We start from the raw sequence: 71,619 nt of genomic DNA, 5'->3' as shown, positions 1-71,619 counted from the left end.
TCCTGCCTCATGGTGGAGCAGGCGGGGTTGGCCCAGTAACGTGGGAGCCTAGGAAGAGAGGTCGGGGTGGAAATGTCCACCACCCCTTTGGGTCCCTGGTTTGGCCCCAGGAGGCCCATGTCTGAGTCCTGTTGGTTGTTCTTCTTCTACACCTCTTAGATGCCTCCCTATCTGTGGCTTGCAGCCAAGGCTCAGCTCCAGACCCAGGGCTGAGAACTCTCCAGGGGCTTCTCAAATCCTCCCTCGAACTCACTCCAGCAGCTGTTAGAGTTAGACTCACCTTCGCCCTTCTGGAGTTCATGAAAGACCTTCAGGCCTTGACCTAACTGTCACTCATCTACCAGCCTCATCAGCTTCTCCTTCTCTACGTGACTGGGTGAGTGAGTCACTTCTCAGTCTTCTGTCTATAAAAGGAGGAGGTCAGGCCAGCGGCTCGGCAGAGTGTGCGCTGGCTTGCTGGGATTCCATCTCTCACCCACTTCTCTGGCTTCTGTGGGCCCCGGGCCGTTTCTGGAACGTGCATTCCAGCCATCCTGATGGCTGTCTGCCTTCCCCTCCTTCCCTCTGCTCAGGCCTGGCCTGGGCAGCGGTAGAGGCTGTCACGAGCTTAGTTCCTCATCTTAGTTCTGCAAATCTTTTTTTGAAATTTGGTCTTTTTGCCAACTGGGCACTCAGGTACTAAGGTCTGGGTGTCCTGGCCTGGGATCTACCCAACACACCATGAACTATCGGTGGGACAGTCTTCCAGAAGTCATATAGTCCACCCCTCTGTTCTGGGCATGCCTCCTTTATTCATCACAGATAATCTTTAATTAGGTACAGAAGAAACCTCTGTATAACACATATTGCCGATCTCAATGGTGAAGTTCTTTCTTCGATGTAGCCTAAATCCTTCAGGAAGCCTTAGACCAGAACAGAGCTCCATACATTCTCAGGGCTCCTGGATAGAAAACTCACACTGGGTCCTGTCCCACTCAGCTTTCCTGCTCCAGAAGTGGGGGCGCAGGTCTCCAGGTGGGAAGGGGACCCCTTCCTTTCACCTCCTGCCCTCTCTGACTAGGCCTAGCCGACACCTGCGTGGGGCCAGAGCTGCAGTTGCCCCTGGCACCCAAGAGGGCTGCGGGTGTTATGTAACTGGTCTTGACCAGACATTCTGGTTCCACAGGTACAGCCTGCAAGTTAAAAATTGTTCTAAAAATGCAGTGCAGCTGCCTAAACACACAGACCTAGAGGAGGAGGCTGGGGGCAGAGGCCAGAGTCAGCAGAAGGATGTGTTTTCCGTGGTGACGTTCGGCCCAAGCGCTCTGACCCCAGGGAAAACATCACACTCGGGGACATGCCTGCTCCCCAGAAATAGGTCTGTGGCCTTACACCGTCCGAGCTCTTTTCTCTAGAGCTACTCCGTCCCCCCCACCCCGTGAGAAAGTGGTTCTGGCCCCGCCTCCTCATAATCCTGCTGGGCTCCTCCGGCACGGGAATTCCTTTCTCCCCTCCTTAAACTCTGCCCCTCACCCTAAGCCTCTGGTCCCTCCACGTGTGACCTTGGGGTTGTTCCTTCGTATCTCAGCCTCTGTGAAGCAGGAACAATCCCCTGCGTTCTCTGCCTCACAAAATGGTAGTGAAAATCCAAAGAGGTGACGCCGACTTCCATAAAAATGGACAAGGACCTTAAAACATTTGTTTTTCGGTTCATTTGTCACATATTTATCAAGCACCTATAATTTGCCAGACACCGTGGTACGTCCTGGGGCACGTAATGAGGAATGAAAGACACCGATGGGGTGGTGTCATCAGACTTACATGGAGGGCTTCAGAAAGACAGCCCCCCAACTTGCACACAGACCTACAGGGTCAGAATCTGCAAAGACGGGGCCCCAGGAGGCAGGGGTGTGTCCATTTTTACAGCTTCTCTGGTGAGCCTGACCCCCAGTGTGGTGGTGAGGGAAGGAGCTGAGGGAGCGGAGGAGGGAGGGCAAAGCCAGAACGCACTTTGGGAAGACTCAGATCGCTAAGGGGGGGCAGGGAAGAAGGTGGAGGAAGCTGGTTCAAGGTGGGAACAAGAGGGCATTTTTCTCCTGCTTCTTGACTAGGTCTGCCCATGTTCATCCATTTCCAGGCTGGCTAGCAACTGATAACCTATGATCGATTCTTTTAAAAAGTAATAAATAGAACCACAAAGGAAATACAGTAGCTCTAATCATTTCTTCATAACAGATGGCTTTCTCCCCTCAACTAGGATATTTTATAGGATATTTTGCTCACAGATCAGCCTTTCCCTATTTGTTTTGTCTAGAGAGTCTATTCCTTTTTTTAAAGATCTTATTATTTTTATTTATTTTTTAAAAGATTTTATTTATTTGACAGAGAGAGAGCACACAAGCAGGGGGAGCAATAGAGGGAGAGGGAGAAACAGGCTCTCCGATGAGCAGGGAGCCCGATGCGAGGCTCGATCCTAGGACCCTGGGATCATGACCTGAGCCAAAACCAAGAATTGGAGGCTTAACCAACTTAGCCACCCAGGCATCCCAAGATCTTATTTTTAAGTGATCTCTACACCCAAGGTGGGGCTCAGACTTACAACCCCAAGATCAAGAGTCACATGCTTCACTGACTCAGCGAGCCAGGCATCCTGAGAGTTCATTCTAAAAGTAGGCATATGTAGGGGCGCCTGGGTGGCTCAGTTGGTTAAGCGACTGCCGTCAGCTCAGGTCTTGATCCTGGAGTCCCGGGATCGAGTCCTGCATCGGGCTCCCTGCTCAGCGGGGCGTCTGCTTCTCCCTCTGACCCTCTTCCCTCTCGTGCTCCCTGTCTCTCATTCTTTCTCTCTCAAATAAATAAACAAAATCTTTAAAAAATTAAAAAAAAATAAAAGTAGGCATATGTTTTCCACTTTGTTCTTGGTGTATGTGTAAGTAAAAAAAAAAAGGTTTCTTGGGCGCCTGGGTGGCTCAGTTGGTTAAGCGACTGCCTTCGGCTCAGGTCATGATCCTGGAGTGCCGGGATCGAGTCCCGCATCGGGTTCCCTGCTCAGCAGGGAGTCTGCTTCTCCCTCTGACCCTCCCCCCTCTCATGTGCTCTCTCTCTGTCTCACTTTCTCAAATAAATAAATAAAATCTTTAAAAAAAAGGTTTCTTTGTTTCTTTAAATATTAGTGATATCTATTCTGATGTTGATGAAGCAGTTATTAAGTCTTACTGCCTGGAAATTTAAATTTATGCCCATTAAGAAATGAGCAGAGGGGCACCTGGGTGGCTCAATTTGGTTAAGAGTCTGCCTTCGGTATCAGGTCATGATCTTAGGGTCCTGGGATCGAGCTCTGTGTGGGGCTCTCTGCTCAGTGATGAGTCTGCTTCTCCCTCTCCCTCTCCCTCTGTGCTCTCTCTCTCTCTCTCTCTCTTTCTCAAATAAATAAATAAATCTTAAGAAAGAAAGAAAGAGAGAGAGAGAGAAAAAGAAAGAAGCAGAGGGGTGTCTGGATGGCTGGGTCGAGCATCTGACTCTTGATCTCGGGGTCATGAGTTCAAGCCCCACGCTAAGCATAGAGATTACTTGGAAAAAATAAAAAAGCAAAAAAGTAAAAATAAATGAGCCGGGGAAAAAAGGACAAAGATCTAACATCTCCAACCTCGATGATTTGTACACATATTTTTTTTTTAATTCTTGAAGGGTCCTTGAGGAACCATGACCTAATGTTCAGCAACTCCCTCATTCTACTACAGTATCTTTTTTCCTTCTGTAAAATTTAAGTTAAAATGAATGTCTGTAATTTTGTAATGTTATCAGTGGTTTTGTTTTTTGTTCCACAGTTATTTGAGGAGCCAGTCACTGTGGACGGGAAGAGCAGTGAACAAAACAGACAGAAGACCTTACAGAGTTTGGGTGCCTGGGTGGCTCAGATGGTTAAGCGTCTGCCTTCGGATCAGGTCATGATCCCAGGGTCCTGGGATCGAGTCCCACATCGGGCTCCCTGCTCAGCAGGGAGCCTGCTTCTCCCTCTGCCTGCCGCTCCCCCTGCTTATGCTCTCTCTGTCAAATAAATAGATAAAATCTATAAAAATAATTCTGTATATGAAGATTTTGGGATAATGAAGGAGCATGTATTTTTAACATGTCAAGTGACATGCATCACATGACCTAGATCACCAGAGGCACAGCGCTATATCAGGTGTGCGTGCATTTAGCCAAACAGGAAGGACTAGGCAGAAAGAAAACAACAATTTGGAGTTAGAATGCTGAGATCACAGGTGTTTATTTTTCCTTTAAAATTTCCTTTAATGTCTCTATATTGTTTTTACAACAGTTCTTTTTAAAGAGAAGTCAGGATGTGGGTAAAAATGTGAAATAATGTGGAAAACACACCCACATGCGTCTCCTCCCTCTCCTGCAGTCCTGCCCGGCCTCCACCTTCCGGGAGCCCCGCACCCTGGAGGAACCCTGCCAGGTGGCCAGGTAGACCCCCCCCCCCCCCCCCCCCCCCCCCCGCCGCTCACCCAGCCCGTGCCGGCCCGGCGCCTGGGGCTCTGCAGGATCAGCCGGCCAGCTGCCTCCCTTGGCTGAGCCTGCCTTCCCGCCAAGCTCTTACACACTTTATCTCAATGTAATGCTCGCGAGTCAGCGAGGCAGTGCTGTTATCTCCATTTCTTAGATTTGAAACCTGACTCATAGAGCTTTGGAGAACTTGCCCAAGGTTGCAGAGTGGGTCAAGAGCAGAGCCAAATGCAAGCGTCTGCTCTTAACCGGTGTGCTGTGCTGCTGGGCTGGGACTCTGGGCGGCTCTGCCAGGCTGCTTGCTGTGTGGCAGAGCGAGCTCCCTAACCTCCCGGGTCTCCTAGTCCCTCCTAGGTAACAAGGTGAAGCACCTGGGGAGAAAACCACCTTCCTGGATCAAGGCTCAGAGCTCCGCATGGATCTGAACAGTGCAGAGGATGGTGGAACCCTCACCTCCTTCGATTCGCTCATACATTCTTTCATTCCATGCACATCTACTGAGCTCTCTCTATGCACCAGGCACTGTTCTATCTTCTGATACGCATAACAACCCAGGGTCTCCATTTAACAAAGGGAGGAAGACATATCAACAGAGAAGTATAATGAGGTATTCTCTTCATTCAAATGTCACCACCTCCGCGAGGATGCTCTGGGCCATGTTACCAAAATTACCTCTCCACAGCCTCTCACTCTCCCACTACCTTGTTGTTTCTTCATAAAATTTATTGCTGTCCGACATTCTCTTAGTACTTAGGAGTTCCATGAGGACGGGGACTTTCCTCATTCTCCTCTGTATTTCCCAGGACGTAGCACAGAGTCAATGTTTCATGACTCTTTACTGTTCACCGCATCATCTGAATGAATGAAAGTACTGTAGGCACCATGGTGACACTTGCAGGGCTGAGCAGAGCTGGGAGCCAAGGGCATGATTTCAGGAGGAGAAGAAGGGGGCGGAGAGATCGCCTGTGGGACAGTTTGAGAAAGGGAGGGGAATCTACTTCTTTGGCCAAAGATCACACTATCGACACACTTTCAACCCGGAGGAGATGTGACCAGGACGATGGAACAACAATCACAGGGTTTAGAGGCAGAGATCCTGGCCCCAGCCCTGACTCTGAAGAGAAACCAGACCCAGACAGTCTGAGCTGGAGGGAGCCTCTGAGCTCATCGGGGCCAAATGGTTTGAAACGGCATACCGAAGAGACTGCGTTGCCTCCAGACTAGCAGTTTATCTCCTGTAATTTGGCCTAAGCAAATAATGACAAGTGAGAGCAAAGATGAGTCTGAGGATATTAATCACGGCGGTGTTGATAAGGACACCAGCTGTGAAAGCCTGCCCAACCCCAGGGGAATGGTTCCTAATGACTGGGCCACATGATGGAATAGTATGTACTCATCAACATGCATGTGGAGACCTGCATATTTATAGATTTGAAAAGGTACTTGAGATATATATTTCATGAAAAACCACATTTCCGAACAGTGTGTTTGATATTATTACACTTTGACTGTTTTATATCGAAGTATGAGACAAAAATAGATTGGTTATCTCTGGTTGGTGGGCCTACAGATAATTTGTGTCTTTTTTTTTTTTTTTGCTTTTTTTGAAAAATTTCCTGCAATAAATACAACTGGTGTGGATAATAAAAATAAAAAGGAAATAAGAATAAATAAGATCTAGACTATCCTCTAGAGTTGGGGTTTAGTAGTATGATCTGACAGGTGTGAGTTGACTAAAGGGAAAAGCACATGGGATTCCCAAGGAGCAATATTCCCAAGGGAGAAACCTCAGTCCCCATGTATCCTCAGAGGAAATAAAATCCTCCCCAACCAGAGCAGGTATTGAAACCCAGTCACCTAACTCTAATCAGCTCAGTGTTCGTTCCTTACACCCAACTCAAGGCATAGCCTGCCAGGTGTAGGGATAATGGGTTTAGAAATGCAAAATTGATTTCAGGACCACAGGGGACATGAGAGGGTGGCAGCTTGGGGTAGAGGTCAACAGCTGTGTTCCAAGTCTCCAAGCAAGTGCCAGAGCTTCTAGGCACTCGGGTGTCTGGCCCTCACAGGGATGGAGGGGTGGCAGAGCCTCCTCCCTGGGGACCACTTTCCTGTCAGTCCCTATCCAGGGAGTTCTTCCTCACACCAAGTTAAGTGTTCTGCTGCTATAATTATAAATATTATATTTTCATTGTTTTCCTCTGATTATAAAATCCTCAAAAGATATAAAAATGTATCTGCCACCTGGCTGGTTCATGGACTCTTGATCTCAGGGTCGTGAGTTGGAGTCCCACATTGGGTATAGAGATTACTAAGGAATAAATAGATGTAAAAATTGTGATTTTGCTTGGCTTTGTTGCTGGTAACCCACACAGGAAAAGCTAGAGTGATCCCCCTCACACAGGTTGGCCTGTTGCTGATTCTCTGGCTTGGGAATACGTGGTTCCCACCTTTTGGCTTGGATGCTGCGCCACTGTGAGACCCTCAAGAGTCTCCATCTCTGTCCGCCCCATCCAGTCTGCTCAAGGTAACCCACTACTGCCAGAACATGCAGGCTGACACGGGGCCTTAGATGGGCCCCACCAGTGAAGTCTACATAGGCCCAAACCTACCTGCCTTATCCCACTGAGCTGGCCTGAGGCCAACGCCCACCTTCCTCAGCTTCCCTTACTTCCCACCCGCCCCCGCAGGCTACACTATGCAAAGCATAAAACCTCTACTCCAAAGCAGCCTCTGGTTTATCATCACAATCCCCAAACCTTTACTTTCTAAGAGACTCCCTGCATCAGCACTCCATGGAAATGCAAACTCTTTCTACAAGATGTTCCTCCGATCAAAAACCTCACGGTGGTTTCCTACTTCACTTAAAGTTAAACCCATTCCTGGGGCACCTGGGTGGCTTGGTTCAGCATCTGACTTCAGCTCAGGTCATGATCCCGGTGTCCCTTCTTAGCTGGGAGTCTGCTTCTCCTTCTCCCTCTGCGCACCCCCCCACCCCCCCACCAGCTTGTGCTCTCTCTCTCTCTCTCTCTCTCTCAAATAAATACAATCTTAAAAAAAAAAAGTTAAATCCATTCCTTACAAGGCCATCTTCTACGACTCCACTGGGCTCCTTACTGTTCTTCCAATACATCAAGCATGCTGCGTCCTCTACCTGGAATGCTCTCAACTCAGGGACCCATTTGGCCACCTCTCTTACCTCAAGTCTTTGCTCAAACCTCTCCTTCTCAGTGAGGCGCACTTTGTGCCCATACTTAATCCTGTACTCTGCATTCCTACCAGCACCACTCATTCTGCTTTATGCTCCTTTTTCAATAGCTCTATGGCCTTCTAAAGATCTACACAATGAACTAATTTATTATGTTTTGTTTTTTACTGTCCAGACCCTACCACCCGGACTGTAGGCTCCAGGAGGGCAGGGATCTCTGTCCCTTTTGTTCACTGATAGATCTCTAGAATGGTGCCCTGCACAAAGCAGGTGTGCAAAAATAGGCGTGGAATGAATAAACAAAATGTATTTAGACTTCTGTTTCTAGGAGGAAATTACCGCTGGAGAAGAATGAATGTACTTTTACTTGGAGCCAGAGGCAGAAATAGGGTGGAAAATGTCCACCACTGCCTGAACTCCCAGTTTGTTTTGGAATCTCCAGCTCATTCTCTCGCTCTGCCCGGTCTGCTGTGGGGAGAAAGTGTGCTGCGAGCACACACTCTACATCTGTATGCAAGGCCCTTCTGGAGACTTCTAAGATAAACAGGCAGAGATGCCCTAGGCCTGCCTTAGTCCCCATTTTAGACCAGCTAGGTGTGATCTCTGAGAACTTCCTGGACAATGCCGGACAATCCCAGGGAGTGAGGTGCCGCTGACAGGAGTCCGGTGGGCGGAGGGCCTACAGAATCCTTCTCTCTGGTGATACTTTTCTTCCTGGGCCCAGTTGGGTGTGTCTTACCTGGAAGAAAGGGGATGAATTCAATGATGCTCTAAAAGTTCCAGAGACAGCTGGGATGTGGTAGAAAAGTAAATGTTTTGTAGACAGAGGATGTGGGTTCTGGTTCCACCGCTGCCAATGCCTAGCTGAGTGATAGCTTTAGAAACTTTTCTCTGGTAGGAAGAATAATAATCCCCAAGGAGGCCCATGCCCTAATTCCCAGAACTGTGAATGCCTTACATGATTTGGCAAGGGGACTTCGCTGATGTGATTAAGGCTACAGACCCTTGGGGCGCCTGGGTGCCTCAGTGGTTAAGCGTCTGCCTTCAGCTCAGGTCATGATCCCAGGGTCCTGGGATCGAGTCCCACATCAGGCTCCCTGCTCCCCTGGAACACTGCTTCTCCCTCTGCCTGCTGCTTCCCCAGCTTGTGCTCATGTGCTCTCTCTCTGTCTGCCGAATAAATGAATAAAATCTTTAAAGAAAAAAGACTACAGGCCCTGAGATGGGGAAATTGTCCCGCATCATCCTGGTGGGCCTAACTTAATCACATGAGCCCTCAGAAGCAGAGCACTTTCTCTGACTGAAGGAAGAAGGCAGATGAGGCCCCAGGGGAGGTCAGAGAGATGTGAAACACGAAAGGAGCTCAGCCACCACTTCTGGCTTTGGAGATGGAGGAAGGAGGCTTCGAACCAAAGAATGCAGGCCACTACGGAGGCTGAGAATGACCCCCAGCTGACGGCCCACAGGGCCACTAGTACGTCATCCCACACCGCATGGAACTCAATTCTGCCAACCACTGGCTTGAGCTTGGACGCAGATTCATCTTCAAAACCTCCAGAAAGGAATACAGCCATGCTGACAGCTGACTTCAGTATTGCGAAGCCCGGAGCAGAGAACCAGCTGAGCCAGACCCTGCCCCGACATCTGACCTACAGAACGCTGAGATAATGCATTTGTGTGGTTTTGAGTTCTTAACTTTGTGTTGATGTGTTACAGCAAGAACAGAAAATGAATATTCTCTTTGAGCTATAAAATGGGGGACAGTGATTATAGTATGCCTCTTTCTGACTTGCTCAAGCGACTAAATGAAATGGTTGCGTATGGAGGTGCTGGGGAGACTGGAGAGTACTCTACAATCGAAGGCTTTAAGTTGTTCCATGATTGAGTAATCTCCCCCCTAAGAATCCAGAGCTTTCCTCTCAGCCCGGAGAGAGACAAAGGGGGAAGCTCACCCACGACTTGGTAGGGGCCAGAACTCCAGCTATGTTCAAGAACACTGGTGACTGGCCCCGATTCCTGGATATGCTAGTCCTGGCTGAGGCCCCTTCCTCTCTGACTGTGGCTAAAGCTGCAGGGAAGGGAAGGGCCTGGGTCAGAGGGGGTGAGAAGCCCATCCCTGGCTGCCCTGAAAAGCCGGGCTGCTGCTAGCCACACCCCAGGGGAGGTGAGGCCAGGCAGGCAAGGTGGGGAGACAAAACTTTCATGATGGACACTGCTCAGAGCCCTTCCCCCTTGCCATCCTGCTTCAATACGATTCAGCAAGTCTGGCCCTGCCGTGCATGATGAGGAGGCGAAGACAGAGACTCCAGGGAAATGTGAGGCCCTCCCTGCGTCTACCAGGGCACATGATTTTGGCCTCCACTGCTGTTCTCTCTGTGTCAGGAGTCCCCTCGGGTCCCCCAGGCACCTGGGAGACGTCCATTGCCCCTGGCATTCCCACTTAGTGCCCCTTCCCGCCCTCTCTGCCTGCCCTGTCTTGATTGAGGCTGGAAGGGGCGGTCCCTAAGTTGGGAGCACAGAGCAGGAGTAGCAGGGACTCCGGCGTTGGGTCCTTCAAGAGGAGGAAGCCCATCCTTCTAACACAGGCAAGAGGGCAATGAACCCTCTTCCCAGCTCCAAACCAAGGCCACAGCGGTTGAGAGGAAAAGTGGTCAGGGACCCCACCGCCTGTTCCTACAACCCCCTAATATACAGTTCTGCCTCTCTGAGAAGTACTTCACAGACCCCCTCCCCTGACACGTATGTATCAGCCAAGTTAGAAGGGCTCTTTGAAGCCATCTGGCCCAAAACCACTGTCGTATACTTGGGAAACTGAGGCCCACAGAGAGGGATCCTTGCATCACAGAGGCAGTTACTCTGAAGTCAGTAATGAGGCCTCAGACTTTATCTCTCTCCAAAATTCACACTATGTGCTCAACGAGCTGCACGAAAAAGTAAGCTCAAGTCCCAGATGGCCCCCCACCTCCACCCACCACTCGCCCTATCCCCTGCATCAGCTGGCAGCTTCTAGACAGGGGCCAAGCCATCCTGTTTACGCTTAGCCAGAGGGACTTTCGCAGAGGTAACCACATTCTCCCAAGACAAAATAAAAACAGCCACACTTCCAGATATTCATTCACTTATTTATTATTTGTACCACACCCACTTCCATAACCTATTTGAGGTGGCTCACAGTAAAAGCCACACGTACAACAGAGCTATTCAAAAGGGAGTAAATGACCAGTCAAAAACCTTTCAAGATTTTCAGACTGTGGAAGTGATTTTTTGTTTTTTTTAGGACAAAAGAGGTCTTTGAGCTAAGGTACTTGAAGGGTCAGGTCTTGAGGGTGGATATTTAAGTGTGCCTGGTCAGGTTGAGGAGTTAAAGGGGGAGCATCTGACAAAGGGCAGGAATCAGGGGTAGGAAAGAATAGCCATCAGCAGATGAAGAGCAAGTGGAGAAGTCAAAGGTCGGGCGCCTGGGTGGTTCAGATGGTTAAGCTTCTGCCTTCGGCTCAGGTCATGATCCCAGGGTCCTGGGATCGAGTCCCACATCAGGCTCCCTGCAGGGAGCCTGCTTCTCCCTCTGCCTCTCTGTCTCTGTCTATCTCTCTGTCTCTCATGAATAAATAAATAAAATCTTAAAAAAAAAAAAAGAAGTCAAAGGCCCATTTTATCCTACCCCCCATTCTTCCTTCTTGGATGCCGAGGTGTGCTGACGTGAGGCTTAGAGCTAGAGCCACTATCTTTCAGCCATGAGGTGAGACACACCCAACATGCTGAGGATGACAGAAGGGAAGGAGCCTCCTAGGTCCTTGAGGACAGAGTTGAGCTGCTGAGCCCACCCAGAAGAGTCCACCATCTGTTGTTTGAGAGCTGATGAAATGTTTCTATTGTGTAAGCCACTATTAGTCAGATGTTCTGTTACTTGCAGCTGAGTGTCTACAAATGGATTAAATGAAAGCTCCCTGTGGTCACTAGGAGTTACAGTGGAAGCACAAAGGGTGGATGACTTGTTTTACCCAAACGGATCCCCACAAGCTTCTTAGAGAACACCATTGAGGAGAGTCTTGAAGGATGAGTAGGAGTTTGGTAGGCAGGCAGGGGAAGGTAGGGTGTGCCAGGCAGGAAGATACCATATGTAAAAGACATGGAGGCTAAGAAGGAAGATGCAGGTCAGAGGGATTGCTCACAGAGAGGCTGAGAAGTGAGAAGGCATCTGGAGGAACGTAAGCAGAACACAAGGGGCCCTGGAGCCAGGGTACGTGTGGATTTGGTCGAGCGGGCAATGGGGAGCCAGTGTGGGAATTTAAGTCCGAGCTAGCCAAATATCCACGAGGAAGGGTGAGCAGTAGGAACAAGTCAAAGGCACTCAGACTACAGAGAAGGAGCCAGAATCAGTATCAAGAATTTTTTTACCAAAGAATTTCTCACTTTTGTTTTGGGCCTTCTCTAGGGACTGTTTGTTTGGTAGGAACCAATGGTGAGAATGGTCAGTCACACAACAAACCAGCAACTGCCGGGAAAAACCTTACGAAGACCAGGAACTCTCACAATGAACACGACAGTCTTGCGCATCAGCAGTAGCGTAGCGAATGAGGTTTATCTGAGGCACGATTATTGCTACTTGAGAAAGAACATGCTGTGTGCTAGCACATCAGAGCATCTGGCCAGACGCTTTGTGGCACAAATGAGCAAACTGAGCCCTGAGAAGGGGTGTGAGCCACCTGGAACCCAGTTAGCCTGGTCCTAGGACTAGCGCTCAGCCCCACCATCCTCAACTCCAATCACAACCATAAATGGTGGCGGATCCAACAGAGAACAAATGAGAAAACCGGGCCCAACAGGATGACACAGCCCTGCCTCCCCCTCAAACAAAGAGAAGACATCAACGGATCAACATTTGAAGCATATGAATAGCCCATACCTCACCCTCACCCCAGAGTGAGGAAGTTAAAGATAAAATTCCTTAAGCTCATACTGATTACTTTTAATACCCTTTCAAAATTCCTAAGAAAGTAAACTTCTATTAAAAACAAAACAAAACAAAAACCAACAAACAAGCTTTGAAGTTGTTTGAAGATAAAAAGTATTTTGTGGGCCAAGCCTGGTGAGGGGATGGCTTCCATGCGTTTTGAAACAAACTTTGGAAAGCCCATCCCAGTCGGACAGGATTCTGCTGCGAGATCACAGACATATTTGTCAGCACCTAGCTGAGAGAACATTCAGCGGCCTCAGAGTCTGTCAAGACTTGCTGGCGTTACATGGCCCTCATGGGCAGGGCGGCCCTGGCCTGCTGGGTTCAAGCCCCAATGTCATCGCCTGCCAGCTGTAGGCTAGTCCCCTACCCTCTCTGTGCTTTGTGCTTTGATTTCCTCCTCCATACACAAGGACAATGATAATAATAGTCACCAGCTCATCATGCTGTTGTGAAGATCGAATAAGTTAGCGTTAAGTCTGAGGTTGTGCTTTGTTGATGTTCATTAGCACTAGTTCCAGAAATCTCAGTGGGGAGAAATAACCAAGCTGTATGCAGCCTGATTGGGCCTCCTCAGTCAACGGCCACTCCCGGGCTATTACGTGTGGTGCTTGGACCAACAGTTAAGTGTCACCTGGGGGATGGTTAGGAAGACTGAATCCAAGGCCCGACCCTTAGCCTACTGAGGCAGAATCCTCATTTTAGCAAGATCCTCAGGGGATTCAGGTGAGCATTAAAGTTTGAGAAGCACTGAAACAGTCCCCTGAAATGAGTAACCGAAGGCATTCCTAATTGGAGGGGTTTGGCCCCTTTGCAGCCAGAATCTGCCAGCCCTCTTGGTCTTGAGACCAGGGCTCCTGGAGCTGCTGTGTTCTGTCTCCCTCTTGCCTGATAGGGATGTTTGGCCCCCAGGACCTCTCCAGCCTGACTCCTGCTTCCCACAAGTCTGTGTGGATGTGCCTTTTATTTCCCGTTCTCTGGTTTGTGTCCGACAGGTTAGGGCACATGGGAGACCCTGGCCATGCGTTGAATTTGCCTGGAACAGGGAATGGGTGGTGCATCTTCTGTAGAACCTTTAGCTTAGCCTGAGGGTGACTTTCCATAAATTCCTCTTTCACACAGAGCTCAAGGCACCTTCCCCTAAATGCCAGCTAAAGGGAAGCCCACCCTGCCACTGAGACGGTCATGGGACTGTCTGCGGGGGTGACTAATTCTGAGAAGTTGAAGTCAACTAAAACCCTCAGCCAAGCAGAGCGGGAATATTCATTCATTAATTCTCTCCAGGAACATTTTTAAAATAGATGACTGTACTTTACTTAATTGGTTCAAATAGTTCCACTTGCTCTAGGAGTCAGGAAATCCTTGGTGTTGCCACTAAATATTTGTGTACCTCAAGCAGCTCATTTTCCATGTCTGGGCTCACAAGGGATTAGTTGTAAAATGAGGGAAGTTCTCTATGCCTTCTCTCTGTTCAGAAGTAAAATAAATATGCCTGATTCACCAAGTGGGGATCCAGTTAAAAAGGACCTGGAAGGCCAAGCTATAAAATTCAGACTTGATGCTCTAAACCTGCACTGTCCAATATGTTTATTACTAGCAGCCTGTGGCTATGAACATTTGGGACATGGCTACTCTGAAATGAGATATGCTGCAAGTATAAAACACATACCAGATTTTGAGACTTTGGAGCACCCAGGTGGCTCAGTGGGTTAAGTGTCTGCCATCGGCTCACTCACGTCATGATCCCAGGGTCCTACGATTGAGCCCCACATCGGGCTCCCTGCTCGGCGAGGAGTCTGCTTCTCCCTCTGCTGCTGCTCATGCACTTTCTCTCTCTCAAAATAAATAAATAAAATCTTAAAAAAATAATTTAAAAAAAGATTTTGAGACTTGTATGACAAATAGAATGTAAGATATCTCATTATTATTATGTGGATACATGTTGAACTTATAATATTTTACGTACGTTGGGTGAAATAGCATACTTTATTACAATTAATTTCACCTGTTCTGGGTTTTTTTATTTCATTGTAAATGTGGCTACTAGAAGATTTAAAATTACGTATTGAATTATATGAAACATCTATTGAACAACACTGCTCCAGAGCTACCTAACTTCTCCAAACAAAGAGGAGTGAAACCAAAGATGAGTTTATCTTTGGATAGTGCCCTGTGGGAATCACTTCCAAATTTAACCATCATGGAAATTATTCATTGCGAGCAAAATGAGGGATAATTCTACAGATGTTCTAAGGAAAGTTCCAGATTTTGCTTGTACCTCCCCAAAAGGTCCATTTGAATGTATAACCTATTGTTTTGTCTTTGGGGCATGACCTAGTGCTCAGCTGGTTGTGAGCCGGGGACAGGTCTCTGGAGCGGGAGGATAGCTCTTCAGGTCCTATTTCAATGACCTGGTGGAGAGATAAAGATCTAAAGTGAAAAGATGTGTTAATGCTGGGAATGGTATTGCCACATATTTTCCTGATACAGCAAATTCTTCCCAGGCACATGAGGCAGTGCTTTGTGGTTTGGAAAAAGGCAGGAAGATGGGGCTCCTGGGTGACTCAGTCAGTTAAGTGTCTGCCCTCTGCTCAGGTCATGATCCCGGGGGATCCTGGGATCCAGCCCCACATCGGGATCCTCGCTGAGCAGGGAGTCTGCTTGTCCCTCTCCCTCTTCCCCTCCCCTCATTTGTGTTTGCGCGCTCTCTCTCTCAAATAAATAAAATCTTAAAAAAAAAAAAAAAAAGACTGAAAGAACAGCAAAACGTTAGCAGCAGCTTATAGGAAGGAAATTACCAGACCATGCCCCTATGGGTCAACTTCCTTTCATGAGATTCCCCAAAGCAGCCCTGTACTCATTTGCCATGTGGACTTTGAGAAACTGGCACTTTCCTTTCTTCACCTTCTGGCCTCCTGACTTTCTTGACCAGCTGCCATTTTGGGAGGCCTGGTCTGGATGCCTCTTCTCCCTTGTACGTGTCTGACCTTGCTCTGTTCAGGGGCTGCCTAGGCTGGGGGCCAAGGTGGCAGTTAGAGCAAGAGTTGCAAGGGCACAAGGGAGGAAGAGCATTTGCTTGGATGTCAGCTCTGGGCCTCCCATGGTCCCATCCGAAGTCTCCTGCCAAGCTACAGCCCAGCAGATCCAGAGTGCCTCCCACTCCTGGCTTCTGCTGACTTTACCCAATTCTCTGAGCCCTTGACGGTTAAGCATGAGACAGTGTGAATGGGGCCGCTGTACATCCTCCCCTCCAAGGACCGTGTCCTATGGGGCACTAGGATTGTATGGCCTGTGCCCTTTGGGCCAGTTCCATGGGCCATGTACAATAAGCCGATTTTTCTCTCTGTTTTGGAGAGGAACCAAACTCCCTTGACCTAAGCTCTCATTGTACAAACAAATGATTCCTCAAAAAGCCCTAGAATGAAAGGGTCATAGTGACTATACTTTTGGAATAAAAAGTACAGATAGAGGATTAGATAAGAACGGGCTTATTTGTGGTGTGAATGGAGCTATCTGCTCATTTCGTGGAAGCCTCTTTCTCCAGCCTCCACAGCACACCCTCCCCATCCACCCCAGCCACCGAACACTGAGCTTTCTATTACAAGGATCCAGAGGAGGGGACCCCTGGCTCCACAGTCCCAGCAGGGAGGGGGCATTTCTGATTCTGGTCCTTCCAGAACCAAGTGCCCCTGGAGCCCTGGGATTTCTCAACTGGCCTGGCCCTGATTGTCTTGGGCATCAGGATTGAAACAAGCGTCATTCATGCCCACCTTTCTTCCTTCCTTTCTTTCTCTCCCTCTCTCCTTTCCTTCCTTCCTTCTTTCCCTCCTTTTTTCTTCCTTCCTTCCTTTCTTTCTTTTTCTTTCTTCTCTTTCTTCCTTCCTTTCTTTCTTTCTTCTTTCTTTTTTCTTTCTTCTTTCTTTCTTCTTTCTTCTGTCAGTCCCTTGTTTTTCATTTTTGCATTATCTTGACAGTTTGATGTGTATAAGCAAAATAAACAATTTAAGAATGGGCCGAGAGTTTGGGAGAATTTCTCTCAGAAACTAAACTTGTTTAGAGTAAGAGTTCCTGGTCTCAGTGCAGCTGAGTCAGGGCCTCGTGAGTTTTACATTTAGTTTCTCCATGTAAAAATGTAAGGTGACTCCTCACCCTGAGGATTTTTGCTCGTGTCCACCCTCAGGATCCAGCCCCCCCTGCAGCCACCGCCCCCCTCCCCGGGCCTGGTCCAGCTGGGGGCTTTCTGTGGAAACTTATTGTGGGAGGTGTCACCTGGAGCACTTGGCTCCAGCTTCAGAGTCAGCGAGCGAGCGGGAAGAACAGGAGCTGTAACTCGGGAGCAGATGCCATTGGCTACGTAAAGAGGCAGCCTAGTGGGCAAGTGCCATCCAGCAGTCCCTGCTTACCCCTTCCCTCCACAGCCAAGGCCACTTAACTCTGGCCATGTGTTCTGGGAACGATCCTGTTTTAGATGGGGAGCTGAATTTGATTCCAGTCCTGCTCTGACACTATTATTTATTTATAGTTGTAATCGTTAACCATTTGTTGCACTCTTGCCATGTGTCAGCTGTTCTACAGATACTGACATTTAAAACTCCGGGAAAAGAAAGCAAGGAAGCTCTGGTAGCCCTACAAGGGCAGAACTACTAAGGTCACGTAGAACATGACAAAACTGAGGTTGAGGAGATTCAGGGACTCAGTCCCAGAGCCAGGTTCCCTCCAGCTCCAAGTCTGCATTTTGTCTTTCTTGATTTTTTTTAAGTGTAAAATATGTCTCAAAATAGTATATATACACATATAAATGATTTAATGCATTACAATATATTTTTATATACAAATAATATGTTTATATTACATAGTTTATTTATTTTTTTAAAGATTTTATTTGTTTGAGAGAGAGCACACAAGCAGGGGGAGCAACAGACTCCCCGCTGAGTGGGGAGCCTGACACGGCGCTCAATCCCAGGACCCCAGGTTCACGACTTGAACCAAAGGCTGACCCCTAACCCACTGAGCAACCCAGGCACTTCTGTTGGCTACAGAGTTTAGTGATATATTTGCAGCTTGTTTTTTGCTTTCTTTATGGAATCTTTTAATAAAAACAAATTCTTAGTTTTAATGGAATAGAATTTAGCAATATTTTCTTTTATGATTTGCCCTTTTCCATAGCATGTTTAAAAACTCATTTCCTATTCCAAAGTCATAAAGATGGTTTCCTATATTGTTTTCTAGTTGGGCCTTTCATGTTTATATCTTTAAACAAGCTAGAGGTCTTTTGTATGGGTTTTTCTGGGTGTTTTTGTTTTTGTTTTTGTTTTGAGCGTGATGTAAGGTATACAAATTTACAGACTTTGTGTGTGTGTGTGTGTGTGTGTGTGTGGTCTCTAAACTCACACAGGAACTACACAAACCAGGCTTACTTCTTTCATTTAAATTTTACAAGATTTTATTCAGTATTTACTGTGGGTCTATCTAGAAGTAGGTCCCATATAGGAAAAAAAAAAGGAAATTACGGGTTATGAAAGTTTTGAATCATTAATTAGGAATTTACTGTTAAGGAGAACACCACATATTTTTTAGCTTCCTGATTGTTTTCACACAGGTATATATATATATATATATATGGTTTATATAGGTTCTGTGGGCCACTGGGGATTCCCAAACTCACCTCCTTTGAAATGAGTCATAATCACTTCTTGGCCTTTTGGCTAAGATCAAGTGTGAAATGAGTCTGGTAAGTACTGATGTGGTGTGGTGAACCTTGGGTTCTTGTTCACATTCTATTTTGTTACTTATCTTTCTCCACAGAGATATGCTATGGTCCAGAAGTTTTTCTTAATATCCTACAATGATCCTGTATTTTTCCATAAGTAGAAAGAGGTGTTTCTGAACAACTAAATGCTTCATGTGGCTAGATGCTTCCAAACCTAGGGATAAGCATGGTTAAGATCAATTGGGCCATGTTTTGGTGATTACGTCCAAACAATTGGCTTACCATAAACCTACCATTGCCACTCTAGATAAACCACTCAAAGCTGATAGTCCATTATGTTTGAATTTGTAGAAGGGAGGTAGTTAGGGGAGATCTTTATCATCCAATATGAAAAATTCCTTTTATTATAAAGTCACTATAGTAAGGGTTTCAGCTCAGGCTTCTGGAAGGCCTTTGCAGCCAGACTCCTCATGCAAAAGAAATGACACTTACAAAGGGGAAGAAAACATCTCCAATAGTACAGAAAGCTATAAAATGAAAAACAAATTTTTCTTTCCCTCTTTCCTACCTTGACCTACTCCCTAGAGCTAATCATTATCCATAATATCTTATGTGTCCTTTCAGAAATTATTTTTAAGCATATGTAAGGAAAAAATATTTCTATTTCCTCTTTTATAACACAAATGGACACATCCATGTAACCACCACTCAAAATGAGATATTAACATTTCCATCCCCTAGAAGGTTTCCTCATGCCCCTTTCCAGTCAGTTCCCATTGTCCCTACTTCCTGCCCTCCCAAAGACAACCATGTTGAAACTTGCTTTTTTGACAATCTGTTTTGGATGTGATTTGGTATCAGTGCTTAGAGCTTTACCTCGTTCTTTTAAATAATTGTATAGTATGCATAATATGGATGCATCAGAGTTCCTTATAGATAGACATTAGGAATGTTACCATTAAAAAAAGTACAAACAATATCAACGCAATGCATTAAATTCCAAGTGACAGCAAGACAGTCTCTCAGCATGAAGTCCCAGCATCCTCTGTCTCAATAGGGACCTCTGGTCTTACCCTTCCTTGGGTTTTGTTTGCAACCTTTGCTCCATCCAGTTAAATACCAAGTCCACTTTACCTATGTAAAATGATGCTATTATTTAAAATCATCATCCGGAGAAAAAGTCATACTATTAATCCTACCAACAAATACAATATTTCTAAAATCTTGTACCAGGAACTATCCCTCTTCAAAGGAACTCCCTGGACCTCAGTTCTGTACATTATGGGGAGGGATAAGGATCTTTCTTCCTAAGTGGGCAAATAAATATAATTATGGGCATAAATCTGAAGGTTTTTTTTTTCAAATAACCAACACAAAGAAACTGAGGTAGAGGCACTGCTGACCAATAAATTCTTGAAAAATAAAGCCTATTTTGATATTTAATAAAGTATACAGAGCTGAGGAATGGTCGATATTCTCTCCTACTTAAAGAGTAAACACATTCAGGAACATATACAAGAAGAGTGGATGGATATTTGCTTCTGGTAAGAGCCAAAGCAAATAATAAAATTAAGTTATATCAAAATAAAGCCAACGTGATCTTGATAACTAGAGTAGTTTTATGCATGACACTTGGTGTCTATCATGCATAATGTCAGTTGGGAATCCAGAACATTTCTTATCTGGCAATAGATTATTGTGACAAGCTTGGTCAACAGACCCAAGGCCAGGACACCTGGGTGGCTCAGTAGGTTGGGCGTCTGCCTTCGGCTCAGGTCATGATCCCAGGGTCCTGGGACTGAGCCCCACATTGGGCTCCCTGCTCCGTGGAGAGTCTGTTTCTCCCTCTCCCTCTGCCCCTCTTCCCTGCTCGTGCTCTGTCTGTCTCTCAAATACATAAATAAAATCTTTAAAAAACAAACACACACAACAGACCCAAGACCATGTCTCTCTAAAAGTAAAGAAAGCTAAAACAGGCCGCATAGACCACAGGATCAGAGGAAACATAGCCATTCCCAGTGAGAAGAGACCTTCTCTCGGCTGCCTCTCCACTTACCAGCGTCTGCTCTGCACCCCAATATTATACACTGAAGAAAATGTGCCCAGTTAAATTACTATTATGTGACTATGGCCTCCCAAAAGTGGTAAAATACACATTTAAAGACATGTTGATGCTTTTTATGTGTACAGAGTTATAAACTGTGTCAAGGGCTTCTGATGACCCTCCTTGGAAGTGTAGAATAGTCACCCCTGAGTCCCATAGATTTATATGCATTCTTTCTAATCTCTGCAGCTGAATCAGCGACCTGCCAGTTAGCCAGGGGTACGGGCATTAGTTCTCCTAGTGTTTTCAGGGGGTGAGCTTCTTTTTTGCAAGCTGGAATTGGACACCTGTGTGTGTGTTTCCCTCTTTCCTTAAATCCCTGCAGTTAGGGCTCCATTAAGGAACTCATTACTATTAAAATTTAAAGTGTGGGGGCACCTGGCTGGCTCAGTAGGTGGAGCACATGACTCTTGGTCTCAGGGTTGTGAGTTCAAGCCCCATGTTGGGTGTACAGATTACTTAAAAATAAAAAAATCTTTAAAATATTTTTTTAAATTTTGATTAGTCTTGAAGATTTTTGCCTTTTTTCTCACTCAGCACAACCAGTGGGTTTTTCCTTTTTACTTAACTTGAGATGCCAGGGCAAAAACAAAAAGTCAGTTTTTACTAAGGAGCCTTACAGAGTGAAGCAACTTTAATGGCAAATACTTCTGAGAAGTATGATTTGGATTGTTCCTCTTCAGGGGTTTGTGGGATTGTTAAAAATTTTTCACTTGGGTAGAAGTGGAGGAAACATTAGGACTTTCATATTTTCTCCCCATCTCTAGCTTTGATCATTCTCTACAGATTACCAAGTCCGGAGGACATGGTGTCCTATCAGGGGACCAGCAGGGTACATGCCCACTGTGGAGACAAACACATTAGACTGTCAGAGATGGGGCCATTTAATAATCAAACCATACAACTCTCTCAGGAAGGGTGTCTGGGAAGAAGACTAAGAGGAAGATTTACACACAGGAGGTCATTAAAGATGTCTTCACAACTACCACCTGCAGAGGAGGGAGGGCAGCAGGGTTGGGAGAGGTTGGCCTGGGCTGCAGGTGGACCAAAGGCCTCTCAGCCAGTCCTACAACAAGAAGCTTCTGGAGCTTCATGGCCTCAGGAGTCAGTCGACCTGGATTCAAATTCTAGCCACACACCTTACTAGTTGGACAAATTCCTAACCACCCTAAGTTTTCTCAGCTGTTCAATGGGCGTGGTGATTACATGAGTGCCCACCTCACTGGGTTGTTATGAGAATTGATTGACACAATGTATGAACAGTGTATGACACATTCTATGTGCTCAGCAGGAGTTAGCTATTTGCAGTAATCTATTATCGGCATCGTGATCAGCATAAGAGAAAGTTATGCCTCATTATGTAATAGAAGTAGACATAATATGGAAGTGAGAAAGCCAGGGTTTGTTTTTAAATAAATAATCATTTTCTTTTTTCGTGGTTAAAAAATTGCGGTAGGAGAGGGAAACAGGAAGATGCTGGTCAAGGGGTACCGAATTTCAGTTCTGGAAGATGAATAAACTCTGGAGATCTAATGTACAGCAATATGACTATGGTTAATAAGACTGTTTTATATACTTGAGATTTGCTAAGAAGGTAGATCATAAGTATTCTCACCACAAGAAGAAAATGGTAACTATGGGAGGAGAGAGACATGTTAAGTAGCTTAATTGTGGTAAATATTTCACAGTGTATGTGTATGTCAAATTGTACTCCCTAAATATGTACAATTTTGAATTGTCAGCTATACCTCAATAAAGCTGGAAAAAAATGACAGTTTTTTAATGGTCAAAATAATACACATTCATTAAGAAACATTTAATGAAAAAGAAAAGAAGTTTAAAAAATAACTTGCCATTAACTTTTTGGTATTTTTTTCTTCTATTCCTTATCAACAACTATGTGCATATGTGCGTATATGTGTATTTTTGAGCAACTTTCAAATTACTATGATTAGCTATAGTCATCATGCTGCACATTACATCCCCAGGACTAATTTATTTTATAACTAGAAGTTTATACCTTTTGCCCACCTTTGCCCATACATGATTATTTATTTTCTTTTTTTAAAGATTTTAATCATTTATTTGAGAGAGAGAGAGAGAGCATGAGTGAGGGTGTGTGGAGGAGGAGCAGAGGGAGAGGGAGAAGCAGGCTTCCCACTGAGCAGGGAGCCCAACACAGGGCTCCATCCCAGGACTCTGAAATCATGACCTGAGCCGAAGGCAGACTCCCAGCCGACTGAGCCACCCAGGTGCCCCCCATATGCGTTTTCTTAAGTAAACTTTTTACTTTAAAATATTTTTTTGATTTACAGAAATGTTACAAGGGTAATACAGAGAGTTCCCATATAGCTCACACCCAGTTTTTACTGTTACCTTACATTGCTGTGGTACATTGTGGTACATAAATGTATCATTTATCACAACTAATGAGCCAACATTGATACATTATTTTTTATAAGTAAGCTCTATACCCTATGTGGATCTTGAATTCACAACACCAAGATCAAGAGTCTTGTGTTCTACCAACTGAGCCAGCCAGGCGCCCCGATACCTGACTCTTAAACTGAAGTCCATAGTGAATTTACATTTCTCTGTTTTTATGTATGTCCCACTTCTCTTCTAGGATTTCTTCCAGGACACCACATGACATGTAGTGATCATATCTTGTTAGGCTACTCTAGAACATAAGAGTTTCTCAGACTTTTCTTGCTTTTGGTGAACTTGACAGTGTTGAGGAGTCCTGGCTAAGTATTTTGTAGAATATCTTTCATTTGGCACATATCTTATGTTTTCCTCATGATTAGACTGGGGTTACGGGTTTGGGGGAGGAAAACCACAGAAGTAAAGTACCATTTTATCACATTATATCAATGGTACTATCAACATGACTTATCACTGTGGATGTTGACCTTCAGCACCTAGTTGTGGTATTATTTGTAAAGTTTTCTTTTTTTTTTTTCTGCCCTTTCATTCTGTATCCTTTGGAAGAAAGCCACTATGCACAGCCTATACTTTAGGGGTAGGAAGTTATGGTCCAACTCCTTTATGAAATAACATCTACGTATATTGTTTGGAATTCTTCTGTATAGATTTGTCTTTTTTCTACTTATTTATTTAGTCAATAATTTATTGATATCAGGGGCGCCTGGGTGGCTCAGTCATTAAGCCTCTGCCTTCCACTCGGGTCAGGATCCCAGGGTCCTGGGATTGAGCCCTACATCGGGCTCCCTGCTCAGCGGGAAGCCTGCTTCTCCATCTCCCACACCCCGGCTTGTGTTCCCTCTTTCGCTGTGCCTCTCTCTGTCAAATAAATAAATAAAATCTTTTAAAAAAATAATTTATTGATATCAGTAGTAAGATCTCATGGGTATTTATTTTATACCTTGAGTTATAATCCAGGATTATGCTATTTTGTTGTTGACATCATTCCAGTTTTGGCTATTGGGAGTTCCTTCAGTTGGCTCCTGTGCCATGGACATATCCTTGTAGGTTTTTCTTTGACCACTTCCTTACTCTCTGGCACTAGAAGATGCTCCATATTTATGTTGTATTCCCTGCCCCAGCCATTTCTCCAAGAAGCCTAGTTTCTTTTTATTGAGGAATGGTATTAGAAACCAAGACCTGGGCACTGGGTGTGCTTCATATACCTGGGTATTGTTGCTTCTGGGCCCTTTCAGTGGACAGAACTAAGAAATATACATGTATATACTAATAGTTTTTTAGTGGATTCATTAGGATTTTCTACATATAAAATCATATTATCTGCAAATATAGTTTCGCTTCTTCCTTTTCAATCTAGATACTTTTTATTTATTTGTTTTTTCTTGACTAATTGCATTAGCTAGAACCTCCAGCATAATGTTGAATAGAAGTAGTGAGAGTGGACATCTTTGTCTTGTTCCTGATCTTAGGGGAAATTATTTAGTGTTTCACCACTAAATAAATGTTCTTTATTAGACTGAGGTAGTTTCCTTTAGTTTGTTGAGTGTTTTTTATAATGAAAGCGTCCTGGATTTTGTCAAATGCTTTTTCTACATCTATTGAGATGATCATGTGGGTCTGGTCCTTTATTCTATTGTTATGGTATATTACATTAATTGATTTTCAGATGTTAAGCCAACCTTGCACTCCTGGGATAAATCCTGTTTGTTCATGGTGTAGAATCCTTTTTACATGTTGCTGAGTTCAGTTTTCAAGTATTTTGTTGAGAATTTTTACATCTACATTCATATGAGATATTGCTCTGTTTTTTTCTTGTAAAGTCTTTGGTTCTGGTGTCAGGGTTAATACAAACCTCGTAGAGTGAGTTGGAAAGTGTTCCTTCCACTTTTATTTTTTGGAAGAGTTTGTGAAGAATTGTTATTCATTCTTCTTTAAAATTTGTTAGCATTCACCTGTGAAGCTATCTGGGCCTGAGTTTTTATTTGTGAGAAGTTTTAAAATTACTAACTCAGTCTCTTGTTATAAATTTATTTAGATTTTCTACTTCTTCTTCAGTTTCAGTAGTTTGTGTCTTTCTAGGAATTTGTCCATTTCATCTAAATTATCTAATTTGTTGGCATATAGTTTCTTCCAGTATTGCTTGATAATCTTTTTTTCCCTATAATGTTGGTAGTGATGTTCTCTTACTCCTGGTTTTCATATTTTGAGTGAGTTTTTCTCTTTTTTAATTTGGTCAGTTAAGCTAAAATTTTTTCAATCTTGCTGATCGTCAGAGGATAATTTTGCTTTGGTCAACTTTATTGTTTTTATGTGTATACTAATCTGTGCATATACATACAATCATAGTTGTTACTATATTATATCCATCTGTATCTATATTAAGCTAAACACAGGTTCACAATGATATCTCCAACTTCAATCTAGTAGCACATGATTCATTCTAGCCTTTCCCCTTGTTTATCTGTAACTTCACACTCCAAGAGTGATAAATTTGGCTCCCATTATCTGCCACCCATTGACTTATTTGTTTAATCCTAGTATATGTATATGGTGGTTTCAGAATTGTCAACCCATATCGCCATGGGAAATAACTTTACCATTTAGAGTACAGTGCTTATGTACAGGTCTTTTGCTTTAGTCTTCCAATCTCCACTCATTTCCAAAGTCACTTAGGTAAGCATCCACTCTCTTCAGTTAACTTGTATCATACCTTTTAATAACAGTTAGATTATTTTATCATAGTCTACATTCTGCTCTGGGATTTCCCTGACCTTTTTTTTTATTTGCATACATTAAGGTTGACTCCTTGTGCTATAAAGTTCTATGGGTTTGAAAAATGCAAGTCTCATGTAATGTACAGAATAGTTTTACTGCCCTAAAACATAGTTCACCTATTCAACACTCTCCACCCGCCAAACCCCTGGCAACCACTGATATAGTTTCTCTTTCTATAATTTTACCTTTTTTCAGAATGTTATATAAATGGAATAGCCTTTTAAGATAGGCTCTTTTCACTTAGTAATACGCATTTCATTTAACAATATTTTCTATGTTGTTGAATGAATTAACAGCTCATTCCATTTTATTGCCAAGTAGTATTCCATTGTATACAGTTTTTTTTTCATACCTTCCATACAGTTCTTTTTCATACTTTCACCTTTTGAGGACTATCTTGGTTACTTCCAGTTTTTGTAGATTATGAATAAATCCACTCTAAACATTAATGTGTGGATTTTTGTGTACCTTTTTTTTTAAAAGATTTTATTTATTTATTTGACAGAGAGATTGACAGTGAGAGAGGGAACACAAGCAGGGGGAGTGGGAGAGGGAGAAGCAGGCTTCCCACTGAGCAGGGAGCCCGATGCGGGGCTTGATCCCAGGACGTTGGGATCATGACCTGAGCTGAAGGCAGACGCTTAATGACTGAGCCACCCAGGTGACCCGATTTTTGTGTACTTTGAAGTTTTCAAATCTGTTTAGTAAATGCCTAGGACTATGATTGCTGGATTGAATAATATGACTATATTTAACGTTTTTTAAAGATTTTAATTATTTATTTGAGAGGGAGAGAGAGAGCTAGAGCGCAAGAACAGGGGGAGGGAGAAGCAGACTCCCCACTGAGCAGGGAGCCAGACACAGGCTCCATCCCAGGACGCTGGGATTATGACCTGAGCCGAAGGCAGACGCTTAACCGACTGAGCCACCCAGGCGCCCCAGACTATATTTAACTTTATAAGAAACTGCCAATCTGTCTTCCAGGGTGGCTCTACCATTTCACATTCCTGCCAGCACTGAATGAGAATTGTTCTACACCATGACAGAGGACTTTTCAGCTAAAATGACTTCAAATCCAAATTTATGGCCCTCTGTTAATCTTGCTCTTTATGCTTTGATGGATTGAAAGCCGTGGGAAACTGCAGGAAAGTAAGGGTGTGCCTGGGAGGGAGATATGGATCCTTTGATTAATGTTATCAATCTCTTGGCCAATGGCTAACCTTATAAACACCAGATGTCCAAGGATACCTCATTCTGCTAAGAGAAAACGGCTATGGTCATGAAGAGGAAAAGTTTTCTCCTCACTAAACTGATAATCTCAACCTCTCGTGTGAGGTTTCCCCCAGGCCATGTATATTTTGCACCCCTTCCCGATAATCCTGATGGTACCATGCTACAGGGGACTACAGATGATATATTTCTCAAAAAAAAAATTCTTTAGCTATCCTTTTATTTTGTTGTTTATAATAGGAGAAGTATACATTTGGGTTGAAGGTCTTGGGATAAGATGGTTCCTTTCTTATTACCTTGGGATTCCAGCTAGAGATGAATCTTAAGATACAGGAGCAAATAAACATGGTGTCAGGAGTACCTGACAGGTACTAGGACAAATTTGGGGAAAGGGGGTCAGGATGATCAGTGATGGGGAGAGACGAAAAGAACAACAACTTACCTGGGGAACAGGGAAGGAGCCCATGGCAAGCATGGGCGATCCCCATGGTGGAGCGCCCCCTTGGCTTGAAATGGGGCGGTGTAGGAAAGGAGAAAGATGCAGGAAGTCAGTCTAGAAAGTCAGGAGAGGACAAAAAAGCTGGGGTCTGACCTGAATGGAAGCTGAGAGTGAGAAGCTTGGGGAGAAGAATCCGGGACTTCAGTTAGTTTAGGAGTGATTCTGACCTTAAGTTTTGACAACAGCTAACATGCTAAAGGCCCTTCTAAGTGGCCCACACCTGTCCTAAACACTTTACTTCATTATCTCATTTAAACCTGTGCAGTGAGGGGCGCCTGGGTGGCCCGGTTGGTAAAGCGTTTGCCTTCGGTTCGGGTCATGATCTCAGGGTCCTGGGATTGAGCCCCATGTCGGGCTCCCTGCTCAGCAGGGGAGTCTGCTTCTCCCTCTCTGTCTGCAGCTTCCCCTGCTTGTGCTCTCTCTCACTATCTCTCTGACAAATGAATAAATAAAATCTTTTAAAAATAATAAATAAATAAACAACCAAACCTGTGAGGTAAGCACTATTATTCATATTTTACAGATAAGAGATGATTGAAGTTTAGAGAATTTAAGATACTTAGAAATAAGTATCTTTAAGACACTTGGCTTAAGTTGAGATTCCAATCTGGGATTTTTTGGTTCCAAGGTACCTTCTTTTTGTCTGTGGGCTCTTAAACACCTTCTATGCTTCAGCAGTGGGGTATCAAAATGCTCACAGCCTGCCCAGATCGAACCTTCAGGATTCCCCAGGCCTCATTTCTTCCAAGAGCCCTGCTAGATGCCCCTGGCCAGTCCCCCCTCCTCTGAACCCCTAGAAGCCCTTGTCTCAGAGCTCCCTGGCAAGCACATCTTCCGTTGAGTTTCAGCTTTTGCATTTATTATGCAACTCCTGAACTTTTAAAGATTTTTTATTTATTTATTCATGAAAGACAGAGAGAGAGAGAGAGAAAGAGAGGCAGAGGGAGAAGCAGGCTCCCAAGGAGCAGGGAGCCCGATGCAGGACTCGATCCCAGGACCCCGGGATCATGACCTGAGCCGAAGGCAGACGCTTAACTATCTGAGCCACCCAGGTGCCCCAACAACTCCTGAACTTTTAAACAATCTGCTTTTTCATTTTTTTTCTAATTTTTTTTATTTTCAAATAGACTTTATTTATTTAAAGTATGCTCAATGTCCAGCATTGAGCCCAACTCCGGGCTTGAAGTCACGACCCAAGCTGGGTCCTGGGGCGCCTGGGTGGCTCAGTGGGTTAAGCATCTGCCTTGGGCTCAGGTCATGATCTCGGGTTCCAGGGATTGAGCCCCGCATCGGGATCCCTGCTTAGTGGGGAGTCGGCTTCTCCCTCTGCCCTTCCCCACCCCCTCGTTCTTTCTCTCTCTCTCTGATAAATAAATTAAAGCTTAAAAAAAAAAAAAGACCTAAGCTGAGACCAAAAGTCAGATGCTTCACCGACTGAGCCACCCAGGTGCTTCTAGACTTTATTTTTTAGAACAGTTTTGGATTCACAGAAACATGGTAAAGACAGTACAGAGTTCCTGCCTAGTCCCCACACTTCATTTCCCCTTTTATTACCTGTTAGTGTGGTGCATCTCCCTCTTGACTATTTTCTATGCACTTACATACACATCAACATACTTCCAGAAACATGTTTGGTGTGTCTCAGCCTCCTCCTCACAGCTTAGCCTGGTACTCTGCTGAGAGAAACCATCACAACACAGGCCAAGTATCATGGAGCCTGGCCAAGGTGAAATCCTTGCTCTTCCTCCAGAACAGGGATTTGGGGTGACATGCTGAGGTTTTGAAGCAGGCTGTGTCAGTATCTTCCTTCCTTCCTTGTGGAAACCTGAAACTCTCCCAAGAGTGAGCTCTGATGAAAAACAAAGACAGAGATGCTGGAATCTGTTCTCTGTGAATCACCAGCAGTGCCCATTTTTGTGATCATCTCTAATTCAGGGCAACTGGTTTGGAGAAGTTATCTGATGAACAAGCTGGTTTTGTCTGAGCCCAGGAACAAACTGATGCCAAAGCTCCATTCAATAAACATTTATCGAGCACCCATCAGGTGGCTCTGGGGAGAATCCCCACAACTATCAGAACTCTCCCCTAAATCTGTAAAGCACAGTGTCCCTGAGCAGGGAAGATAGGAGGCAGGGGCACCAGCTTCGGGAGAAGAATGTTAGGTTCTCTTTGGGACAAGTTGAATCTGAGTGGGTTATCTAGGTGCAGGTGTCCACAGGTCCCTGGGAATAAAGATCTGGCACTTAGAGAGAGAGGACACAATTTGGTATTTGTACAGTGAGCAGAAAGAATCTCATTGTAGAGATCCAGATGGGAGCATGTGGGTGCCTGACCTTCAACTCATCACGTACTTTTTCTCAGGTAATTCATGGCATTTGCTATCTGTTGCCTAGGTCGTTTTTATAAAACGTCTTAGAATTTAGATAATGATGAAGCACTTCCATAGATCCGCTGTACTAGCCATTTGTCTGTTTTAAGTGGTACCCAAATATGAAACAAGGATGCTTTTCATAACATTTCAAAGGTTTTTGGTGCTGTAGAAGTGGAATAATAGGCTTCTGGAAGATGGATAAATGATCAGACAGAACTCAAGGGAAGCATTCTGAAGCAGCTCTTTGTCACTGGTGCTTGGCACGGTGCCTGACCCACAGTAGATCCCCCATAAACATTCACTAAATACGCCATAAAGAAGATGAACCCATAAAGGCTTACTTATTGACAGACTGGTTCTCTCTATTCTGTGAACACGTGGAAAATGAGAAGTATCCTTCAGACAGGGAATAAGGACTCGACAGATGGCCCAAAGCAGGCTCAGGATTAGAAACAGGATGAGGAGAGCGCCTGGGTGGCTCAGTGGGTTAGGCATCTACTTTCATGGCATCTACCTCAGGTCATGATCCTGGAGTCCTGGGATTGAGCCCCTCATCAGGCCCCCGGCTCAGCGGGGAGTCTGCTTCTCCCTCTCTCTTTGCTGCTGCCCCCACTTGTGGTCTCTCTCTCTCGCTCACTCTCTCTCTCTCAAATAAATAAATAAATAATATTACAAAAAAAGAGAAAAGAAACAGGACAAAGTAATATAGTCTTTCTTGCAGAGGGAGCTGAAACCAGGCAGACAAGCCCATGCCAGTGCCCCTTGCCACTCAGGCAGGATGCTGGGTTAGGGCTCTTCATGACCCAGTCCAGTGGCTGTGCTACATAGCCAGAGAGAAGTGGGTCAGGGCAAGGGCTGGCCTTCCAGGAGCTAACTGCCCAAAGATATCCAGACAGGCTGAAACAGTGTCTGCGGGCTCAGTCTCTGAGGACCTCGGTGGGCCAGGGGCACTTCAGGTCCAGGCGACCCCGGGCAGAAAGGATAGTCTCGAGAGACCATTCCCAGGCAAGGGCCACAACGCCACCTGCACTGTGCCCGGACCAGCCCCCTGCCGTTCCAAGCGTGAGTGTCCTTGTCAGAAGCCACCTCCCTCTTCCTCCTCAGAGAGGTGAAGAAGAGGAAGCAGGTCAAGGCTGGCGCCCCACTCCAGCCAACCTTTAACTAGACTCCAGAATTACGTTTCCAAATGCACGCTCTGTGGGCTGTTTCTTTCTTGTGAGTGTGTGAATGGGTTGGAGGGGGGCAGGGAGGAGTGATTTAGTATTTGTTTCCCTTTAGTTTCTCAGTAAGGGTTGTTGTTTGTTTGTTTGTTTGTTTGTTTGAAGGGTGGGGGGGATTCATGGTGGTGTTTGATCATTTTTGAAAAATCCTAGCCCCAGCCCCGGCTGGGTCTGCAGGAGAGGGAGTTTCCTTTGGCAGTCTGCAGGGACTGGCTAGCCATCCGTTCTTCCCTGGAGCACTCAGTGAAGTTCACAAGAGGTCATTCCTCTACTTCAGTTTCAGGAACTCAATTTTTTTTTCAGTTCACCCATGGTCATGAGGCAATCTGCTACCCAAGGGCACAAAACACCGCTTCACCGGGCCTTAGAGCTGGCAAGGTCGAATTTTTGCACTGGAGCCTAGTGTCCACTCAAGAATTAGGATGAATGGGTTGTTTGGCAATCATGGAGTCCCAGCAAAGGAGCTGAGTGGTCTTCAAGGCTGTCTTATTGAAGCTGTGATAGCCCCAGGAATTGCCCTTGTCCACTGACAAGCTTTGGAAAATATAGGCCACTACAGTGACAGAAAAACAGCAACCAAGTAGAAACCACTCTCAAGCCAGCTGGCCACACTGCGCGCTCTGCCTGTGCGGCGTGCTGGAGACACGCTTAATGAAACCCTCCCTTTCCTCTACCACCTACTCAGACGTGCTCTAAAACCCGGCAGCCTGGGCGTTCACCCGGGAGCTTGTTAGAAATACACAGTCAAGTCACAGCCGCCCCCCACCCCCCCATTCCCTGGGACCTTCTGAGTCAGAATCTGCATTTTAAAAGACCCTCCGGGAGACTCTTAGGCACTTTGAAGTTTAAGAATCCCCAGGCTAGAGTCTAGGCTCTGCGTGGATCTCAAAATTCACTGCAGTTTGATTTATCTCAGCACCTGCAGGGAACCCGCCTTTCCCTTAATAAAGTCAGGGCAGGACCTTGGATCTCCGCCTGAAATGCGGACGGCCCTGAGCTCAGCAGAAATGCCTCCCGTTCCCTGGGTTCTCTTTGCCTTTGGAGCTCTCCGCTGCCATTGCTTACCTTTGAGTCCTGGGTTGAACTTTATTACACAAGCCCGTGGGTCCCTTCAAATGCTTCTTTGTTTGAATCCCGTCTCAGGAGCAGTAATCTTAGGAGGTTTAGAGGTGGTTTCTCATGACTACATTTTAGCTTGGCTGCTTTTTGCTTACCTGGTTGTGGGCTGTGGACCTTCATGTCATTAGTTAAGCAAATTCAAAATCTCACTCTAGCATAGGTTACTTCTAGGAAGCCTTCTGAGAGACAGTTATCCCAGACACACCGTACCTAGTGAGCTTGTCTTTATATTTTGGGGTCTTTTAGGGGCACCAGGGTGGCTCAGTTGGTTAAGTGTCTGCCTTCGGCTCAGTTCATGATCCCGGGGTCCTGGGTCCCACGTCCACGTCCAGCTCCCTGCTCAGCAGGGAGCCTGCTTCTCCCTCTCCCTGCTTGTGCTCTCTCTTGCTATCGTTCTCTCTCTCTCAAATAAATAAATAAAATCTTTAAAAAAATTTTCCCCTATTTTGGCGTCTTTTATTTTGTGCCAGTAACATCATATTCAGTTATAAACCGGACTCAAACTTTCCAAAGATGGGTATGGTTATAAGGTCCAGCCTGGAGCCTGGCAGTAAATTACTCTACTTGGGACACAAAGCTTCAACCAGCTGCCTGCTGGACAGTATTTCAAAATTCCAACCTGAGATATAGTGAAAGGTGGTTTTAAGACAGAAGACCTCAAAGATTTCAAGCTAGGCTATGCCATTTAAAAATTGTGGCACTTTGGGGCGCCTGGGTGGCTCAGATGGTTAAGCATCTGCCTTTGGCTCAGGTCATGATCCCAGAGTCCTGGGATCGAGTCCCCGCATCCGGCTCCCTGCTCCTTGGGAGCCTGCTTCTCCCTCTGCTTCTCTCTCTTTCTCCCCCTCTGTCTCTCATGAATAAATAAATAAAATCTTTAAAAAAAAATTGTGGCACTTTGGGGCTCCTGATTGGCTCAGTCGATGGAGCATGCGACTCTTGATCTCAGGGTGGTAAGTTGGAGCCCCACGTTGGGTGTAGAGATTACTTAAAAATAAAGTCTTAATAATAACAATAAAATATGTGGCACTTGAAGCCAATTGTTCTGTATTCTTCACACTTCCACTTGTTCACCTACAAAATGGGTATGGTATCTATTTCAGAGGATGGTTGGGAGGCTGAGATACAGTGACACAGCATAAGCACCCAGCCCAGCCCCTGGACAGGGTCTGGGCTCAGTGAATGTTAGTAGACTGCCAGACACATGGGAACTCTAGCTCTGGAAACCTTGCTCCAGGACACAGTTTCCCTGCCATTTAGGAGACCGTGTGAGATGAACTGGGGGACACCAGGCCAGCCCTCACAGATGTAACCGTCGCAGGATTTCTTTTCCCTTAGTGCCCACGGTTCTTGGTCATGCCCCTTCAAAGAATGAAGAGGTAGACCCGACAAAGAGTGGTGGGCAGCAAAGCAAAGTTTGTTGAGGGATAGTACAAGGCTCTGGAGAAGAGGGAGGGGACCCCAGAGGGCTGCCAATTTGGTATTTAAATCTAAGGGGTTTTATGGGCTCTTTGTGTGGGCTGTTTTAATCTGATTAACCCTCCCGGCGCCTGTCGCTCAGTCAGGTTTTTGTCATCTACCTATGGGGGGAAAGGTGGGGGAAGGATGGAAGGCTCCTTTCAGGGTGGTGTTTCGTAGGGGGATCTAGAGGGCAGTGCCACCAGATCAAGCTCTTTGTTTAAATATCCCACTGGCCCCTGGGCCCAGGTTAGGACGCCGAAGACCATTCCCTTCTTTTCTGTCACATTCAAGTTGTACATAAGTCCTCCTAAGAGGGAGACTTAAAGCTGGGGCACTGGGTAAAGCCTACAATAACTGGATGGGGTCTTTTTCCTTTTAAGCGTAGTTTCTTCTTAGAACAGGGGGCCCCTTGTCCCTGCCTGCCTTTCTCCCTGTGATCCTTCATTGTAACCACCAAAAGGTTGCCTCCTTGCCCACATTTCCATGTACGAGAAATAAAAACTTTGGCAGAATCATTTTCCAAACCAAGGGCACATTTGTCTACTTATGTCTATTAAGCTGAAGAAACCAAAAAGTTTCTGATGATATGACATTTTTCCTGAACACTGGATTTGCTGACTTGGAATTTAGATTTAATCATCTGATTGCAAGTGCTTTCTTTACACATATGTTCATTTCCCCTGTTTACATCAACAGCCACTCAGCATGCCATGATGTTCTTTCAAAGGCCTCTTTTTAGCCTTTCTAAAAAAGTCCTCAATTTAGGCAATGTTTGGCCGTATGGCATACAGTTTATCAGAAGTATTATTGTTTAAGATGCCAGATGTACACCATAGAGGAAGAGAAACTCAAATACACGTGAAAGAATTGCAAACTACAGATGTTGAAAGGAGGAAGATGAACATAAGAAAAACTAAACTGACTCACTGATATTTTGGAAACAAAGTTAATATAACTCTTTTAATTCAGTAACTCTCCTTTAGAAGGTAGTATAGGTTGGGAGAATTTAAAGAAACCAGGATTGGGGCACCTGGGTGGCTCAGTCATTAAGAGTCTGCCTTCTGTTCAGGTCATGATCCCAGGGTCCTGGGATGGAGCCCCGCATCGGGCCCCGCTCCGTGGGGAGCCTGCTTCTCCCTCTCCCTCTGCAGCTCTGCATGCTTGTGCTTTCTCTCTCTCTCTCTGTCAAATGAATAAATAAAATCTTTAAAACAAACAAACAAACAAACAAACAAACAAACCAGGATCTTGGAAGGACAATATGAACACACTGCAATTCTGTTAAACATGTACCTGATTGTCTGGAGCATGTTACACTACAAAATCTTGTGTTTAGAATATCTGAGATTTCTTCCTCAACCTGAATATGAATCCAAACTTTGAAATACAATTAAAGCTGAAATGAAAAATAAGTGGATCCCCCAAACTGGATCTTCTCAAATTGTCCTACTTGGACAATCTCTGAACCTCTTTTATTTTATTTTAAGATTTTATTATTTATTTGACAGAGAGGGAGAGAGAGCTCAAGCAGGAGGAGTGGCAGGCAGAGGGAGAAGCAAGAGAGAATACAAGCGGGGGAGGGGAGAAGCAGGGTCCTGGCTGAGCAGTGAGCCCAATGTGGGGCTCGATCCCAGGACCCCCACATCATGACCTGAGCTGAAGGCCGACACTTAACCAACTGAGCCACTCAGGTGCCCCGCTGAACCTCTTTTAATAAAGATTCTGCCTTAGGGACAAGTCTGAAGTGCTACATGTAAGTCAGTCTGTGCCATGATTAGATTCGTAAAGAGATAGTAGAGTGGGGTTTTTTAGGGCTGGGTTCGGAAGCTAGGTTGCCTAGGTTTGAATTCTGGTTATCACCACTTACTAGCCATTATGACCTGGGACACATTTTTTAACTTCTGTATAATGTCATTTTTCACACCTGGAAAATGGGGATAATATTAATTCTTATTTTTAAGGATTGTTGTGGGGATCACGTGAACTAATACTATAAAAGGATTAGAATTGTTCGCAGCATCCGTAGATGCTCAGGAAATCTTAGCTGTTACCTTCTGTTATCATTTAGTGCTAATGGCAAGGGTGTTCCCAGCCAAGAAGGTGAGGCTTGACCTGGCTAGGCTGGTGATATACTGGGGCAGTCTATGTACAGCGTATCAGACTGCAACAATATCTGGATATCACATTATCCATGGAAATGAGGGCAAATACGGCCTACTAGTACAATTAGCTAGTACATGGCAAAACTAGATTTTGAACTCAGGTCTCTCTGTTCCAACGGCCAATCTGTTCCCATTGAACCCTGTTGAAAGTTCAACATGAGTTGACAACATGCAGTGACTGTTAGGGTAGTGGATGGGGTGGCAGATGGCATTTGTAAAGGCTGTAGCCTCTAGAACAGAAGAATGTGACCCTGTTCCACCTAGATTGGGCAAACCACACTTCCAAAGTGACCAGCGGGTGGGGAGATGCGGAATTCTGTCCTGTGGTAGTCCTTAGAAGGGGTTAGCATATTTAGTCAAAGAAAAGAAGACAGCTGTGGACATGAGTGCACAAGCAATAACAAATTTATAAAGTAGAGGGAGAAAGAATTCAGTTTAATGCAAGGAAAAGCTTTCTAACCATCTGAACTATTCAAAGCTCTCTGCCTTGGGAAGCGATAGATTTTCTCTCATTGGAAAGGTTAAGAGAAGCTAGATAAGCACTTGGTAGGGTGAAGTAGAGGGATTTTGTTCAGTGAATTCAACGTAAATTTACTGAACATCTATTATAGGTCAGGGATGGTATAAGAGTTAAATTTCCTTCTAAACTCATAGTTCTATTTTGCCCAGATGAAACGAAATAGAACCTCATATCCTGCTCAAAACTCCAACTGAGACCGTTGTACTCATTGGCATAAATGTCCTTATAATCAATTTAAAAATTAATTACGCTTTTTTCCTTGCCCTGAGTAACTTTTGCCAACTTGCTATAAAATAGGGGCAAACTCTTCTGTATTAACCTGGATATTGCTCTTGTTCTATGTTCTCCTACGTAAGCTTCCTTTTAGTACAGGAGAAGCAAAAAAATAATTTAGTCAGCAGTATTAGGACAGGAAACTGATGGTTCCCAAGTACATTTTTAAAAGAAAAAAAAGAAAAGAAATGCAAAGGAAAATGGAAAATAGTACCAAACTCAAATATGTGAGCTGACAGTCCACCTCCATTCTGTGGAATGCATCCTGTTCCAATGTGCAGAGGCCCACATTTTTATTTTATGATTCTGATCCTAAAGTGATTGCCCTAGGCTTAGGGATTCCAAAGTAAAGAAAATGGATACAGTTTGTCAAATAGGAGTTGTGGTCAGAGTCGAATGTAGGTTCCGGTGGCTTCTGGGGTGGTTGCTGCTGTGAGGACCTACTACGTGACAGGCAGAGTTCTGCAGTGATTGACCAAAGTGTGTGCCAGATTTGAAAGCATTTGAAAAGATGTTATCTGTGTTTTCTAACTCTGCTTCCCAACTCATAAAACTTCAATCAATATTTGCTGAAGTGTAGGGTGGTAGAAAGTTGAAACAGTGGGCAAAGTAACAGGGAGAAACCTTGGGAGTTGAAATTTAACTTTGAACAAGTCATTTGTCCTGTTCACTAACAAGACTTGTGCTCTCAGACAGGACATGGCCTCCGACTTTGGTTTTCCAACACAGGTCACAGCCCATTGAGAAATCAATTTCATGGGTTGAAATCAGCATTTTAAAAATTAAATGGAAAATTCCAGAGTGTTTTCCACTAGCAAAGATATTATTTCATGAAACTCTTATTTCATGTGACTACACCATACATATACACACACGTATACTGAGTTGTGAAGTAAAATGGATGTTTTACCATCGAGTGCCATCAAAAATATTTGACCTTAATAGACCCATTTAGCATTTGGACCATAGAACGGACCCCAGAAAGAGTAAATGGTTTTGGATCTACTATTACTGAGTTGGCATATTAATGTGGTTTTTTAAAAAAATTGTGACAAAATATACATAACATAAACAGATCAAAGTTTTTAAATGGAAGACACAAAATACTAAAACTAAAAACCTCCCACCTCCAATTTGCATCATCTTGTAGGTTTGGGTTTACAATGCCTCCCCCTCTCACCTTTTTTTTTTTTTTTTCCCCTTCTAGGATCCTGGTCTGTAACTAAGGTGAGAGGTTTATGTTTTGACTTTAATCTACTGGGCCAAGCAGCCTAGGCTCCCTCTTGCATCTGTGCCTGACTTACAGAGAAGAATGTGTTTACATGCATTGTACTTTTGCATTGAAAATAGATTATTAAAAAACATTTAAGCATAAATATTAACTTGAATCTAAATAGGCATATAATTTGGAACAGGATTTAGAGAACCACAGGTGTGCCCTAGTGGACACACCAAAGCTTTATATAACTTTTCAGGTCTGGACATGTGGCTGTCACAGTACCCAGCTTACTTTTATTTTTGCTTGTATTTAACATTTGCATCCTTGTTCTCCGTCCTTTAGTATAAATTCTGTTTCCCCAGCTACTTTGTCTTTTCAGGGGTATAGATTTGTTTCATATCTGCCTACATGCCTTTGCCTAACACACAACACTACTACAATAGATGTTAATAATGATGGCAATTAATTACCTTTTTGTCTCAGCCATTATCAATAATGAGTCCTTTTTTTTTTTTTTCTGGAATCAGGGCCTTGAAAGCCGTTAAAGACAGTTTTCCTTTTCTTAAGCAATAGTTACTTAGAACTTTACCATTTCCAGGCTTCTCCCCCTCTGGCCACATTTACTCACTTGGCTTGGGCTTTGAACTAGCAGCACCTTGCATTTGCATAACCATGTGGTTTAAGGAACTTTTCCACTTTTTCATTCACTGGCAAAGGAAATAAAAGGATGTTATCTCCATGTGGCCAATGGGGAAACTGAGGCATGGAGCCATTAAGCGCATGTCTCTGCATCACAATTGGTAACCACTCTGAGGCCAGTTGCTGACTTCTAGGCTGGGATGGCTTTCTGGTTTGTTTTTTCCTGCAATTTCTCCTTTACCAAAGAGCAAAACTTTGGCTTTTATTTAAAAAGTGAAGAAAAAAGGGAAAAGGAGAATTTTCCAGCTGATGACCCCTGTACCCCTTCTCCCACCAAAAATTCCCTGGAAGTAACTGTCAGGTATTTCTGTAGAGTAGGATCTTTAAACTATGGTATGCCACAGGCTCATCCTCACTTCAGAGTCTTCAGGCAAGCCATTCTCCTAGGGTGAAGGCCTTATTTCTTCCTCTTCATTTTTTTTTTAAAGATTTTATTTATTTATTTGAGAGAGAGAGAGAGAACGAGAGATAGAAAGCACGAGAGGGAAGAGGGTCAGAGGGAGAAGCAGACTCCCCGCCGAGCAGGGAGCCCGATGCGGGACTCGATCCCGGGACTCCAGGATCATGACCTGAGCCGAAGGCAGTCGCTTAACCAACTGAGCCACCCAGGCGCCCTTTCTTCCTCTTCATTAACCTAAAATCCTATATTGGTCTGCAGACATCCTCCATGTTACCTTCCTGCCTGACTCTGCTCCATCCCACCCATCTGACTCAACCAATGCTGACCCGTGTCTCTACTATGTGCCAGTTTACTGTGTGTTTTTAGGAGCTTGCAATTGTCTTACTGCATTTAAACCCACAGAAACTCTGCAATGCAGGTATTTTTAATCCCGTTTTAAAGATTTATTTATTTATTAGAGAGAGAGAGAGAGAGAGAGAGAGAGACAGCAGGGGAGGTGCAGAGGGAGAGGGAGAGAAGTAGACTCCCTGCTGATCACGGAGTCTGACGTGGGACTCAACCCCACAACTCTGAGATCACTACCTCAGCAGAAATCAAGAGTTGGTCACTTAACCAATGAGCCACCCAGGTGCCCCAGTCCCATTTTAGTGCTGATACCAGGCTCACGAAATTTGAGAACTCCCGTTCCTTGACTCTGTGCTCTTTCCCCCAGACCTCAAGGGCTTTTTTTTTTTTGAAAGTACATTGTACGTTCCTTTCCAACCTCCAGTTTCCTTTATGTAAAATTCTGATATGTATGACTCAAAAAAAATTTGTGTGTGCCTTTCGGAAGAATGTGAAGGGAAGCAGAATATGTGACCCCAAAATATACTATTTGGGCATGTGGATTACATTGAGCTGAAGGCAACTGAGACCTGCAGGCTCAAGAGAAAGGTTTGCCCCTCCCCTAACTACCATGAAGAATCTAAACTGGGGGTTTTACCCAGAATAAGAGTTATGACCAGAGATAAATTTTGTCTGAATGACCCATCAGTATGGCAGGGCAAACATTTAATTGCTAAACATCTGCTCTTCTTACGGTCCTGTGAATTATCGTCTTCTGTTTGAAATCCCCAGGCCCCACCTTATTCCTTAACTCCTGATGGCATATAAGCCTCAATTGTCCGACTTGTCCTTGGGTCTCATATTCTTGTGGGGCTCCCATATATCTGTAATTACATTTGCTTTTCTCCCGTTACTCTGTTTTATATCAACTTACTAGCCAAAGAACCTAGAAGGACAGAGGAAAAAATGTTCCTTCCCCCAAGCTGCAAGAATTTTAGTTCTAGTGTGACTTTAATGTAACTGTCTGAAGAACGTTGGAACTTGAATAGTCATTTCAGTTTGCCAGATAGTTTAAATAAAGGTTAGTTACTGGGGCGCCTGGGTGGCTCAGTCGTTCAGCGTCTGCTGTTGGCTCAGGTCATGATCACAGGGTCCTGGTGTTGGGCTCTCTGCTGGGCTGGAAGCCTGCTTCTCCCTCTCCCACTCCCCCTGCATGTATTCCCTCTCTGCTGTCTCTCTCTCTGCCAAATAAATAAATGAAATCTTTAAAAAATAAAAAATAAAGGTTAGTCACCAAAAACTTATTTCATTGCAAGCATCCAAATTATTGGGTCTCCAGAAGTGGGAGATAAAGCTATGTAATAATGGCAACAACAATGAAAATCAGATTAAAAAAAATAAAATATTTGAACATTTGTCTGGAATACCAGACAAAGCAGAATTGTCTCTCAGAATGTATAGATTCTGCAACCAAGCAAGAGAAATTTATATTCATCTACTTGAAATTGCAGAAGAGGGAGATCCTGCAAAGCTTCTAGGGAGAAAGGGATAGGAAAGGGAATTTAATTACATTCCATTATTACTAATAAAAGATATGAAATTAAAAATATAATTGACATGCTCTTTAAAGTGTCTTCTTTATTGTTTCATTTTAGTGACTGTAAATTTTTTTCATGTTACTTTTTTTATTTTATTTTTTTCATCATGGTAAGTGTACTCTTTAATCCCCATCCCCTGCCCCCCCAAATATCAGTTTGTTCTCTATAGTTAAGAGCCTTGGTGTGTGTGTCTCTCCCTCTCTTTTTTCCTTTGCTCATTCATTTTGTATTTTAACTTCCACATATGAGTGAGATCAGATGGTATTTGTCTTTCTCTGACTTATTTTGCTTAGCATTATACTCTCTAGCTCTAAGCATATTGTTGTAAATGGCAAGATTTCACTCTTTATGGCTAAAAAGTATTCCATTGTATAGATACACCACATCTTCTTTAGCCATTTATCTATCAGTGGACACTTGAGGCTCTTCCATAATTTGGCTATTGTAAATGATGTAAATAATGCTGCAATAAACATTGGGGTGCATGTATCCCTTTGAATTAATGTTTTTGTAGTTTTTGGTAAATACCAGTAGTGCCATTACTTGGCCCTAGGGTAGTTTTATTTTTAATTTTTTGAGGAACCCTCATACTGTTTTCTACAGTGGCTGCACCAGTGAATGTAAATTTTTTAATTTGGATTTTCATAGGTTCCCTCCTGACTGTGGTCTCCTAAGCCCATTTCTCCATATATGGTTATAAGATTTTCACCTAGACTCTAGCATTGTTAAAGATCCCAGTAGTCAAGGAAAGGGAGAAGAGACTCAGGGGGCCCATTGTCTGAATTTCAAGGCAGCGCCTCCACAGCTAATCCATATCCATCCCATTCGCCGATTTCGCTTTTTCCCTGTAGATCCACTAAGATGCAGCGAAGCTCCTGCTTATAAGATTTAAAAATATTTCTCCCTGGGGAGAGATTTTAGAACTGGGCCAAAGTGAAGGGCGGTGTGCAAACCCCGCGTTATTTCCTCTAATATATCGCAGAATAGGGGAAAGAGCCGGGGCCGAAGCCAGGAAACTGATTTGCATTTTAAAGGACTGTCCTGCGTCCCTCGGGGCTCTGACCTGGAAAGAGCTTTATCTGTAACCCTTTTACGGCCCTGGATCCTTTTCTTGCTTTGTAGCTGTTTGTAAAAATCGTCGAATCTCCCTCCCTGGACTGCAAATTACCGCCTAGAGGCGGGGAGAGGGGGTGGATGTTGGTAACAGTTTAAAAAATGACAAGAATCCTATTTTGTTTGTTATACACTGCACAACTCTGTAATAACAATAATGGCAATGAACATAAAAGTTCATCTACAATTCTATCCCCCTAATAAATCTCACTTGTTTCTATTTTCCCTTTCATTCCTTCTTGCATTAAACATTATGCAAAGCACTGTGCCAGTCTTGGTCCATGTGCAGCTTTTACACATCTTATGTACAAATTTGCATTTTGCTTTTAATTTTTTTCCTTTTTGCTTATCCTAAATATTTCAGAGGCAGCAAAATATATACAATATGGCGTTAGTGGCTACCTAATATTCCAACAAGGATATACACTTTACGGAATTATTTCCGTGTATGTACCCAACATTTAGGAGTAAACGCCAACACCATTTGCCTTTGCACTGCAGGGCCTGGAGGTCGGTCAAGGTTAGACGGCGGGATCCGGGCAGCAGGGCTGCGGCCGGCGCGCGCCACAGCGGAAGGCGGCGAAGAGAAAGCCAGCGCGCGCATCCCACAGCTCCTCCCCGCACCTGCAGTCTTGGCGCCTTTTCCGTCCGACCACGCCCCGCCCCGCCCCGCCCCGCGGCGGAGGGTCCTAGTGCCGGTGCGTGCGCACCCCTCGCCCCAGGCAGTCCATTTCCAGGGCTCCTCTTGGGTCTACGTGAGACAGGAAGTGACGCAAAGCCTGGGAGGGGGGGGTCGGAAGAGGGTGGGTCCAAGCTATAAACAGCCGATTGGGGGCGAACATCCCCCAGAGAGCGTCAGCTTCGGCCTTTGGTGGCTCTGGCGGCAGCGGCCGGAGGGGGTGTCTGTGTAAGTGACGCGGCGAAGCTAGAATCTCGCCGGCCCTCCTGGCCTCTCCTCAGCCGGCAGGGCGGGGCCGCACGGGAGACCGCTGGGTGCTGTCCAGCACCGTCCGCGAGCCGCAGGGGGCGCGGGGAGGCTGCGGCGACTTCTAAGAGGGGCGGGCGGTATGGAGCGGGGTCCGTGTGCGGGTCTGGAAGGGGCCGCGGCGGCGCGGGGAGCGGGCTGCAGGTGCAGCGAGGTGGAGCCGCTGTGCGGAGAAGGGCTGTCCTCTCTGCCTTTCTGCGCCTTGTCTCGATCGCGGAGCGGCGAATGGTTTCTCCGTTAGGGCACTGAGGGCGAGATGAGGGGTACCCCACTGTCGCTCTCACCCCGCCGTTCTGCTTCCGGTCCTCAGGCCCACCCGGATCCCTTGTCCTCCCTAGCTCGTCCTTAAAAGATGCGGGACCTCGTGGGACAACCCTAGGCCGCGGGCGCTGGAGTGCGAGCCACGCTGCCGCAGCGTAGACCCGCTCTGCGGCGAGCACGTGGCCGCTCCGGGAAGTGTCCGCAGGGAATTGCTGTAGGGGTGCATGGGTGACCTTGAGCTTGTAGCCCTTCCCTCTCGGGGCCTACGCGGGCCCTGGTCTCACTGCTGAAAGGGACAGAGCTGTCCTCGACTCGGTTACTAGTGTGTCCTGGGAATTTGATGGGAGTTTCTGTAAGCCGTGCGTTTGAACCCTGGTACGTCCTGATCTTCCAGCGGTGCCGCTGGCCTTGTGTGTGGGTTCTCCGTTTTCCCCAGGCAGAAGCCCCCTGAACTCCGCAGGTATTGACTCGAAGATTATTCTGATTGCTAGGCTCTCCTTGTTGTAAGGTGGGAGACGCAGAAATAATCTGACTTAGGCTTTGTGAAAGCTATGGTCTAGAGGCTGAGTAAAAGCTGTTTGGATTGGAATTGGCTTTTGCTTTCAGGAAATTAGCGATATGGCTAAAAGGCTGTGCTATATTGATAAATGCCTTAGAAGCCCATTTTATTAGTGTTTCTAGTGGATGGCTCTCTAAGGTAGTAGTGGGTAGGGTAAGTAAGAAAATAATATTTTGTGACTTGACTTTTCGGTTAACATTTTTCAGGGAACTTAATTGCCTTTGCTTTCTTTTCTGGGAGGTGGGGTAAGAGGATTGAAGTAGGAGATTGTCCTCTTTCAGAGGTATTTGGATACCTGATACCTTTATTCTAGGCTTAGATATGAGTTGGAATACTAGATGCTGATTCATTTGCGGCTGAGCTGAGGGGGTTGACCTTACTGACAAAGACTTTTTTTTAAATTTTTTATTATTATGTTAATCACCATACATCATTAGTTCTTGATGTAGTGTTCCGTGATTCATTGTTTGTGCATAACACCCAGTGCTCCACGCAGAACGTGCCCTCCTTAATACCCATCACCAGGCTAACCCATCCCCCCACCCCCTCCCCTCTAGAACCCTCAGTTTGTTTTTCAGAGTCCATCGTCTCTCATGGTTCGTCTCCCCCTCAGACTTACTCCCCTTCATTCTTCCCCTCCTGCTATCTTGTTCTTTTTCTTTTTTCTTAACATATCTTGCATTATTTGTTTCAGAAGTACAGATCTGTAATTCAACAGTCTTGCACAATTCACAGCGCTCACCATAGCACATACCCTCCCCAATGTCTATCACCCAGCCGACAAAGACGTTTAAGGTGATTTCCCGAAGTTGTTTTCTATTGCAAAACTCAAGGTTAGGCTATCTACAGTACTTGTTGGCCCTGCTGGGGTTTTTTCTCCGTTTTGGATTATAATGAACTCAGTATACTTCACAAGAAGACCTAGAATTAAAAAAACTTTATCGATATGAAATATTTTCCAAATATTTACATATAGCATAGCACCCTGTAATTTTTCTTTGGTGGAATGTTTTTTTGAAGTAATGGTTGTGAAGTTAGCCTGTGCTGAAGATTGTTGGGTAGAGACAACGACTCCACTGACTCTGCCCTAAGTTGTGGCACTTATTTGCCTCTGATAATGTACTTTATCTATAATGGAGCAAGGTTCCTGATGAAACTTGAATCGGACAACGGTGAAATCTAGTTAAAAATGATCCTCTGAGGCCTTTTGGAACTCTTCTCTGTGTGCTTCTTGTGGGCTCTCTCAGATGAATACCATACAGGTAGATGGCAATGACCTCAGGTGGTCTTGACCTTTGAGTTGGGCAGTCTTTTTACAGAAAGCTGAATAGAAATGAAGATTCTCCTTGTTTTCCTCCACGGCCTTTTCATTTTTTTAAAAGATTTATTTATTTATTTGGGGGGAGGGGCAGAGGGAGAGAATCTTCAAGCAGTCTCCCTGCTGAGTGCCTCTCTCTGGCTCAGTCTCACTACCCATGAGATCATGACCTGAGCTGAAACCAAGAGTCAGATGCTCAAGCGACTAAGCCTCCCAGACACCGCACAGCCTTTTCATTTTAGACCCTTAAAACTAGGAGAGACCTTGTCCATCTCTTTACAAGTCATCCTGGGTGTACACAATTATATGTGTCCTGAGGGCTCTGCAGAAGCTTTGTAAATTCATGTAACCTTTTCATTTTCACCTGCAAATGAATAGGGAAACAGTTTGCAAAACGGGTATCCATAATCAATTGCTTAAGAACTTGGAGCCCTACCAGGTAACATTTAAAGTTTTTCTGCCTTTTTTTTTTCCTTAAGATTTTATTTATTTATTTGAGAGACAGAGAACACACACAAGTGGGGGCAGGGGCAGAGGGAGGAGGAGAAGGAAAGAATCTCAAGCCAACTCTTTAGCGGAGCTCAGAGATCTGCTGCTGGATGCCTGTCGCAATCCCACCACTCTGAGATCGTGACCTGAGCCAAAACCAAGTGTCAGAGGCCCAACCGACTGAGCCATTGAGGCTCAGTTTTTCTACTTTTTAAAACCTCCCTACTATCCGTGCTTTGCCCAATGGTTCCAGGATAAACCAGAATAGTAGCAGGAATGGGAGAAGATTCCAGGTCTAAGATTTTCATTATATTTTTTATGTAATTTCCAAATGATATGACAAATGAACTTCATATACATTAAGCATGCCCCAATGCTGTTAAGAAATAAAATATCTTTATTCTTTGTTATTCTTTGTAAATTCTTTTTTTTTTTAAAGATTTTATTTATTTATTTGACAGAGAGCATGAGCAGGGGGTGGGGGTAGAGGGAGAAGCAGGCTCCCCGCTGAGCAGGGAGCCTGATGAGGGACTCAATCCCAGGACCCCGGGATCATAACCCGAGCGGAAGGCAGACGCTTAACTGACTGAGCCACCCAGGCGTCCCTAGTTTTTGTAAAATCTGTATCAAGTGTAGGGCAGGAAAATCAGAAAAGCCTTCCTAAAGATGTTCCCTGAGCTGAGTCAGGAAGAAAGGAGTCGAAGTTCAAGAACAAAGAAAGAATGTTAGTAGAGGCAGGGGCTGGATTCTGTTTCATTTTGGGGAAAGTGGAGGGCAGTTGGTTATTAGGTAGTGAAATTCTCTAGAACAGAGCCTCAAAAACAGAGGAAATTCCTTTTATGTGAACTCTAAGGACTTGAAACCATGGTCCATTTTCTAAATGGAAGTGGGCTTGTCAATAATAACAAACAAGTGGTTTATTGTTATTTCAGGTAAAATGGAGTAGCAGTCTTGGGCATCTTATACACAGGTGACAGTGTATTTTGGTACATGATCCCCCCACCCTTAGCTGTATGTATTGTGTACAGACTCCTGGTTTTGAGACACCCCAAAGTAGCTTAAGACCTCAAGGTAGTTACTGTATTTTAAAAAATTAAATAGAAATTAATGCCACATTCCAGAAAGTAGGAATAAAACGATTCGAATTATAAAGAAGTTTAGGACTGTTGTCTAGCTAGTACCTTTGCCTACTTCCTATCTTCCATCCCATGGCTCAATTAACGCATTACAGATCCTCTTTGCATTTCATGTTCAAAACATGGGGGGCTCTATTTTGCTTAGCTTAATTTTCATTAATGTGAGAAACTGAATAGGTTTTCCAGTTATCTGAGAGCACTAAATATATACAAGGTGCTAATATGTATAAAAATCAAGGTGTTTGGTTTATCTCTTGTTATAGATTATCAGCAGTGGTGATATCTTGAAATAAGCCATATAAAAGTTGTTTGGCGTTAAGTACTAGCTAGTACAGTCCTAAACTTCTTTAAATTCACATCGTTTTATTCTTACTTTCTGGAAATGTGGCATTAATTTCTATTTAATTTTTTAAAATACAGTAACTACCCTGAGGTCTTAAGCTACTTTGGGGTGTCTCCAAACCAGGAGTCTGTACACGATACATATATCCTTATGTCTTTTAACATAACTACCTGTTTATAGACAGTAATAACTGGTATGGAAAGTTTCTCCCATGCTTTTAGAGCACATAAATTAAAGTGATTTCAGTTGCAAGAAAATTTATTAAGGGGTTCTTTTAAATACAGAGCTTTACTGTGTGTGAGGTCATTTTGAAAGAATGATTCATATTTGTTATATATAAAACTTAAGGAACAACTTTTATAGATCATGGAATTACCATGTTCTTCATAGATGTGGGATTAAATTATGAGGTTAAAATGGGAATTGCCTAGGTCACAGTTTTTTTCCTCTAACTTGATTTCTTTTATGTTATAATCTTAATTTTGTGTCTAGGTATTGAAATAGAAATAACATACTGGTTTTCTCAGTAAAAAATGTATTTTGATTTTAATTATACAAAATCATAATTATATTCTATTAATATCCTTCTTTATGCAGACTTGCAATCATTTAATTTCATCGTCATTTGTTTAAATCCTTAGATCATATATTTAAAAGTGTTGTCACTTTAGCCTCAAAATTAATTTAAAGCTAGAAACCTTGAGGAATGGCTGATTCAGAAGAATATTAAACTTGAAAGCTGCTCTTTCCTAGAAAAGGGTGATTAAAATTGGTTCAGGGTGGAGTCTTCTAGTTCTGGTTTTAGTGATTGGGTTTGTACCGTTCTGGTGCAGTGATAGTGATAAATTTTTTGTACCAGATAGGGCAAGAGACTGTGCTTCTAAGATGATCTCTTACTTCTTAGCTCTGGTCTTTAAAACTTGGGGATTAAATTTTTGTTGTTGTTGTTAATAGGTTTTGATAGGAGACTTTTCTAATTGCCAGTTTATATACTGTCTTTTACAATCTGCATGTATCTTACAGTTTGCTTTGTGCCATGTGGATGTTAAATGTGCAGTAAGTGTAATTGTAGTATAGGAAAAGCCTTAAAATAGTATGAAATAAGTGGCCATTTTATATATTTCAACATAATATAACTTTCAAACATCTAGAGGCACTCAAATCAAATTAATTAGAAAAATCCAGATTTCAGTTGATACCTGTGTTTTAATTTAATATAGGACTCTCTTGGTTACAGAGGTGTTTTTTACTTTTAAAGTGGTTGTCAGGGTGCCTGGCTGGCTCAGTCAGTCGGTAGAGCATGTGACTCTTGATCTCAGGGTTGTAAGTTGAAGCCCCACATTGGATGTAGAGATGACTGGAAAACTAAAAAAAAATAATGAAATGGTTGTCATTTATTTATTTTAATTGATGTGTTGATGTATAGTTGACATACAATATTATATTAGTTTTAGGCATGAACATAGTGATTCAAAGGTTAAGATTAATTTCTTAAATTTCTGGAGATGAGAACACAATTTTTATAACCCAGTAATCCATTGAACTTCAGTTTTGGATTATGTTTTCAGCCTTGAACAAGACACGTAACATCTCAGATAATTGGCCTCTTTGTCTGCCTACTGTATTTTTCTTTTTTTGTCTATTCTTTTTGCATCAAAGATCTTCCGGATCATTTGTAAGAACTGTTCATTTACTCAGAAGGATCAGGTGTTCGCTCATTTTTATTGGAGATGCTTTGTTACTGGTCTTTGTAGCATGACCATTCTTGGCTTAGTTCTACTGTAGTTTTTTTTTTTTTTTCAGGTGCTAGTCTATTGTCTTTTGTATTTGTTCTTTTGACTACTAAATTCAGTTACTTAAATCTACTTAACATGGGTGGCATTCTAACTAATTTTTCCCACATTTTTTAAGATTTATTATTTATTTTGGGGGGGAGGGGAGGAGCAGAGAGAGAGGGAGGAAGAGAATCTCAGGCAGACTCCCTGCTGAGCGTGGATTCCCACCATGGGGTTCAGTCCCATGACCCTGATATCATGACCTGAGCTGAAACCAAGAATCGGACGCTTTACCCACTGAGCCACCCAGGTGCCCCCCCATTTTTAATTTTGAAAAATTTCAAGCCTATAGGAAAAATTGAAAGAGTAGTAGAGTAAATATATCCATGTACCCTTTGCTCTGATTCACCAGTTATTAACAGTTGCCACATTTGCTTTATTTCTTATACACTTTTTAAAACTGAACTGTTAGGATGCGGGGCGCCTGGGTGGCTCAGATGGTTAAACATCCGCCTTCAGCTCAGGTCGTGATCCCAGGGTCCTGGGATCGAGCCCCACATCGGGCTCCCTGCTCCGCAGGAAGCCTGCTTCTCCCTCTCCCTCTACTGCTTCCCCTGCTTGTGTGCTCTCTCTCTCTCTCTCTCTGTGTCAAATAAATAAAATCTTAAAAAAAATAACAATAGAATTTATGATACTTTATTATTTTTTTTAAGTTCATTTAGTTTTTTTTAGTAATCTCTACACCCAACATAGGGCTTGAACTCACAACCCTGAGATCAAGAGTGGCATGCTCCTCCAACTGAGCCAGCCAGGCTCCCTGATACTTCATTCTTGAAATCTTCAGCATTAATTTCCTAAGCACAAGGGCATTCTCCTCCAAAAACAGAAGACCATTATCGCACTCTCCAAATCTAACATTGATACAGTACTGTTATCCAGTATATAGTTTGTATTTAGATTTATTTCTCCCAACAATATTCTTTGTCCCTGTCCCCACCCCCACCCCACCTCAATTCAGGATCTAATCAAGGATTACACTAAATTTACTTGTCCTATAAACTAAGTATCTTTGTTAAAGACTCTTTCTAGAAGGTGATAACATATTTAAAAGTAAATTTGATGTATAATAATCCAGCGTGATAATGAAAAGCCCTCACTTATCTGATATAGTGGTATCTGTCGCATATTAATTTTCTGTTTTAATACTAGGCTCTTCTTCTGTGTGGCAGCTCAGAATGATGGATCAAGCCAGATCAGCATTCTCTACCTTGGTAAGATATTTTAGGTTGTATTTCTTGTCACCAGTTTGTGAGAATATGAAGTATACAAGAATGACTCTCACCCAGTAAGCATGAAGTAATATTCAAAGGTATCATAAAGTATTTGTTTATGTTGAAGCGGTGGTCTTGAGATGTAACTGATCCCACAAAGGAAGGGTATATTCAGTCTTGAGTAGAGTGGACTTGGAAAATCCTATAAGAACTTCCAGGGTGTTTTTTGGGTGTGCTGGGAGGGGGACAGCCAAGTGGATAAGAGGAACTGAAGAAAGCACTGTTCAAAATACATAGCTACGTTAGTAGACATACATAACAGACACCCTGAATGAAAAGGCTGAGTGAGAGGAAGGCCAGTGTGTGATCTAGCCTTCATCTGTCTTGGACAGAACTGGCATAGGGAAGCATGTCGCTTTGAAAGAGGAACTTCTTTTTTTCTTAAGAATATATAGCAAGTCCTAATAATGGCCCAATAATAAGTACAGTACCCAACCAAACTTTTTGTAAATGTTCCTCTTCCCTTTCTTCTCTTTCATAATGCTTTCTTTCTCTCTTTTTTCAAACCTCAGTTTGGTGGAGAACCATTGTCCTATACCCGGTTTAGTCTGGCACGGCAAGTAGATGGTGATAACAGTCATGTGGAGATGAAACTAGCTGCAGATGAAGAAGAAAATGTTGACAATAACGTGAGGGGTAATCATGCCAGTGTCACAAAACCAAAAAGGCTTAATGGATTTATGTGCTATGGGACTATTGCTGTAGTCCTCTTTTTCTTGATTGGTAAGAGTGTCCATTCAAAACTTAAATGTTCCTTGTACTGACTCTAGGAAGGGTGTTAATTCAGCCAAGCAAACTTATTTTGTACCTTTTTATGTGCCATTATGCTAGGCACTAGGAATACAATGATGAAGAAGATTCTAGGCCTGCCTTGAGTTGAGCCTGGTGGGGGGAGAAAGACACATGAATCATTTCGTTGTAATGTGCAAATGTTATACTAGAAATACTCACAGGATATTTGTAGCATAGAAGCTTGCCCTAAGGATTCAAGGAAGGCTTCTGGGAAGAAAAGTTACCCATATCTTAAGAAGGTAACTATTTAGAGACATGTGGCTGGCTTAGTCAATAGAGCATGTGACTCTTGATCTTGGAAGGGTCATGAGTTCAAGCCCTATGTTGGGTGTAGAGATTATTTAAATGCACGGAAAAAAAAAAAACCAAAATGGAAAGGTAACTATTTAGAGTTTTTATACATTTGACTCTTGAACAACATGGGCTTGATCTGTGTGGGCCCACTTATATGCAGATTTTTTTCAGTAAATATATTGGAAAATTTTTTGGAAATGTGTGACAATTTGAAAAAACTTACCACCTGTGTAGCCTAGAAATACTGAAAAAGTTAAGAAAAAGATAGGTATTGTTGTAAGAATGTACTGTATAATACCTATAAAATACAAAATATATGTTAATCAGTCGTTTATGTCATCATAAGGCTTCTGGTCAACAGTGGACTATTAGTAGTTACGTTTTTGGAGAGTCAAAAGTTATATGCAGATTTTTTACTGTGTGTGTGGTCTACACCCTAAACCCACCCCCCCACATTGTTCAAGAGTCAACTGTATGATTTATTAGATTGAATGGTTGAAAATTACACAAAACTGAGATTCATTATTTACTTTCAAACTGCTTACAATTTGAATAAACCTGTATTTTTAAGGCTTAGCTGAAAATATTAACAGTTCTTATGGGAATATATTATAAAGGAAAATCCTGTGAGTTCAGCCATGAAACTTTTTATCCTTAGGCTTTATGATTGGCTACTTGGGCTATTGTAAACGTGTAGAACCAAGAGCTGAGTGTGAGAGACCATCAGGAACGGGGCCTCTGGGGGTAGAGGGAACAGAACCTTCCGAAACTGAAGAGTACTTCCCTGAAACTCCTTCTCGCTTATTTTGGGCGGACCTCAAAACAATGTTGTCACAGAGACTGAGTAACACAAACTTCCTCACCACCATCAGGTAAGCTTGAGCTACTTCAGAAATTTAATGTCAGTACCTAAACAAATACCAATTACTCAGAGCAGTGCAACACAACAGACAGTCTGGAGGAAAGCCCTCTTAGAGTTAGGGGAGGCTTCCTGTGTTCAGCTGGAGGGTAAACAGTTAGTGAATTCAAACTATGTTGGATGGGGAGAAGTGTGAGGACACTCCTTTTTCTTTAAAAAATTTGTAGGTCTTTGATCTTTTTGTCATCAGGCTCTTTGTAGCTTGTTGCTTGCTGTCAAACTTTCTTCTGCTTTGATTTTTCATCTTAACCCCTTGTAAGTCATGCTGAACTTTGCTACTATCCACAAGGGTATCAGTAGCCTTCTTCGCTCTTTAGATCAGGACTAACTTGACTGCCTGACTTGATATAGAGACATATCATGTCTTTAGTATTCCTTGATTTCTTCTTGTTCTCATTAATCCATACACTAAGACGTGTCCTTAAGGTTTCTGTCCTTTGGTTTTTAAGATCTTCCGTAGACACTTAGCTAACTCTGTGTAAAGAATGTATTCATCTTTCACCTATTAGCTGGCTTCCTACAGTTGCAGTGGTACAATAATTCTCTTAGTCTTAGCTTAGGAATCTTGGCATTTTTACTTCATCTAGTGAATACTTTTGTGTATACTATACCAGGCATTATAGATAAAATGAGAGTGTAGTTTACAAAAAAAAAATCTATATGATCTATATATATTTACAATGAGACGTAGGAAATCAGAACAAGGAGTAGTTTCGCTTCAAAGTAGGTGAAAATTAAAGCTGTACTTATTGAGTTCACCAACAGTAACACTATCTTTCATTTTGCTTACAACGGATCTCTTGGAAACTACTCATTTCCCCTAAAACTACCCTAAGCAGGTACCCCCTTAGGATGGGGCTCCTGAAGGACCACTTTACTTTGGATAAAGAGTTTTTAACAAGCTGAAGACATAAATTCCTTCAGATATTTGGCCATTTTTTTTCTAAGTTTGTCTTTAGTCAGCCCAGAAATTTTGGGTCACAGTTAATTTAGCTATGATGAGTAGTATGAGTTATGCTTTTAAAACAATTTGCTTGATATTTGAGTTCACTGTTTATTTTAAATTAAATTTCAGTTCATTTAACAGTGACGGTTTTTCCTCTAGGCTGCTGAATGAAAATTCGTATGTCCCTCGTGAGGCAGGATCTCAAAAAGATGAAAGCCTTGCTTTTTTCATTGAGAATCAGTTCCGTGCATTTCTACTTAGCAAAATCTGGCATGATGAACATTTTATTAAGATTCAGGTCAAAAGCAGGTATGTTGAAAGATGGTAAACTGATTTTATATAAATAGCTGTTTTCAGGTGTGCTAATATAGCAGAGACTTTCAAAGTAAATAATGCAAGTCAAATGCTAAATATATTAAAGCCATTTAATTTTTTTCCCCAAGGTTGTCCTTAGCTTCAGCTTCACTTTAACTTAATCTTTTTTAGCAGTGCTCAAAACTCGGTGACCATAGTGGGCACGGACAGTGGCGTGGTATACCTGGTGGAGAGTCCTGAGGGTTACGTGGCATACAGTAAGGCAGCGACAGTTACTGTAAGTAAGGCAAAACAATGCATGAGATTTTTTTCCCTACTGAATAACTCAGAAACTCCTTGTCGTTACTTTTCTTACGATTTTGGTGTAAATTTACTTGTAAAATGAAAGTGATCATGAGATGCTCTTGTTCTCTACCCTCCTATGCCACAGTGAAAGTAAAATCCCAGGTCCTCATCTAGGACAGCAAGGCCCTAAGTCATCCTCCTTCTCTTTTCCTCCTTCACTGTGCTCTGGCCACCCCAGCTTCCCTGGGTGTTCCTCAAACTCTGAAATGCAGGCATGCTCCCACCTCAAGGCCTTTATAAAACTTACCTTTCCTTCTGCCGGCCCCACTCTTTCCTTAAATACCAACATGGCCTGTTCCTCATTTTGTGCAAATCTCTTCTCCACTTCTTCCCTTCTTTAGGGACGTCTTCCTTGATTATCTTGTTAAAAATGGCCTTCCTCCAGTCACTTCCCCTTACCCTGCTTTATTTTTCTTCATGGGACACACCTGACATTTGTTTCCATGCTAGCATGTAAGCTACACGAAGGGCTAGAGGTTGGCTTTAGGTACTGCTATGTCACAGAGCCCTGGACAGTGCCTGACACAGGGTGGTGTTTGCTGAATGAATGTGAATATCAAGATACCATGTGGGGACAGATAGAAGTAACCATCTTGGCTGGAGTCTAGTCTTAGCTTGAATTTTTAATGCTTGATCTTTTGAAATTTAGGCAAATATGGCCAAACTACTACAGAAATTGAAAAACAGATCTATCTAGGTTTTTCAGGTGAAAAAACATGTTTGTATATCAGGGGTCTGTCTAACGGATGCCTTCCCAGCCAGATGAAGTCTTACGTGTGCCATATCACTTTCCCTGCCTACCTACAAGCTAGGGGTTTGGAGGTGGGTGGACTTCTGGCCAAGAATATTGAGGGTTTGGGAGCACCTGGGGCACAGTCAGTTAAGCATCCGACTCTTGGTTTCAGCTCAGGTCTTGATCTCAGGGTGGTGAGATTGAGCCCTGTGTGGGGCCCCACGCTGAGCACGGAGTCTGCTTGACACTCTCTCTCCCTCTCCCTCTCCCCCTCCTCCCAACCCCCCCTTTCTCTCTCTCTCAAATAAATTAATTAATTAAAAAAAAATAAAAACACAGGGTTTTTGTTCATCCGCAAGCTTTCTATATTTGGATATTTGCTTGTCAATGTCAGTTTATAGCTCTGTTAATAAAATTTAGGAACATTATGAGACAGCTTTTATAAACATCTAAAAGTTGATCTGTGCAAGTCACTTTATTGTAGTAGATAGTGTTCAACAGTTTTCACACGGGTTTATTATCAGAACTTTCAGTTAAGACCCATTCCTATGTATGTCCTCAATTATCTAGCATTCAGATGTTAGGAACTTTATGTAATTGGTGCTGCCAGGGCTAGCCTACAGTATTTATATTGGTATGTGTCTCTTTGTTTATCATATTCTGTTTGCTTTTCTCTTCTCCCAAAATACTGGAAGCAATGTAAAAGAGATTAAATGTCAATAGGTCAATGCGAATTAGATTAAAGGCAGCATGTGATGTTACCAGACGTGAATATAGGAGGCCAGAAGTCTTGATTCACTCCTGATAACTGTGACCGGTTCGACTAGAACTCTCTTACATCCTTTCTAGGCTTTCATCTCCTTTTTGTCTTTTTGTTTTCTCTCTTGGGGTTGAAATGTAAAACCATCCTGTCTCAGACTCTATGGCTGTTCTAATTACCATAATGCTCATTAACTCTGATGTCTTGATGTCTTTATTCTAGGGTAGACTGGTCCATGCTAATTTTGGCACCAAAAAAGACTTTGAGAATTTAAAATCTCCTGTGAATGGATCTTTAGTGATCGTTAGAGCAGGGAAAATCACTTTTGCTGAAAAGGTGAGTATAAGTTATTGAGTACATTGGTATCATGCTTTTCTTCATTTAAATGGTATTGATTCTTTTTACATTCTGAAAACTGTCAGTCTTAAACTCTCAATACCTAATAACATAATTTATTAAAATGTTCAACAAATTACATAAGTTCCAATTCTCTAAACTGTAGGACACTTGTAAAACTATGGCAGAGCCACTTGGAGTATTCTGCAGTCATTGTCTTTCAGTGAAAAAGAAGTAATCAGAAATGCTTAAGTGAAAGCAGTTTAAATTTAGAATAACAATATTCTGTTGTTATATAGGATTGTTAAATTATTGTTAAATTAAGGTGCTTTAATTGTTACGTTCTATATAACCCAGTTTTATGTATGTATAGAATTCAGCTCTATGTTTTATGAAAAGGAAAATTAAAAGTCAAAGCTCCATAAGCACCTAGAATGGAACATAGCAAAAGACAGTGGTTGTGTTGGATGGGTTTTTATTATTTGTCTTTGAAACTCCTTGATGAGTTAGTTAAGGCAAGAAGTTTGTCTCAATGTATAAGCTATTTGAAACATTGGGGAGTTTCAGTGCAGTCCTCTCTAACCCTTTGTCTTTTAGCATAAAGCCCAATGCATAGTCTTCTAATTTTGTGTGATTACATCTTCACTTTCTGATCTTTACATGTTTTCCTTTAGGTTGCAAATGCTCAAAGTTTCAATGCAATTGGTGTCTTGATATACATGGATCAGTCTAGATTTCCCATTGTTAATGCAGAGGTTCCAGTCTTTGGACATGTGAGTGTTTTTTTGTTTTTTTTTTTTAAGATTTTATTTTATTTATTTGACAGAGAGAGAGCACAAGTAGGCAGGCAGGCAGGCAGAGGCAGAGGGAGAAGCAGGCTCCCCGCCGAGCAGGGAGCCTGATGTGGGGCTCAATCCCAGGACCCTGGGATCATGACCTGAGCCGAAGGCAGACACTTAACCGACTGAGCCACCCAGGCGCCCCGTGAGTGTTTTTCTTAAGAAAATGAGTTTTTGGATTCTACAAATGTTGCTGGGTTCCATCTGTATTAGTAGTATAACGTGCCTTCCTTAAATGCTCTTTTTTTTTCTGGGAGAGTCTAGCACTGACAAGAAGATGGATTATGTGACTTTGAGACGTAGTTATTATTGCTAACGGAACCTTCTCAACAGTGTCTTGAATTGGGAATTTGGCATATGCTATATAAAAACAAGAGTAACATGTTGTAGAGCCACTCAGACCTTCAGGCTTTGAGGTGCTAAACTAAATTTAGGCTATACCCTCATGCTGAATCTGAATCTTCTAGGGATTTCTTGAACAAATGCCTGACAGAGCACATTATTCTTTTGTTTTACTAGGCTCACCTGGGAACAGGTGACCCGTACACACCTGGATTCCCTTCTTTCAATCACACTCAGTTTCCACCATCTCAGTCATCAGGATTGCCCAGCATTCCTGTCCAAACAATTTCCAGAGCTGCTGCAGAAAAGTTGTTTGAGTAAGTTCTTATTGGAAGGTTCTCTTATTTGAAAACTGGTTTTATGCTTAGAAAGGAATAGTAATCATTTCAGTTAATTTTATAACATTTAAAACAATTGGCTATAATTTTCCATATTTGGCATTTCATGGGGTGGATAGCTGTTAACTTGCAGATAAATATGAATTTTTTCCTCCATAAGGTGATCTTAATAATTAGACATTGGATTTATAAACTCAGTGAGTCCTTGTTCAATTTACCCACTGAATTCCTTGTATACTGTTCCTGGCATAGCTTCTGCTTGAGGACTTCCTGAGGTAAAGCACTTTGTTGCCTATGGCAACCCATTCAGTTATTGGAGTAGGTCTGTCAGAATTCATGTTGAGCTGAAATCTTATTCCCTGTAACACCTATTAGTTCTAGAGTTTCTTCTTAACAACAGAACAATTCAAGTTTTCTAGTCCGTAGATTGAATATCTTCAGTTCTCATGACAGTTTCCAGATGCTTTACAGTCATGGTTAGTCCTGGATATCCTCCCTAATGTTTTAGTATCCCTCTTTAATAAGAGAACCCAGTCTGATTAGAGTAATTGTCATTAACTTTTATCTTGATCTGGACGTATTTCCCACCTGGTATTGGCACAGGATGTAGATCTAGTCTCAAGACACTTATGTGAACATTTATTTGCTGTGTGACGTAGAACAAGTTACTCTAACCCCACTGATCATGTTTCTTTGACTTAGATAGTTGAAATATATTCTACTTAACAGGGTGATTGGTTTCAAATGAAGAGCATCTACATGTAAGGATACCTGTATAATACTATGCGACTAGTAACAATGCTATCTGCGAAGCATTTTTAATAGGTGATTTTTATTGTTCTTACCACCGCTTACAAGTCTTCCCTAACCTGTGAAGCCAGCTCCCTATTTTATTGTTCTGTTGTGGGGGGTAATAATGTTTTGACATACTTCTGTAAGTAGAGCAGTCATTGTTTGGATAACATGAGGAATTTGATAGGGGAAGATACCTAACTATTAGCAGCATGAAAATATTCTTTTATAACTAAGATAAGAATGTATACTGGTTAGTAGAGAGAGTGAGGAAACATGGGGATGTGTTAATGGGCTTGTATGCAAGAACTTCATTCTGGGTGGTCTTCGGGAGTGGGCCTGTGGATCTCAGCAGTCATGGCCAGCCACCTCGTGCTCTACACCGGCGCCAAGATGCCCATCATGGGGCTGGGCACCTGGAAGTCCCCTCCAGGCAAAGTGACCGAGGCTGTGAAGATGGCGATTGACCTTGGGTACCACCACATCAACTGTGCTCACGTGTACCAGAACAAGAATGAGGTGGGGTTGGCCATCCAGGAGAAGCTCAAGGAGCAGGTGGTGAAGCGTGAGGACCTCTTCATCGTCAGCAAGCTGTGGTGCACATTCCATGAGAAGAGCATGGTGAAGGGAGCTTGCCAGAAGACGCTCAGTGACCTGAAGCTGGACTACCTGGACCTCTACCTTATTCACTGGCCAACCAGCTTCAAGCACGGGAAGGAATATTTCCCACTGAATGGGGAAGGCAATGTGATTCCCAGCGACACCAATTTTGTGGACACGTGGGAGGCCAGGGAAGAGCTGATGGATGAAGGGCTGGTGAAAGCTATTGGAGTCTCCAACTTCAACCATCTCCAAGTCGAGAAGATCTTAAACAAACCTGGCTTAAAATATAAGCCGGCTGTTAACCAGATCGAGTGCCACCCGTATCTCACTCAGGAGAAGTTAATCCAGTACTGCCAGTCCAAAGGCATCGTGGTGACTGCCTACAGCCCGCTCGGCTCTCCTGACAGGCCCTGGGCCAAGCCTGAGGACCCTTCCCTGTTGGAGGATCCCAGGATCAAAGCTATCGCAGCCAAGCACAAGAAAACCACGGTGCAGGTTCTGATCCGGTTCCCCATGCAGAGGAATTTGGTTGTGATCCCCAAGTCCATGACACCCGAACACATTGCTGAGAACTTTCAGGTCTTTGACTTTGAACTGAGCAGCGTGGATATGACCACCTTACTCAGCTACAACCAGAACTGGCGGGTGTGTGCCTTGGTGAGCTGTGCTTCCCACAAGGACTATCCCTTCAATGCTGAGTTTTGAAGCTCTTGGTGCCTCTTCCCCTCCAGGTTGAGTCTACAGAGTTGAAATAGTGCCACTAACGACTGGATGTTGGCTGCTTGGAACTTTAACCCTTTCATCCAGACTTCTTGCCTCAAATAAGAGTTGTTTTGTGGAAAAAAAAAAAAAAAACTTCATTCTGAGTCCATCTTGGTATCTACTTAAAATGTAAATTATAACTGTCTCTGGCAGAAATGCACGTGTCAATAAAATCTTTAAAAAAAAAGGCACGTGTCAGATGAGGACAGGTAGAGAAATTTTTTTAAACACTGGTTAAACTTGGAGGTAACTGATTTTCAAATGATTGCCTACAGGTCAGAGTAAGATACAGATGGCCATCAAGAAGTAAATTTTGTATACATTTTCTTTGTATGTCCTCCTAGCCTGGACCTTCCCTGGGCAGTAAGGAAGACTGATTTTGAAAGCCTTGGGGGAAGCAACAGTAACTCAGAACTCTGATGTCTGTTTTCTTCTTCTAGAAATATGGAAGGAGACTGTCCTTCTGCTTGGGAAATAGACTCCTCGTGCAGGCTGGAGACTTCCCAGAACAGGAATGTGAAGCTCACTGTGAACAATGTGCTGAAAGAGATAAGAATTTTTAACGTTTTTGGAGTTATTAAAGGTTTTGAAGAACCTGGTAAAGACCCTTGTTTTTGTTTTGTTTGTTTGTTTGTGTTTTCCTAGTTCTTAAGAATGTGGCCAGAAGAGGGAAGAGGGAGTGCAGGAAGGCTGGCTTTGGCTTGGTTTTGTGGAATGCTAACTCTTGTCTGTCCTAAAGCGAACTGTTTAGGTGTCAGTTTTATTGGGAGATAATAAGACCCTAGGAAATTAACTTGTCAAAAATTGACCATTAAGATTAGAAAATGTTTTTTAAGTTATTGAATAGAACAGCAGTAAGCACAATTCTTCTCAAAGGGGGCAGATAATAAACCTGTTGCAGGCTATCAGTCTGTTGCAGCTACTTAACTCCAACGTGGCAGCGTGAAAACAGCCATAAATGATACGTAATGAATGCGCACGCAGGCTGTGATTTACCACTGACCCCTTGAATAGGCCATCTGTTTATGTAGAATCTAATAGTCATATCATTTAGTAAAGAAAGCCCGTGGGGGGTGCCTGGGTGGCTCAGTCGTTGGGCGTCTGCCTTCGGCTCGGGTCGTGGTCCCGGAGTCCTGGGATCGAGCCCCGCGTTGGGCTCTCTGCTCGGCGGGAGGCCTGTTTCTCCCTCTCCCGCTCTCCCTGCTTGTGTTCCCTCTCTCGCTGTGTCTCTCAAATAAATGGATGAAATCTTTAAAAAAAAAAAAGCCCATGGATTTTGGTTGCTTATTAAACTATTAGTGGGCACTGATAGGTAGCCGATGAGTAAACTTAATTGGTAATGTGGAAAGAGTAGCAATACTAATAAGGAAAAAGAGATTAGCATTGTCATGTGAATTTTTAATTTCTGGAGTCCTAAGTCAGATATGAAATATTTTATTTACCCTTAGAGCATATACTGCATTTTTACCCTTTTTACTAACATGATTATTCTAGAGTTCAATATTAGAAAACAGTTTAAAAGTTGATTGTATAATTTATCTTTTCTTTTTCTTTTTAAGATCGCTATGTTGTAATAGGGGCTCAGAGGGATGCCTGGGGTCCTGGAGCTGCAAAGTCTAGCATAGGAACAGCTCTCCTATTGGAGCTTGCCCGGATATTTTCTGATATGGTCTTAAAAGGTAGAGTACAAATTTTGAGAACTTGAATATCTATGTGCTATGTATAGTTCTAAATATTATATGATTTCTCACTTTCGCCTATATTATTATGGTTCACTTACGCTGGGCTCTGAGTTCTTAGGTACAAAGCAGATCATCTTTTGTTGGATCTGCCTTTGACTGAAACAGCTTTCCATGCAGTGTCTTCATTGCATTGGGTATCAGCTCCTTTTTGAGACACCAAAAAAGTATTGTATTGGACCCTAATTCTTAGTTTGACATATTCAGAATGATATGGCAAATCTAGCATGGTCCCTAAGGAATCTATTTTAAAGCAAGCAGTGGTATACCTCTGTACTAATTTTCTATAATTTTGTTATAAAGTTATAGTATGTAATTTTATATATTATACTTAGAATACTAGGTATGTTCATATGTATTTATAATATATAAACACTTTCAAGCCTTTCTCCCTTGGTACTTGGCCATTCCTCTACACATACCCCCCCCCCCCACACAAACCATCACCTTCTTGAATCTTTGGGTCAGAGGGTAAGTTGTAGTGCTTAACTTTTATGCAAAAGTATATAATACAAAAAAATACATACCCAAGGAAAGGGGAGGAATGGAGGGCAGTGGTACATATAGTCCCAAAAGGAGCTGTCATTAATGTAATTCCTCTGAAAACTCTTTCTTATAACTTAAATGTGTGAATTTGTATTCTATTTCATAACAATTGTTTGTGGAAGTAACCCAGCTTTTTAAGTGATTGACCTCTACGCAGATTGTTTTCAGAGAAGGTACACGTTGTAGTTGCACCATGATTTCAAGTATTTCTTGGTCCAGATGTTAAGGGGCTCAAAGAATGGAGTTGGGAGAAAAGTGACTTCCTATAAAAACTGGTCCCTACCATGTATTTGAAATCTTTTTTGCAAATGATCTTTTATCCTGTTCTTTGTAGATTACTTTTAAAATTTATTTTTATTCTTTCTGTTGTTGTTCTTTCACCTGGGGCCTCAAAAGGGAAAGAAATAGTTTTTAATCTGCTGTCTTGAATTAGAAATTTCTGATCTCATCTTAAGTCAGTTGCCTACCTGTAACCTGTCCTAAGATAAAACAACTTTTTGTTACCTTTTAGATGGCTTTAGACCCAGCAGAAGCATTGTCTTTGCCAGCTGGAGTGCTGGCGACTTTGGAGCAATTGGTGCCACTGAATGGCTAGAGGTATTATCTGTACAGCACCCATACCCAGAATGGGCAGCTGAACTTGTTTTGGCTTAATTTGTCCTCCAGAAACCATACTCTTTTAGATTTGATTACAGTTGATCCTGAACGACACAGGTGTGAACTGTGCGGGTCCACTTATGCATGGATTTTTTTTTATATATAAATACAGTATAGTCCTCTAAATGTATTTTCTCTTTCTTAGGATTTTCTTAGCATTTTCTTTTCTTTAGCTTATTTTACTGTAAGAATACAATATATAATACATATAACATACAAAATAAGTGTTGATCAACTATTTATGTTATTAGTAAAGCTTCCAGTCAACAATAAGCTATTCGTAGTTCAGTTTTGGGGGGTCAAAAGTTATACGTGGATTTTCAGTTGCGTGGGGAGGGGGTTAGTGCCCTGACTCCCACGTTAGGGAGGTCAACTGTATATCATTTTTGCCTTTGTATATTTAATCTCAATAGACTCTAAATTTAAAAAGATGCCCCTAATAATAGCTGCTCCATGTGACAATTGGATTAATTCATATTAGTACATTTAGTATGTTTCCTTCTCTTTCAGGGATACCTTTCCTCCCTGCATTTAAAGGCTTTCACGTACATTAATCTGGATAAAGCTATTCTTGGTAAGTATCCTTTTCATTAGCTGTTTATGAATTTAGATAAATTACTTATAAAACAGAAGAAAGCTTTTTACAGCAACACTCATTATTTTCTATAATTTACATTGTCCATTCCCTGATTAAGACTGACTTAGCTTTCTCTTAGTAGTCCATTCAGTTGTAGAATGGGTGCAGGTTGCCTTGTTGAATGCAACAGTTCCCAGTGTGGTCCTCAATTAGCAGCATTCGGATCACCTGGGAACTGTTAGCTGTTAGCAATGTAAAATTTCAGAACTTTTGAGTCTGAAACTGGAGTACAAATCCAGCAGGCTGTGTTTTAACAAGCACTCAGGTGATTCTGAGGCACTAAAGAGAACCATGAGTCTGGATTGTTTTTTACACCAGAAGGAACTAAACCATACTGTATAGAACGGTATTTCTAGGGACTAATTCACATCTAGCTAGATGGTGTCATCACGAACAGAAATACCAGATAGTCAAACTGCTAAAAGAATTTGAATGTTATTAAAAGTGCAGAGGTAGCCAGCGGATGAACTGAGAATAGTAAAATAGCGCATTGGAAAGAAAAAGGAAGGAGTTAGAATTGAACTAAATTTGCACTAGATTCGTCGTTATTGTCATCTTACCCAGACGGCAGGATGTGCGGAGTGTGGCAAGTAGACGGTGGCTAGCAGATAACTGCCCTAATTAGCTGAACTAGAAAGGCACCGGAAACAATCGTTAACACTGTCATCTGCCAGCTCAGGACTAGGAGCTTCAGTCGAGTCAGATTAGGGCTAGCAGTTACTAAAGAAGTTGGCTCTTAAATCACTGTTTTTCTCTAGTTCTCGAAGAGGATAGTTGTATTTGGCCACTCATCTAAGTCATCGTCTTCCTTTTTTGTTGAGTACTTTTGGTTGTAGAAGCTGCCATGTGAAAATTACTTGACTAGAGAAGGGGCAGTGTTTTTAAAATAATCTCTTTGCAGGTACCAACAACTTCAAGGTTTCGGCCAGCCCACTGTTGTATTCGCTTATTGAGAAAACGATGAAAGATGTGAGTATATACCTAATTACAAAATCTGTAACTTGCTTTTTCATCTAATTTACAATAAGATGGAAAATGACGTTTAAACCATCATAAGTAACCAAGTTTTGCAACTGGGAGGAATGAGATTTGGCTCAATGGGCTTAGAGGCCATATATATTGGTAATGATTTTTTTTTTTAAGGATTTTATTTATTTCCTTGAGAGAGCACAGAGGGAGAGGGAGAATCAGACTCCCTGCTGAGGATTCTGAGATCATGACCTGAGTCCAAGGCAGACGTTTAACCAGCTGAGCCACTCAGGCGCCTCTGGAATGATTAAAGACAGAACAAGCGTCAGAGAACTTGACCTCGATCCTATGGGAAACTAGGAATTGCTGTAGAGTCTCCAGCAAGGCAGTGTAATGTGTTTGCAGGTTAGGCTGCAGTAGTATAAAATGAGCTACAAGGCAAAAAAAAACAGAAACAAGATAGGCCTATCATGAAGGCTAGAAAGGGCTTTTAAAATTGCGGCTAACCCACCTTTAAAATGGTTAAAGAAGGAGAACATTTTTTTCTCCTTGTAACTGAAGGAACCATGACAGCATGAGCCTAGTAGGAGTAACTAGAAATTTGAGATTTTTTAACAGTCTTAAATTTTTTTCAAGAAGATACAGTAGATTTTTTTAACAAATGTTTAGAGATCTAAATATGTTTTTGACCAGCCTGAATAACTATGTCCAGAAAGATTCATTTTAGTGACAAATTAATTTTTTATTTTACAGGTGAAACATCCGGTTACTAAGCAGTCTCTTTATCGGGACAGCAACTGGATGAACAAAGTGTAAGTTGAGAAAAGTGAATGAACAGCTTATAGAAAAGCAGAATCATCCAGTAGCACCTGCTGTGTTAGGTAGAAATCTAAACCTAACCTTGCAGTGTGCTTACCTGTACTTAGAGTCAATTTAAGAATTTATTTGGGGATAGGGGTAGGGTTGCATGATAGCACAGTTTGCTCCTTAGAAAACTTTCTAGAGACACATTCTTGCTTTCCTTGCAGAGAGGAATTTTCTTTGGATAATGCTGCTTTCCCTTTCCTTGCGTATTCTGGAATCCCAGCAGTTTCTTTCTGTTTTTGTGAGGTAAGTCTGAACTCTAAAGTTATATCTTAGATCTTCTTTCATCAATTTTGAGACCTGGAGTGCTTAAAATGTTTTAAGAAGTTAGACACATGCAGTTATTGCATGCTCCCTTATTATCAGTCTCAACGTAGAATTGTTCTCAATTAGTTTAATTAGCAGTTGAATGTATTTGCTAAAACATCTTCAATTAGGTATCATGAGTTTTAATAACAAGGCTACTACCTATTGGACAGTGCAGATACAGAATATTTCCACCAAACAGAAGGTTCACCTGGACATTGCTGTACTTGATACCTGTTAAGATACCGTTCTAGACATTTGTCCAAAGATGTTAATCTCTTGAACAGGGATTACGGGTAAAAGCACAAAAACCAAACAGATGTAAGGTTGTTATGAGACAGAACTTTGAACAGACCAAGTTGTAGGAAAGCAAGATTGGCTTGTTTCAGGAGCCAGTTAGAAGGCCCTGAAGGCTGCTCTGAGTAAACAGAAGGATGAAGGCCTCTGTGCTGAAGTGCTAATGTTGGAAAGCCAGCCCTGTAGTGGGTTCTCCAAGGGATGAAGAGATCCTAGAGTTTTAGTATAGGAGGTCAGGGTGGAAGGTGTTAACTTTTGCATCAAATTATTGATCTCACGGAGGCCAAGTCCTCACGTGACTTTTTATCACTGGATGTTTTGGCCTGGGACTAGGAGGGGAAAGGTCTGAAGCAAGGGAGTGATGTAAGATCTGGATTTGGAGATTAACAAAACTGGAACTCTCTTGACCCTCTGCTAAAACAGCAGTGTGGATGGCATTGAAATAGCTGGTCACAGTATCTGTTTAGTACAGTAGGAAGAACTGAATGTCTGGTCCTAGGGTTGAGGAGATTTATGGATGATTTCTGTTGACCTCCAGAAGGTTTTTAAAAAAAACTTACTGACTTCTTAGATGTCAAAAACCTAGCAGGTAATACAGAACTATATAGTCTGAAAGTAAAGAAAATAGAGTTGAAGAAATAGTTACTTAAATTGTCTAGTGAAGGTAGAGACAACTTCTTATTAGAAAGGTAACTTGTATGAATGGATTGAATGCTGAATCATTAGAAAGAAGGTCAATTTTAGTCTAAGTGTGACACTTTATATCAAAAATACACTTCACGCATGCTGTCCTCATTATTTAATGAGCCAAACTTCCCAGAGAGGAAAATAAGTATACAACCTCAAGAAATTTGGCTAGACATCTCTTTAGGGAATATGATGCAATAGAACAGGGATTCTATAGGACCTAGAAGAAAGCAGTCATTCTAGGAGTAGGTTAGCTTCATAGGAAGCAGCAAAAGTAGTTCCAGTATAGTGGTTGGGAGATAAAATTGGAGTAGGAATACATTAGAAGCAAGGGAAGAATTCCAACTACTATTACCTTGATAGTAAAATGAATGTGTGGCTCCTACTCTTATGACCCACCTCTGAGTACATTCACCTAGCTTTGTTTTTCAGGACACAGATTATCCTTATTTGGGTACTACCATGGATATCTATGAGAAACTGAAACAGAAAATTCCTCAGTTGAATGAAATGGCACTTGGAGCAGCAGAAGTAGCTGGTCAGCTTATAATGAAACTTACCTATGATCTTGAATTGAACCTGAACTATGAGATGTATAATGACAAAATACTTGCATTTGTGAAGGATATGAACCGATTCAGAGCAGACATAAAGGTGAGCACTAATTAAAATCAGGTTCTTAGTGCTGAAATATCCAACAGTTTGAAGAATGATGTTTAATTTAGCTGTTCCTGAGGAGGGACAGGGTTGGTAGCTGAAGTACATTTTAAAGTGAACTAATGTATAAGTTTTCATAGAATTTGTAACTCATTTGAAAGGGAAGTTGAGAGGCTGTGGGTTATAAATCTAGGATATACCACAGTAAGTATTTCAGAATCTAATTAGCCTAAGGTATGTTATGTTTATGTAATTCCAAGCAACCTGTAAAGAGGACCCAGAGAATATAAAAATCTCAACCATGACTCTGGACCTATGAGTTTGGGCCATAGAGCATATATGCCTTTCAGGGATGTCACAGATGGAGAGAGAACATAGCCAGTAATTACAGTCTTACTTAGTGTTGATTCTTTGTTCCTAGTATTCAAATGCTTGATAAAATCAAATTAATAGTAATCTGTGGTTTCCAACTGGTTTTATGGTACTAGAAGTCAATTTAACAGATCCCTTCAATGAAGTAAATCACTGATAAGTCTTAATGATTATGGCTTTCTTGAAACTTGATACTATAACTGATCAGAAAATGGGACTTACGAGAAAAATCACTAGATTGTGAAGTTCACTGAACCAAAATGGTTAAGATTTTCCCCCATCAGCAAATTGGCCTGGAAACAATATACTGCACAGGATTATATATTAAGTAAATTATGTTAAATTTCTTGACGAGGACGGCTTCCTTGGGAAACTAAGAATGGATAACTGTGCCATCTGCTGGGCTCAGATACAAGTGTATTACTCTAGTTCATAGAGCCTGGGACCTCCTGGGCAAGGTGCCTAAGTCTAGCATTCTCTGCTTGGTCTAGCATTCTCTGCCCGCAAGTCACCCCCTTTTATCAGAACCGTCTCAGTTGCTAGCACTAAATTAGAAATGTATGTAGAATAATATCCTTAGAATAAATATCTCATAGGAAGTTTCATGTCCTTCTGCTTCAGGAGATGGGTCTGAATCTACAATGGCTGTATTCTGCTCGTGGAGACTTTTTCCGAGCCACCTCCAGACTAACAACCGATTATAAGAACGCAGAGAGAACAAACAGATATATCATGAGGGAGATCAATGACCGTATCATGAAAGTAAGTAAATGTCTAAAAAAGGGAGAACTAAAGTATGTTGATTTTTCATTGGTAAATCTTGCATTTCTAAAAAGTAGAGTAGTAATTCCAGGACCTTAGAATCCTTTGCTGCTTTAGAATTGAGCACAGATTTTTAACTCTTATTAGCAAGACCTAGAACTGACATACCTAAACTGGAAATACAAAAGGCATTTGACCTAGTATTAACCTTTTTAGAAAGGGATCATAAATGATTTTTAGCTGTCATTTTCTCTGTATTCCTGTTCTCTAATTCAGCCCTTAACTGCTTTTATCTTAATCTGCTTGGAAGAGGCAGGAGACTTGATTACAGCGGGAACTTGTAAATCTTCCATATGTATGCTCTGTAACTAAAAAAAACCAATACAATTAGAGTTCACTTTTACAAATGAATTGACAGCTTACTTTATAATTTTAATGTTAGAAGATTAGTAGCCTGGTTCTCCACATTCTTAAATTTGGGGATTTTTTACATTTAAAGTGAGAGAATGACAGTTGTTTTACTACATCAGGTCCTCCCCTCACAGCAAAAGTCCCAGCACTGTGTAAGTTCTCTTGTATGTTTTTGTTTCCATAGGTGGAATATCACTTCCTCTCACCCTACGTATCTCCGAGAGAGTCTCCTTTCCGACACATTTTCTGGGGCTCTGGCTCTCACACTCTGTCGGCTTTACTAGAGCATTTGAAGCTGCGTCAGAAAAATAACAGTGCTTTTAATGAAACACTGCTGAGAAACCAGTTGGCTCTAGCAACTTGGACTATTCAAGGAGCTGCAAATGCCCTCTCTGGTGACATATGGGACATTGACAATGAGCTTTAAATGTAATGCTCGTAACTCCTATAAGAACATCAGGGTAGTGTGATTTCTAGACTTGTGCTGGTTGTGCTAAATTTTTAGTAGGGCTACAAAACCTAATATTGTTAAAATTCTACCCAACCATCTTGGTACTCCTAGATATCTTTAGGCAGCAGCTTTTAATACAGGGTAGGTACCTGCACTTCAAGTTAAAGTGAATAACGACTTAAAAATGTTCATGATAGAATCTTTTCTCTGATCATCTCTAAAATTTTAAATGCTTTGTTTGGTAACTGCCTCTTTCTTGTTACAGTTATGAAAAAGTCAGAACCAGTTACATGAATTATTGCTCTAAATCCTAAGGACATGAACTGGTAATCTTCTAAGGGGGAGGAGGAGGGTGGTATCTGCTGAAGGCTGAATGCGGTGGCTTGGTGTGATCCTCTGCCTTCATTTGATGCTGGATAGGAGATACCAGGTTGTAAGACCTCATTCTCCAAATGAGATATATGCCTTCTCTAAGGATTTAGCTGGTTTCCACATCCTTGAATGAAACAGTTAACTTTCAGAAGAGATGGGACTTGTTTTCTTGCCCATGAGGTCTGAAGCAGAGGTCCTCCAGTTGGATAAAATGAGGTTCAACTGTTTATCACAGGAGTAAGGCCTTAATGTGTTAACCTCAAGATTATTTATGAAAAGAGGAGACCAGAAGCCAAAGACCTGTATTTTCTTTTCATCCTCCCCTCCCCTGTAAGCCTTTGTTCATTAGCTTTTTGTCGTTTTTGTGTTTCCCAAAGTATTTTGAAAGAGAACCAGCTTTAGGTGTTTAATTTCAAACTCAGTTTGTCAGACGTTAAAGAACACACTGCCAAATTTTGGCCAAAGTGTTAATTTTTTGGAAAAGCTTTCTATCATTTTGGCACTGAGATATTTATTGTTTATTTATCAGTGACAGAGTTCACTATAAATGGTGTTTTTTTTTATAGAAGATAATTATCGGAAGCAGTGCCTTCCATAATTATGACAGTTATACTGTCGTTTTTTTTTAATAAAAGCAGCATCTGCTAATAAAACCCAACAGATACTGGAAGTTTTGCATTTATGGCCAACACTCGTGGGTTTTAGAAAACAGCCACAAGCCAAATAAAACTTTAAAGCTAAATATCGGTAAAGAATTCCATTTAATTGGGGGTTGCTAATCAAGTTAGACTTCTGTTTAGCCAACCAGATAAAAATAGCAGTTCTCCTAAAGGGAAGGAATTGTAACCAAGTTATAAATTAATGTCACTTAAAGGCTTGATAGTACTCATATGTGTGAAATTTTACAGCTCAGTTTATCCAAGGTGTAACTTTAATTCAAATTTTGCAAAATTTCCAGTACCTTTGTCACAAACCTAACTCACATTATCGGGAGCAGTGTCTTCCATAATGTATAAAGAACAAGGTAGTTTTTGCCTACCACAGTGTCTATATCGGAGACAGTGATCTCCATATGTTACACTAAGGGTGTACGTAATTATCGGGAACAGTGTTTCCCATAATTTTCTTCATGCAATGACATCTTCAAAGCTTGAAGATCGTTAGTATCTAACATGTATTCCCAGCTCCCTATAATTCTCTTTTAGTTTTAGTTGCAGAAACATTTTATGGTCATTAAGCATTTGGTGGGTGAATTCAACCACTATAAGATAAAATTACTTCCTTCAAGATTCTTTGTTTTTAAACCTAATGTAGTATCTCGTTATATTTGTGGTTTCTCCACGTCTTCTGTTTAGCGGAATAGTAGTATACATTTATAACGTTTGCCATTGACAAATGAATTTAACTTTATCCCCTTATTTGTATGTTCTCTCCTGTAAACTTAGTTCATAAAAGTTTGAATCCAGAATTGACCTTTTAGCTTAAATCAGGGGAAACTTGCCTAGGAGGCTCGGGGGGAGGGGGGGTGGAGTGAAAGGTGTAGGGAAGCGAGGCTTGCAAAAGAATCTTTGAACATGTCTGCCTACCCATTAGTATGTGGTGGTTTTCAGTTAAATATAGATGTAAACAAGTAAGTTTGAAGCTACATGAGTAAGACTTTATTTTCTGGTCAGCCATCATTATAAACCTGATAATCAGCTGTTTGTCATAGGGCAGTTCACCCTAAGAAATCGTCACCTAAGAAAAAGTCTATAGGGTCTCTTAAGGTTCTTAAACTTAGCGTCACCTGCCTAAGTTAACCTCGATCTAGATGATTACAGCCTCACTGAACTGCTTCACTGCTCGCAGTCTGTTTAGTCTTCACAGTGTTTTCTCTTGAACTGGTATTTAGTGTAGCTGAGTGAAAAGGTCATAGCTGGGATCCCTGGTTTGGGTATCATGCTTTATCATACTTTAATGAAAGCTCAGTAACTTCAAGACATAATATGAATAATGGGCATCCATTTACAGCAGTAAATCTCTTCAAAAACCTCTTTTCCATGGTGAGGATTCAGTTATTTCTAATCCAAAAAGCCACTAAGTGGTAAGAGGCTTAATATTCCTGAATGAAATGTGTATCTGACTAGCAACAACCTGCTGGACTTCAGATTTTTTCTGGTTATAGATATCAAGTGCATTTTGAAGGTAAAGGATAAAAGAAGTGAGCTCTATCGTGACTCACTGTTCTATAACTTGCATGACCTTTACTGTGTTTCCTCTTTGAATGTTCTTGAAATTTCAGTTGGCTAAACATGGCTTGTTAGACTTGCCAACCTACTGCTCATCTATATCTTTATAAACAAGTGATATGCCCTTAAAATTGTGTCCAAGCTGGTATGTGCAACAGTGTGGAAATCCCTTATCTGATTTAATAAAAATGCTTGAACACTGAGTCGTCATTTTTTAAAATAGACTTTATTTTTTTAGTGCAGTTTTGGGTTCATAGCAAAATGGAGCAGAAAGTATGGAGTTCCCATATACTCTCGGCCTGCACACCCCTGGCCCAGCTTCCCCCACAATCAACATCCCCCACCAGAGTAGGACACAAGTTATAATTGATGAACATACATTGACACAACATTATTGCCCAAAGCCCATAGTTTACGTTAAAGTTTAATTTCAGTGTTGTACATTCTGTGAGTTTG

General features: G+C 42.5%; 1 protein-coding gene and 1 pseudogene across 2 annotated transcripts; both read left to right on the top strand.

Annotated features, from left to right (window-relative positions):
• Positions 1–42,710: 42,710 nt before the first annotated feature.
• TFRC (transferrin receptor) lies at positions 42,711–71,366 on the top strand. 2 transcript variants are annotated; one of them, XM_028100889.1, is made up of 19 exons: positions 42,711–42,802; positions 49,971–50,032; positions 50,605–50,815; positions 51,837–52,050; positions 53,203–53,352; positions 53,533–53,635; positions 55,419–55,532; positions 56,207–56,305; positions 56,891–57,030; positions 59,649–59,806; positions 60,768–60,887; positions 62,005–62,090; positions 62,661–62,724; positions 63,689–63,756; positions 64,510–64,568; positions 64,785–64,866; positions 66,343–66,564; positions 67,561–67,701; positions 68,297–71,366. In XM_028100889.1, the coding sequence occupies exons 2-19, from the start codon at positions 49,997–49,999 to the stop codon at positions 68,537–68,539; spliced, it is 2,310 nt and encodes a 769-aa protein (XP_027956690.1). In that variant the 5' UTR covers positions 42,711–42,802; positions 49,971–49,996; the 3' UTR covers positions 68,540–71,366. The 2 variants fall into 2 exon arrangements, with proteins under 2 accessions (XP_027956690.1, XP_027956689.1); XM_028100888.1 differs by having other exon boundaries at positions 53,530–53,635.
• LOC114206970 (aldo-keto reductase family 1 member B1 pseudogene) lies at positions 58,156–59,359 on the top strand (annotated as a pseudogene).
• Positions 71,367–71,619: the final 253 nt, after the last annotated feature.

This window comes from Eumetopias jubatus, unplaced genomic scaffold (assembly GCF_037043125.1).
Source record: "Eumetopias jubatus isolate StellerSeaLion01/CBP00866 unplaced genomic scaffold, mEumJub1_p1.0 scaffold_1, whole genome shotgun sequence".
In the NCBI taxonomy this organism is placed as follows: Eukaryota; Metazoa; Chordata; class Mammalia; order Carnivora; family Otariidae; genus Eumetopias; species Eumetopias jubatus.
The sequence above is the reverse complement of the archived record's forward strand: the minus strand, read 5'-3'. Positions and strand labels throughout refer to the sequence as shown.

Excerpts from the sequence above, each read along its gene's own strand:
- TFRC (XM_028100888.1), top strand. The coding sequence starts at position 49,997 with ATGATGGATCAAGCCAGATCAGCATTCTCTACCTTG. Across the intron at positions 53,636-55,418 it reads GTAAGGCAGCGACAGTTACT|GGTAGACTGGTCCATGCTAA; the intron begins GTAAGTAAGGCA and ends TCTTTATTCTAG. Across the intron at positions 56,306-56,890 it reads AGGTTCCAGTCTTTGGACAT|GCTCACCTGGGAACAGGTGA; the intron begins GTGAGTGTTTTT and ends TTGTTTTACTAG.